Here is a 71,170-nt window from a genome sequence, read left to right as displayed (position 1 = left end):
TGGCCCTCGCAGATGGGAGTTGGGGATCAGTCACATCTGGGTCCAGAATCATCATTGCTGTGGCAAGAGGCACAGACTTGGGGTTGGGAAGTGAGGCAGAGCCCTGGGCAGGGGCTGGTCATGTCTTAGTTGCCCCAGCAGTCCTGCTCTGGCGGTGATAATCCCAGGCCCAGAGCAGCTGCTGCTGTGCAGAGAGCCCTATAGCTGCTCCTGCCTGGTTCAGGGGAGGAGCCCGGCTCTGGGCCACAGTGTCCAGCCCCTGCCATCACTGTGGGTGTGTCTATACTATGGGGTTATGCCAACATAGCTACGGTGCCATAGCTATAGGCCCTGGAGTGTAGACTTGGCCCTAGTGTTTTTCACAGAAGCTTTATTCCCTAGGGAGAGACCCAGGCTTGGCGGCTGCATTCACTTCATCTACCCCCAAAAGAGCTGAGGCCGGAGATGCTCCCCAGGCCCTTTCCCATCTTTCAGTCACTCTGGGACTGGGAACCTGTCTGGGCTCAGAGCTGACAGGCTGCATCCCACCCATCTGTCCTGCCATGTGTCAGTGAGTCATTTTGCTCACAGAAGTAGCACCATGGAGAGCATCTCTCAGCAGATGCATTGGTGGTATAGTGGTGAGCATAGCTGCCTTCCAAGCAGTTGACCCGGGTTCGATTCCCGGCCAATGCAGGGATGTGTTTTTGCCCTTGTCTGGAATTGGCTTCATTTCAGTCACATTGTCTTCGAATCACATGGTCAACGCAATTGTCAGAGAATTTATGTCCCAAATCCCAGCAGGTCGTTAAACGGGGGGTGGGGGCAGGACATTGTCTTCGAATCACATGGTCAACGCAATTGTCAGAGAATTTATGTCCCAAATCCCAGCAGGTCGTTAAACGGGGGGTGGGGGCAGGACTATACGGTGAGCTGTAGGAATCGCCATCGTGTACTATGAGAAAGTCAGAAACGCTGGAACGTGCATCAGGGTGGGGGTCGGGGTCCCCCGGGTGGTTAGATGTTCGGCTGTGCGTGTGTGTGTTCTCCCTGTGTGCTGCCCCAGCTCTGCGCAGACAGCCGGCACTGCAGACCTCCAGCGAACCGCCCAATGACCACAAGATCCGTTAAGGTGCGAAGGCACCAGGCCATGTTTATTGTCGGAAAAACACAGGACTAGTATCCCGCATACCCTACTGGACCCCGAGATGTGTGCCCAGCTCAGTGGACAGTGGGACTTTCCATTCCTCCCGAGGGTAGACAAAGAAACTCCCTCTGACATAAATCTTTATACCCTGATGCAAACAAGTTATGTTCTGCCCCTCTGACACAGTTACTTACTGCCCCCTGACGTGGCTAGTTATCACCCATCACCTTGTACATGTTGGGTGGATCAAAACATCTCCATGACGTTGACCTTATCTTTGAGAAGGGGTCAGTGTGGTCCCGTTACCCTTGGGGAATGTTTTTGTACCATCCTTGATATCGGGATGTTCTGGTACCACTTGATAGCGGGATGTGTTTGCGTGAGCGCTCTGTGCCTAGCACTTCTTAGGAACATGTATTTCTGTAATATCAGCCCTGTTCCTGCCAGATTCTGTGAGCAGGGCCTGCCTCTCGCCCACAGCTTGTCTTTGATTTCTATCAGTAAAGCTTTGACACTACTTTAGTCCAGGCCTCAGGCCTCATACCAGGCCCCTGATACAAGGGCTTCTGTCTCAGGCTCTCTTCCTACTACACAGGAGAGTCTGTCTTTTGCTGGCGCACAGGGAGAGGTTTTGCCGTTTCATTGTGATCAAGTGAAAAACTCCCCATCTTGCCCCCCTGCTGCTGCCCCAGCTCAGACCCCACTGATACCCCCCAACATGGGACCCACAGCCTCCCTGCTGGCAAAGCCTCCTATAAATGAGAGACAAACTCCCCAGTCTCACCCTTCTCCCAGCTGAAACCACCCTGCAGAGCCCAGAGCAACCCCCTCCCGGCTGGATCTCCTGGCAGTCACAGTACCCCGTCATCCCTGTGGTGCAGGGGCAGCTGACAGTTCCTACCTCATCAGTACAGTGGTGACTATCCCCACCTGTCACATTGGGGTCTGGGGCATGAGTCCCTGATTGGAGAGCTGTGATTTTGACACTAACTCAGACCCTCTTGCTGATCAGCTCTGAGCCAGTGTCACCTTTGGGTGGCCTAGAGTTTATGTCATGGCCCTTCTCTGGTGCGTAAAGAAAACCCAGAGAAAAACACCTGGAGACCCAGCATATAGTCTCTAAGGTTTTTCAGCCAGGATAGCACAGGCTCAACCTCCCCACATTCAAGTCCCCAAAAGAGCAAAAGGAATAAACTTAATTCTTAAGTGCCAGCTTTATAAAATCTTACGCTTATGAAACATGAATAATAAACCACTGTAATGTAATTTCTACAACACCAAGTGGCTACTTTATAATCCACCTACATTATCTTCACAGTTATACGTAAACATCAGTACAGAAAACTTCAATCCAAACAGGTCAGTCCCCACAGAAACATAGTGAGAAGAAACTCAGAGTTCCCCCAAACCTTAGGTGGAGTTCATGTGAGTCTCAGAGTCTTTGATCACCAAATCTATACAGTCTGATGAGTCAAAAGCAACATCTTCTCTCCCAATCTTGCTTGGAGAAATCTTCAGTTGGAATCTATGCAAACTTTTCCTCCTCCGAAATCACTAGTTAGCTAGTCAGCTAGCCAATTAACCAAACATGCCATTAACTAGATCGATTTTTTTTAAAAAAGCCTGTGTGATAGGGCAAGGCCAGATGGCTATAGAAAAGTAGTGGGAGGTAGATATATTAGCTCCAGGCTAAACAAATCCCTGGTACCAGGATAAGTGAAATGACACTGCTCCAGGTGAGTTAAGACACCTGTGGCCAATTAAGAACTTTCCAGAAGGCAGGGAGGAGGCTAGGTTGATTGGGACACCTGAAGCCAATCAGGGGCTGGCTGAAACTTGTTAAAAGCCTCCCAGGCAGTCAGGTGGCTGGGCATGTCAGGAGCTGTGGGAGGAAGTTGTGTTGTTGGAGAGACTGAGCAGTACACACCATATCAGGCACAAGGAAGGAGGCCCTGAGGTAAGGGTGAATTGGAGCTTGAGGAAGTGAGGGCTGCTGTGGGGGAAGTAGCCCAGGGAATTGTACATGTCATGTTTCTAAAAGGTCAGCTACCATAGCTGATACTAATAGGGTCCCTGGGCTGGAGCCCAGAGTAGAGGGTGGGCCCGGGCTCCCCCCCTTTTGCCCCCTGATTAATCACTGAGACTGGGAGACAACAGAGATTGTGTGTCACGGAGTCCCTGGGCGATGCTCTGGAACTGCTCCCTACGAAGCCACAAAGGACTCTGGGGAAGTCTCCTTTCTGTGAGCAGCCTGTCTGCAGGACACACAGCTCACACAGCTTCCACCTTCCTGGGTCTGACCTCAGAGCATGCAGCGTCCTCTGCCCCTCCGTGCGCTTCCCACAGCGAGTCCACCCAGGCGGGGTCCTGGGGAAGCCAGAGCATCCTGCACCCCAACTTCGCAGTCAGACGTGACTCTCAGCCAGCCAGTAAAACAGAGGTTTATTAGACGACAGGAACATGGTCTAAAACAGAGCTTGTAGGTGCAGAGAACGGGACCCCTCAGCTGGGTCCATTTTGGGGGGCAGTGAGCCAGACAACCACGACTGCCCTTCACTCCATGTCTCCAGCCAGCCCCCAACTGAAACTCCCCCCAGCCCCTCCTCCTCTGGGCTTTGTCCCTGTCCCTGGCCAGGAGGTCACTCGATTCCTTTGTTCTCCAACCCTTTAGCTCTCACCTTGCAGGGGGGAAGGGCCCAGGCCATCAGTTGCCAGGAAACAGGGTGTCGGCCATTCTCTGTGTCCAGACCCCTGCACACACCTGCCCTCTAGGGCTCTGCAACGATCATACACCCTTACCCCAGCACCTAAATACTTAAGAACTCCATAGGGGAAACTGAGGCACCCCCACACTATTCAGATGAAACATTAAGAACAGTCCCACTTTGTCACACTGTGCAAGGAAGGATAACTTCTCCTCACCTCCCTCGCTGGCTTATGATGAAAATGGCTCAGCAGACTGTGACCCTTGTCTCTAGAGAGAGAAGGGTTACATGGAGGGTCACAGTGAGCCTCTAAGGCTAGCGAAATCTGCCAGGAAATGCGGGACCCACGGAGGCAAGGACAGAGCTTTGTCACACCTGATACAAGACAAATACAAAACTGAGAATAGCAAATAAATGAGTCTTTCCCCATTACCACACGTAAGAGAAAAATAGGTGAATCACAGTGGGGATGCAGTGCAAGGTGCTGGGGCTGCTGGAGGGGGGTACTCACTGGAGGTGTCACTCCCTGTCCCGGTGGCAGGGGCTGGTGCAAGTAGAGGATGCAGCAACAGCCATCCCTGCAGAACCCCCCTCCGCAGGGCTGGGAGCAGGGCCTGGATGGGTGGGATCTGACAGCTGCATATGCAGGGGAATGGACCAGTTGGGAACTGGACCTAAGAGGGCTCTTTCTGAGCTACATCTGCTTTGTGAAAACCCAGACATTAACTCTTATTGACAATGTCTGGGAAAACCTGGAGGTCTGATAACCCTACCCAGGAGACTCCAGCATGTGATGAAAGGCAGCTCCAGGCCTTTTCTCCCTTCCTGGGGATCAAGGTCACTTTGTTACAGAGAAAAGGAGTACTTGTGGCACCTTAGAGACTAACCAATTTATTTGAGCATAAGCTTTCGTGAGCTACAGCTCACTTCATCGGATATGAAGTGAGCTGTAGCTCACGAAAGCTTATGCTCAAATAAATTGGTTAGTCTCTAAGGTGCCACAAGTCCTCCTTTTCTTTTTGCGAATACAGACTAACACGGCTGTTACTCTAAAACCTTTGTTACAGAGAGATAAAGAAGCCTGAACCCTCCAGGTCTGACTTAATGTCCTGATTTCCCAATGTCTCCTTGGAAGAACCAAATGTCTCCTTAGTCCCAGGTGAATGGGAGAATTCAGTTCTCCCGGGGAGCAGTTCTGAGTCCGTCACGCTCATTTCTTAGCTTACGGTGCCACCGTGTGGCTTTCATTTCCCTCCTCAATTTCATACAGAATCACAGTTTTCTTTGCACAAGTCACTGAATAGCAAAATCTCTCTGTGTCACTTCTCTGACCAGGGGCATTAAATTCCATTGGAACTTTCTCTCCTACAATGCAAATGGGACACGGCTACCTTCTGACCTGAAAGTGGGATCATGACTCTCCTTTTTCTTCCTGCTGCTGTTGTTATTTCATGGAACATATGGGATGAAAGAAGAGGCTGACTTTACTCCAGGGTGGCAATCCCAGTTCCAAAGGAAAGCCTGGCCCTTGCTATGGAAATCCCTGGTGTGCTGGAGATATGACTGGGAAAGGCACTGTCTGAATGCCCAAGGCACTGACCCCCAACACCCTCTAATCATGCTCTGGACAGAAGGGAACTTGCAAGGCAAGAATTCTTGTTCTTCATAGAATCATAGAAGATCAGGGTCGGAAGGGACCTCAGGAGGTATCTAGTCCAATCCCCTGCTCAAAGCAGGACCACCACCAACTAATAGACACAGTGATGCTGCAAGGCAGCTGGGAATATCAATGGGCAGAAGTGACTTCCCAAGAGAACACAACTGCAGCATAGTGAGAAAACTGGGTGTCAAGTTCTGGTGGCCAAGTTGCTAAGGCTCCCCTCTTAAAAAAATCCATTAGGGTCTCCCGACACAGGTTTGAATCCCGCTGACTATGGAACATCCAGGTTATTGTTGCTGTGGTTTAGTGTCTGACCATCCGCCACCCCCTTTCCCCCCCGCCACTGGACCTGGGTCTACTCTCCCTCCCTAGAGCCCCATGAGTATTTTGGTGTGTGCTCGGAAGGGTGAGAGTAAAACACCCACCACAAACACAGAACTTGAAGTCCCCAAATTTAAAAGCTACAAAAGTCAATTCTTACTAGGCCAGGCAAAAATCAGGACACAGTAACCGATTCCGCTTGAGCAAAGCAGGGTCGGGGGTTGTTCAGTCCTTGGGAAAATGCATCATTCATTGCTCTAAACAGCAGCAGCAGTGGCCGGGGAAGTGCGAACACAGAGAAATCATGTTGGTATTCTCACCCTTGGGAAAGCTACAGAGCGGGAGCCGAGCATGTGACGCCCCCGGCAGCAGGCTTCTGTGCGTGGCGAATGATGATACTAAACTAGGAGGAGAGGTAGATACGCTGGAGGGCAGGGATAGGATACAGAGGGACCTAGACAAATTAGAGGATTGGGCCAAAAGAAATCTGATGAGGTTCAACAAGGACAAATGCAGAGTCCTGCATTTAGGACAGAAGAATCCCAGGCACCGTTACAGACTAGGGACCGAATGGCTCGGCAGCAGTTCTGCGGAAAAGGACCTAGGGGTTACAGTGGACGAGAAGCTGGATATGAGTCAGCAGTGTGCCCTTGTTGCCAAGAAGGCCAATGGCATTTTGCGATGTATAAGTAGGGGCATTGCCAGCAGATCGAGGGACGTGATCGTTCCCCTCGATTCGACATTGGTGAGGCCTCATCTGGACTACTGTGTCCAGTTTTGGGCCCCACTCTACAAGAAGGATGTGGATAAATTGGAGAGAGTCCAGCGAAGGGCAACAAAGATGATTAGGGGACTGGAACACATGACTTATGAGGAGAGGCTGGGGGAACTGGGATTGTTTAGTCTGTGGAAGAGAAGAATGAGGGGGGATTTGATAGCTGCTTTCAACTACCTGAGAGGTGGTTCCAAAGAGGATGGTTCTAGACTGTTCTCAGTGGTAGAAGAGGACAAGACAAGGAGTAATGGTCTCAAGTTGCAGTGGGGGAGGTTTAGGTTGGATGTTAGAAAAAAAATTTTCACTAGGAGGGTGGTGAAACACTGGAATGGGTTACCTAGGGAGGTGGTGGAATCTCCTTCCTTAGAAGTTTTTAAGGTCAGACTTGACAAAGCCCTGGCTGGGATGATTTAACTGGGAATTGGTCCTGCTCTGAGCAGGGGGTTGGACTAGATGACCTCCTGAGGTCCCTTCCAACCCTGATATTCTATGATTTTATGATAATTAGACTGCAAAGAGGGTTTCCTGTGCTGGGTTGAACCTTGTGTTGGGGAGTGGGCTGTTTCGGCTGCCCACAATCTGCACAGTAAAGCATCCCCAGGGGTCACCAGTTGCTATTAAACAATCAGGAGGGGCCTCTCGCTTTGCCGTGGCCTGTACAGAATTAGTGGCATTAAAGCGCTGCCCAGGCTGGGGAAGGGGGTTGAGATGCTGGCCTGGGGAAAGCCCATGGGGCGCTACGCTGCGTGAAACCTACTGGGAGGGCCGCGTAGCTCGGTGGTGGGGTGCGAGCTCTGCCTACACTAGGCCCTGGATTTAATCCTTCGTGTCTCCAATGTCTTTTGTCCTGCCCAGCTGTGATGATCTACTAGTTACGGCATTGCACTCAATATCTAGCGGGGTTTCCCTGCACAAGCTCAATTCCTGTTCACTGCAGGAGGGACGCGCCAGTCTCATGGAAGGTCAGTGGGGTTTGTGCTCCTAAATCCCCTTGGCTCTATGGAGATTCCTGTGCCCAGTGCCTCTTGGGATGCCGGTTGATGATGGAGAAGGAGGAAAGGTTGCCAAAGCACAGGCTGAATGCCAAGAAAAAGGGGAGTAGTCAGTGGGGCTGGAACAGCTGTTAGTATGGGGGTGCTGAGTTGCACCCCCCTTACTGCTGTCTGCACCCCTCACTGCCCCCTAAAGCTCGGGCTGGGAGCAGGGCCGTGGCTCCGGGACCGGGGGACACGGACAGGGGTAAGGTGGCCAAGGCTGGGGCCACAGCTGGGGGCAGGTGCAGGGCCAGGAGCGGAGCCCCAGGTCTGGGGGTGGGGGGGCTGGGATCCCGCTCAAAACGTGGGGGGTGCGGCAGCACCCTCCGCACCCCTTCTTCCCGCGCCTATGGGAGTCGTTCGGTGTTGGAGAGCGGAGCTGCAGGTGATGTTCACACTGCAGAGACACTGCCCCCTTGAGGGGACAGGAGGCAAGTGCAACGGGTTTGGGATGCTGCTGCAGATGGCGAGAAGAAATGCTGGGGTAACAGAAAGCTGAGACCGCATGAGGGGCAGGCGAATGGCAGCTCCACCCAGGGCCACGGTGCTCAGACTAGGGGTGCCGGAACAGGGGAGGCCAAGGGGCCAAGGCCCTCGCACTTTTCAAAGTGGACGGGCTTGGCCCATCCACTTTTTGCCACGGGCCCAGCCCCCTGGCCCCCACTTTTAGGAAGAATCCATGACCCTTGCCCTGGACTGTGCCGGGGAGAGAGCAAAGGCAAACAGGGACCCAGCCCCCTACGATGTCCCTCTGCTGGGAGAAAGCCCCAGGGATAAGTAGGAGCTGGGTCGGGAGTGGGGTGGAGGGTCCCTGGGGGCACAGAGGAGCTGAAGTCCCCCAGAGTTCGGGGAATTAGGCAATGCAGAGTGACAGGGCTTCACACCCTGCCCAGCTGGGGCGGAGGGAATCGGCATCTACTGGGGGCGGAGGGATGGAGCTGCATCAGCGGCCGAACGGGCGGCAGGTTGGGACCAAGGAACCTGGAGAACACTTCAATCTTGATCTTTCTTTGGTTGGTTGGTTGGTTTGGTTTTGCTTGCAGCGATAACACGTCTTTGCAAGATGCTAAAGCTTTATGAAACACAGCATGCACTCGCCAGTGCCAGAACCTAAGGACTGAAAAGCCCCATGATTCCTCTGGGTGCCTGGGCTCTGAAAAGGGATTTGGGTCCACTCACTTTATTGCTGTGGCCAGTAACATAGCCAGACAAAACCATTTCCCTTGTCATCCACTCCCAGCTTCTGGCAGCTAGAGGCTGAGGCCTCTCAGAGCATGGGGCTGCATCCCTGATCATCAATGGCTAATAGCCATCGATGGACCTATCCTGTATGACATTATCAAATTGTTTTCTGAAGCCAGTTATAGTTTTGGCCTTCACAACATCCCCTGGCAAGGAGTTCCACAGGTTGACTGTGCGTTGTGTGACATAGTTTCCCATAAAGGCTCATTTTCTCCTGGTGAGTGGTTATGAACTGGGTCCCATCCCCTCTGACTTGTGCAGATTATAGAATCTCTGGCTTTTCCTAAATGCTGTGGGGCAAGTTCCTGAGAAAGTGCAGGGGAAGAGAGAGCAGGAGGGGAATGGCAGAGAGAGTGAAGGAGAGAAATACCACGGAAGGGGCAAGAAAGGGACTAGGAGCACAAAGAAACACTCAGTGGCTGAAGCCAAGAGGTTGTCCCAACTCAATCCTGCGCATCACAGGTGTTCAGCAAGAGGGGCAGTAGCAGGTTTCCTATGACATTGATGCCTGACCGGTTTTAATGGTTAATCCTTGCACTGCTTGCCAATTGATCCTGACTAATGAGCTGAGGGTAGTCATAGAATCATAGAATCATAGAATATCAGGGTTGGAAGGGACCATACCCAATTAAATCATCCCAACCAGGGCTAGTCAGGTTCTTGTCCCTGATTCAGGCTACACAGAACTAAAACCAATGCATTTGCTTTCTTGTCGGGAACCTCCAGGGGTACGGTGAGGATGCTTGCACTGAGGGCAAAGCCAAGCCGTCGTGATTTTTACTAGAATCAGTAAAAGAGACAGAAAAGCTCCAAACCACAGGCCCAGACAGCAAGAATCCAGGATTGGGGATATCGGGAGTGTCATTCTTTGCATAAAGAAAAGGAGGACTTGTGGCACCTTAGAGACTAACCAATTTATTAGAGCATAAGCTTTCGTGAGCTACAGCTCACTTCCTCAGATGCATATCGTGGAAACTGCAGCAGGCTTTATATATACACAGAGAATATGAAACAATACCTATTCCCACCCCACTGTCCTGCTGGTAATAGCTTATCTAAAGTGATTTCCAGCACAAATCCAGGTTTTCTCACCCTCCACCCCCCCACACAAATTCACTCTCCTGCTGGTGATAGCCCATCCAAAGTGACAACTCTTTACACAATGTGCATGACAATCAAGCTGGGCTATTTCCTGCATAAATCCAGGTTCTCACATCCCCCCACCCCCATACACACACAAACTCACTCTCCTGCTGGTAATAGCTCATCCAAACTGACCACTCTTCAAGTTAAAATCCAAGTTAAACCAGAACATCTGGGGGGGGGGGGGGTAGGAAAAAACAAGAGGAAACAGGCTACCTTGCATAATGACTTAGCCACTCCAAGTCTCTATTTAAGCCTAAATTAATAGTATCCAATTTGCAAATGAATTCCAATTCAGCAGTTTCTCGCTGGAGTCTGGATTTGAAGTTTTTTTGTTTTAAGATAGCGACCTTCATGGTCCAGTCCACACAAGAGATCCACTTCCTGGACACTACAGTGCTAATAAACAATGGTCACATAAACACCACCCTATACCGGAAACCTACTGACCGCTATTCCTACCTGCATGCCTCCAGCTTTCACCCTGACCACACCACACGATCCATCGTCTACAGCCAAGCTCTGCGATACAACCGCATTTGCTCCAACCCCTCAGACAGAGACAAACACCTACAAGATCTCTGTCAAGCTTTCTTACAACTACAATACCCACCTGCAGAAGTAAAGAAACAGATTGATAGAGCCAGAAGAGTTCCCAGAAGTTACCTACTACAGGACAGGCCTAACAAAGAAAATAACAGAACGCCACTAGCCGTCACCTTCAGCCCCCAACTAAAACCCCTCCAACGCATTATTAAGGATCTACAACCTATCCTAAAGGATGACCCAACACTCTCACAAATCTTGGGAGACAGGCCAGTCCTTGCCTACAGACAGCCCCGCAACCTGAAGCAAATACTCACCAACAACCACATACCACACAACAGAACCACTAACCCAGGAACTTATCCTTGCAACAAAGCCCGTTGCCAACTGTGCCCACATATCTATTCAGGGGACACCATCACAGGGCCTAATAACATCAGCCACACTATCAGAGGCTCGTTCACCTGCACATCCACCAATGTGATATATGCCATCATGTGCCAGCAATGCCCCTCTGCCATGTACATTGGTCAAACTGGACAGTCTCTACGTAAAAGAATAAATGGACACAAATCAGATGTCAAGAATTGTAACATTCATAAACCAGTCGGAGAACACTTCAATCTCTCTGGTCACGCGATCACAGACATGAAGGTCGCTATCTTAAAACAAAAAAACTTCAAATCCAGACTCCAGCGAGAAACTGCTGAATTGGAATTCATTTGCAAATTGGATACTATTAATTTAGGCTTAAATAGAGACTTGGAGTGGCTAAGTCATTATGCAAGGTAGCCTGTTTCCTCTTGTTTTTTCCTACCCCCCCCCCCCCCAGATGTTCTGGTTTAACTTGGATTTTAACTTGAAGAGTGGTCAGTTTGGATGAGCTATTACCAGCAGGAGAGTGAGTTTGTGTGTGTATGGGGGTGGGGGGATGTGAGAACCTGGATTTATGCAGGAAATAGCCCAGCTTGATTGTCATGCACATTGTGTAAAGAGTTGTCACTTTGGATGGGCTATCACCAGCAGGAGAGTGAATTTGTGTGGGGGGGTGGAGGGTGAGAAAACCTGGATTTGTGCTGGAAATCACTTTAGATAAGCTATTACCAGCAGGACAGTGGGGTGGGAATAGGTATTGTTTCATATTCTCTGTGTATATATAAAGCCTGCTGCAGTTTCCACGATATGCATCTGAGGAAGTGAGCTGTAGCTCACGAAAGCTTATGCTCTAATAAATTGGTTAGTCTCTAAGGTGCCACAAGTCCTCCTTTTCTTTTTGCGAATACAGACTAACACGGCTGCTACTCTGAAACCATTCTTTGCATATGAACTTGGACTTACGTACTCACATCCTTCCTTGAGGACCTGGTGGTGAGAGACAAAGGACCAGCCCTGTCTCTGGCCTGCCCAATGAGTCCAACGGTCCAGGTTCCTCAGTGCCCAAGATTGATGGTAGATAACAACAGAGCTGAAGGGTCAGAGGATGCAAAGCAAACACCCTCAACACGGTGGTTTGCCCTATTATAGGGCCTGAGCGCTGCCATGAATATTCATTCTCGTGCCCAGCCTTCCATGTCCAAATCTAACTTCCTCGCCCTCATAAGACTGGGGTGCACCTATCTGATAGGTTAACCTATTAATACATATTAATGCCGTTTAACTCATTATCACCCACACCACCAGTTGCTCAGGCGAGTTGATGGTTTGATATTTGCCAACGATTCTATCCTAAAATGTCCAAGCCCAGGGTCACTTCAGTGTTCCTGCCTGGTACTGTTAGTTCCCAACTTCTGCTGTTGAGTAAGCTATTCCTAGGTCCCCTAAATCTAAGGGTAACTGCCAGGCCATTTATCTATGGCATGCCAAGGGTCACAGGCCTACAATACTTATGCTAATGTCTTACAGGATACAGGCCTGTAGGTGCCTTCTGTTCCTGTCGAATATAATAAAGAGTAAACTAGCCCTATAGGCTACAGCGTAATGGTCTGAACTTAGTTCTAGCAATCTGAGTTCAACTATAGGTGGGATCCCAACATACCTGAGCTCTTTCTCTCCCCCCTTTCTAGAAAGGTTTGGCTTAACCTCGTTCTTCTGCTTACCTAATTGTATTACAATTTTTGGTTTATTTTTATTTTTCCTTTACACCCTTTTGTTTACATCCTTATTTTTGTAACACAAGAGAATCTGCAGCACCAGAAATGGACACAAAACTTTATATTTCCACTTTCTCCCCATCATGCATGAGCACGAGACAAACACCTCCAGCAGCTGGAATTAGACAAGTCTCAGAGGGGTAGCCGTGTTACTCTGTATCCACAAAAACAACAAGGAGTCCGGTGGTGCCTTAAAAATGAACAGATTTATTTGGGCATAAACTTTCGTGGGTAAAAAACGCACTTGGCTTGGCACAGGTGCCTGGTGAAGCCCTGCAAATCTGCGGACAATTTTTGCAGATTGTGGATACAAACTGTGTATCTGCACAGGGATCTAGACACAAGGAAGACTCCTACCGCTTGCTCTATAGTTCCTTGCAACCCCCCACTGTGTCTTTAACGACCTGCTGGGATTTGGGACATAAATTCTTTGACAATTGCGTTGACCATGTGATTTGAAGACAATGTGACTGAAATAAAGCCAATTCCAGACAAGGACAAAACACAGCCTTGCATTGGCCGGGAATCGAACCCGGGTCAACTGCTTGGAAGGCAGCTATGCTCACCACTATACCACCAATGCATCTGGCAGAGGAGAGTTGCCCAGGTGTAGCAGGTACTAGCAAAATGACTCATTCCGGCAACTCTAGTGAGCAGGATGGATGGGAAGGAGGCAATCTGTCAGCTCTACGCCCAGACAGGTTCCCAGAGCGGCTGAAATATGGGGAGGGAGGTGCTACATCCCAGGGTAAGGTGGCACCAACCCCACTGCTCCTCTCAGAGAAGGGAAATGAAGACAAATCACCCCAATGACAAACCTTAGCTGAGACAGCTGCTTTTAAAGTCAAGGTTTGTGTTAGCTCGTGCTGCACACGCAAGGGTTTGTTGCTGCTGCGGATTCCAATCCTTGGGGTCTGTGGGGATGAGCCAGCTTGTCTTAAGGGTGTTCGTCTGCCACCTTCTCGGGGTGTTTGCTACACGCAGGCAGCTCCCGCTCCTGGGTCTCTCCCGGGGAAATAAAGTTTTTGTGCAAAATAACAAAACTTTTCACTGATGGCAGGGAAAGGGAAGGGCCACAGGAAAGCGCCAGGACATAAGGAATGTAACAACAGGATTCCTCTAGGCACAGTGACTCTGACGAGTGATTGATCTCCCCTCACTTGTATTTGAAGAGCTGTTTAGTTTTACCCATGGCAACCTACAAGGCTGACACAATTGTATCGATTGTGATGCTATGAAACGAGTGTTTAAAAATAGTCTGAACTTGAGCTGTCTGTTATGAAAGGCTGGTGTCCCCAGTTCAGTTCCAAATGAAACCCCCCTGGGGTCCCCGCACATGGCAGTGGGAGTGAAAGGCTGGTTTTTCAGGGGGTCCATGGGGCTGGGAGGGGGCAAGCTGAGGTCTGTTACCTCTCTGGCCGACAAAAAACTTCTCTCTGCTCAGATCTAGCTTGTTGTAATGCCCCAGCCTTGTCTGATAATTAGCACTGAAGTTCAGCAAACTGGACCTGTCGTTCTTCTGTTCCACCATGGTAGGTTCTCAGCCGGGCCTGGCCAGTGCCTCCAGAACCCAACCAGTCAACTAATGGGGTGGAGCCTACAGACGCTATCCTGTTCATGATGCCAATTATGCAAACGGGGCTTGGTCCTGCTATTGTGGGGAACTTTCCTGGCTTCTGCACGATCCCGGTGGAATCGGATAGGGAAAGGATCTGAGTTCTTGCTCCAATTCCCTTTACCCTGAGTTGTAAGAGACAACAGTCTGTAACCCACTAGTGCCCCTTTGACTGGAGAGGCATTAACAGGCCACTTAACACGGAACCGTCTGTTAACGCCTTATGATAAATCTACCCCACCGTGTATTCTGTTGTGAGACTCTCACTGACTGGTAGCAGTCTGGCACTGAAAGTTTCCACAATGTGATCGACACTCCCTTCCCCACTGTCAGTCCCAGTCTCGTTTTCCTGTCCCTGTGCTGGAGGGCTGGGGCGAGTCCGGCACACGGATCCAGGAACGTGGCCTTGTGCATCCGAAAGCTCTGCAGCCACTGGTCATCATCCCAAACCCGCATGACGATGCAATCTCACCAGTTGGTGCTTGTTTCTCGGGCCCACAACCGGAGCTCTGCCATCTGCAGCTGCTCGGTGAATGCCACCATCAAGCTTGCATTGATTGTTGCTGTGTCCCGCAGCAATCTGTTCTGCACGGAGTTGTCATCACCCGCACGTCTATTCCTGCAAACATTGCAGGATTGTGCACCCTGGGCTTGCAAAGCTTGTAACAATAGGGCAGCTGTGCAGGCTCCGGGGGTCTGTCAGAGACGGCAGACAATGAGTGGGGTCTGTGGGATTCAGGGGGAAAGGTGTGAAAATGATGGAAGATGTATAAAATTATGGGATGGTGAACATTGCATTATGGGAAGTTGATCCCATGCTCCCAGTCACCCCTGTGCAACCTGCTTGGGCCCCACCAAGCATTGCCAAAACTTCCCAAAATACAGTGCAGTGGGCAGCGGTGAGTTGCACAGTGGGATACTGTAGCGGGGCAGTTACCCCGCTCCTGGGGGAAAAGGGAGGCTGATTGGGGAGGCAGCCACAGCTGGGGCCGCACCCAATCAGGCCACACCTGGCCCTCATATAAGGGCTCAGGGAGGAGCTGGGTCAGCGTCACTCCAGCCTTGGAGTGGGAAGGACCTGGCTGCCTGTGAGCTGAGGGTACCTGCCGCAGAACAGTGCTGGAGAAAGGCAAGAGGAGCTGGGGAGCTCCAGCCTGGCAGCTCCCCAGGCTGAGGCCTTGGTTAGGGCCTAAGCAGGTCCTGGGGCTACAGAGGTGTAGCCCGGGGATAGGCAGAGGCTGCTGGTCCTACCCCCTTCCCTGTGATGAGTGGCCATCACACTGCAGTCTGCCCCAGAGAATGGGGCTAGATGATGACTGGCAGTAGCCACTGAGGCAAAGTGGGTATAGAGGGTTGGGGGTTCCCCTGGGAGGGGAGACCCAGAGTGTGGGGGTACTGCTGTGGGCAGAACCCTGAGGTAAAGGGCGCCGGGGTCCAGGAGGGACATGGGGCCAGCAGTAGGCGAGACACCGTCCGAGGCTGGAAATAGCTAATTTCCAGATGACCAGCAGGAGGCGCCATGGCGGTCAGTGCTCAATCTGCTACAGATACCTACCCACAATGCACCACATTCTGCATCAGTACACAGGCTCCTGGTGAGTGCACTCACCGTTGGCCCAAGGAGCCAAGTGGGCACAAGCCCGAGTAACACACTAACTGCAGAGACTGGACGCTGACGGGACAGGAATGAACGTAGGTTTGTAGTGCAGATATGGCCTTCGGTACATGGATAAACGTGGGGAGGCAACAGGAAATGTCCGAGGCTAGGCCAAGGTTCCCCCAGGGGTTGAGGCTGCTACTCTGGGCGTCCTGCACCCGAAAGGCTCTGGAACAAAAAAGGCACCTAAAAAGAACTGAGTATCATTTCTTTCTTTTCTTTTTTTTAAATGTCGTGACTTGGGGGTGTATAACTCATGAGTTTTGCATTCTTCTGGTCATCGAGCCATCTTGCGGTTATAGATGTTCATTAGGCCAAAACTAGAACTGGGTTCAAAAAAGAATTTGATAAGTTCCTGGAAGATAAGTCCATTGATGGCAATTAGCCAAGATGATCCGGGATGCAACCCCATGCTCTGGGTGTCCTTAATCTCTGGCTGCCAGAAGCTGGGAATGGGTGACAGGGGATGGATCACTGGATGATGACCTGTTCTGTTCATTCCCTCCAAAGCACCAGCATTGGCCGCGGTTGGAAGACAGGACACTGGGCTAGATGGACCGTTAGTCTGACCCAATATGGCCGTTCTTATGTTCAGTAAAAGTTATAGTAGATTTTTGCCTTTGAGAAGGATTTAATAGGAGATCGTATATGGCCCTTAGTGAATATTTGGGAACCAAGTTCCACACACAAGCAGTGACGTGTGAAAAAACACTAAGGGCTGGACTGAAAGGCAAAATAACAGTGGAGAATGGCAATCCCCACTGGTGCATCAAATGCAAATGAAGAAGTTTTGACACCAGGCCAGGAAATCAGCCTGACGGGAAGTCACATGATCCCACAGAATAAACATCTGCTATGAAAGTACAAAGAAAAATGTAGAATTAAAAATTCCAAATTAAAAGTCACAGTAAAAACATGGGAACACAGGTGCCAACTTTTGTCGGCCCCGGTGGGTGCTCGCGTCCCCCCACCCCAACTCCACTCCTCCCTGTCCCTATTGGATCCCTCCCCGAAGCGCGCCGCTGGGTCCTGCTTCTCCCCCCTCCCGCCCGGGCTTGCCACACGAAACAGCTGTTTTGTGGCACAAGCGCTGGGAGGGAGGGGGGAGAAGCAGGACCCAGCAGCGTGCTCAAGGGAGGAGGCGGAGCGGAGGCAGAGGTGAGCTAGAGTGGGGGGGCAGGGTGGGGAGCTGCTGGTGGGTGCTGAGCACCCACCAATTTTTCCCCATGGGTGCTCCAGCCGTGGAGCACCCACGGAGTCGGTGCCTATGTGTGGGAAGTGCTATACTAGAAACATAGATGTCATTGCTAAAGCTACGACCAACTATTTACTTGTGCATATTTTCAATGATTATTTGCTATTAAAATATAAATTAAATAGCACAGTGACATCCCTCTGCACAAAGGTAAATGATGAAGTGCTAAGAATAATAAGAGTCATAAAAATATCATTTTAAAAAGTAAACAGAACGATCAAAACTATATTTAAAACGGAGTCCAAGGAAGGGAGTGCCATTCAGGGAACCCCAGCAGCAGCAAAGATACATTTGTGACCTGCTAGGAGACTTCATGCAGACACATAAACTGGGATTAAAAAGAAAGAAGGAGGAGGACTTGTGGCACTTTAGAGACTAACAAATTTATTTGGGCATAAGCTTTCGTGGGCTAAACCCACTTCATCAGATGCTGCATCTAATGAAGTGGGTTTAGCCCATGAAAGCTTATGCCCAAATAAATTTGTCTCTAAGGTGCCACAAGTCCTCCTCCTTCTTTTTTGCTGATACAGACTAACACGGCTGCTACTCTGAAAACTGGGATAAGGGATTCTTTTAAACACTCAAAATATGTGACCCAATTTTGGGGGCTGTATGTAAAATATTTCATTGAATCAAGTCTCCCATGGTATGGGATTGGCACCCTTAATTGTCGTCTGCTGCCTGCAGCTACAGGGGCTGGTATGTACAGCCTGCTGGAAAACACGCCCCCCCTTACAGTGGCTGGGGAGTCCGTGAAGATATGGCAAGGGATCCAGGACTCTCACCCACTGGGATCCAGGACTCTCACCCAGGACTCCCACCCACCCTAGTCAAGGAGGGGGAGCATCTGGTCTGGCCTCCAATCACAGCCCCAGCTTCTCTTGACACGGGCCAATCAGTGACCAGGGCATGCACATTTAAACGCCCTTCCCCGGTGGAAACGGGTGGCTTAAGAGCAATAGGGGGAGGTGAGATGTTCCCTTGCACACCAATCGGAGAACGGAGCTGGTGTGATGGGCACGTGGGAGCACCAATCAGGCGGTGGAGAGCGGCTCAGCGTATCTATTTGGAGACCACTCTGGGGCCATGGCTAATGGATGATGGAGAGCCCAAGGGGGTGTAGAAGCTGTGTGAGTCAGGGAGGGGGGGTCTGGATAGGGGCAGGCTGTGCAGGTAGTGGCTGGGTGGATGTAGGGGGTGTGGATGGGTGTGAGGTGGGTGTGTATGAAGGGCTGGGTGCTGGTGGGTTGTGGCGGTTCAATACAAGACAGGACACGGCTTTAGGCAAGCAAGCAGGCTGGTCTGCTGATGGGATCGCCCCTGTCAGCTTTTCCACCTCTTTTATTTCTCTCCCCCCCCCGCGTATCACATACCCCAACCGACCGCAAAAGGCATCAACAAAGGAAATAATATGACTTTGATTAATATTCCTATTTACTAGCCTCTATCTACTACAATCTTTATTCTCAGGCCTTCAGCTTCGGCCGAGGAAGCTTCCCACGGCTGATGTCCTTATTTTGACTTCCCAGATGGTCCATGTTTTCATGGTCCATGTCCTTGGACAGAACAGAGCAATGTGTGCATTGCTCCTACACAACAGTCAGGGTGTGCCCTGACTGTTTCCAGGTGCATGAACGCTACATGAACCCTTCAGTGGGTGGTAATGGGGGTGTGAATGTGTGTGACTTGGGTGTGTACGGAGGGCTGGGTGCTGGTGGGTGGTAATGGGGGTGTGACGTGGGTCTGTATAGAGGGCTGGGTGGTAATGGGGGGTGGATGGGTGTGAGGTGGGTGTGTATGGAGGGCTGGGTGCTGGTGGGGATGGATGGGGTGTGGATGGGTGTGACGTGGGTGTGTATGGAGGGCTGGGTGCTGGTGGATGGTAATGGGGGTGTGTGGGGTGGATGTTTTAGGATAGGGGAGGTGTGATTGGGTGGCCTGGGACATATTTTGGGAGTCCATGAGGCATGTTTTGCAGTGGGGAGGGAATCGGACACCTGCTCCCTAAGGCCAGGCTGGCTTGTTCCCTCTGCCCCTGCCCTTTTCTCCCCGGGGGCAGTGTGCCCTTGGCAGCAGGTGTGGGGTTTGCGGGTGTGCACTGGGCCGAGCCCCATAGGGGCTGGGCTGCCTCGGCTTCCCTCGCTGAGCCCTTCAGACATGGGCTCCGGCTGCTGCTGGAGACTGAAGCGGGCAGCCAGGCCGGGCATGGCTCTGACCCCCCATCCCTGCTCTCTCTCAGGCAAGAACGTGTCCAAGCCCCCAGGAAGGCAAAGCGGAGGAGGCAGATCTGGGGAGCACCGAGCAGAGGGGGACCCGGCTGCGGTATGTTGACTTGTATTTTTTAAACGGGGGAAGGAGTCAGGGACAGGAGCCCCTGGGGCCTGGCAGTGGGGTGGGCTGGGGGAGTGGGAGACTGAATGGGGGAGACCCCAGCGGTGGTGCTGATGGTGGGGGGAGAATTGGATACACAATCTGGTTAGCTGGGCGTGGGGAACGCTGTGGGGAGGGTTTTCGGGGGGTAGATCTCAGGAGTGAGGATTAGGGCCGGCCTTGGGGGTGGGTGGGCTGGGTGACTGCTCAGGGTGGGTCCCCCAAGCTCCCACCCTCACACTGCCTCTTCCTCCCAAACACCCCACCCTCACACCTCCTCTTTCCCCCAAAGTCCCCCCCACTCACTCCTCCCCACCCCCTTTCCCTCTTTGCTCACCCTTGCAGCCAGTAAGAAGTGATTGTGCCCCCCGTGTCTGGCACCCCTGCTCCTGCCTCCTCCCCCCACTTGGAGCTGCCCCTGGGAGCCTCCTGTGTGCTGAGTGGAGAAGGGGGGCTGATCTTGGCTCACCCCATTAGCTAAACCCATAACTGTAGAGACTCTACAGCTGAAGGCTGCTTATTTTCAAATTGTATTTTTAGTTATATCTGTAAAATACCTGAGAATTCCTATGAAACCTAAACGCCAAAATAATTAGACAAATAAATTCCTGTTCTTAATAAAGAGAAAAAAAATCCCTTAATCACGTATGTTAAAACTAAGTAAATACATTTTTAGTGGAGTGAAAAACAACTGACTAAAATAGAGGTGGTAATGGCAGTAACCCAGGGTGTGCCTGTTCGAGAAAGCAAGCAGGTTTTCAGCAGATTCTATTTATTTTCATTGATCTCTACTAAAGAGTGTACAAGGTATCAAACTGGTGTTCCTGAGATCTGCGTTAAAGAAGCGCTAAACGAGCTAAAAGCCAATTAACAACTCCCAGTTTTTCCCTTTCCCCTCTGTACCTGATGACATGCCGGGTGGGGAATTCCAAACCACCCTGGATGCATATCACCAAGAAGTGTCCAGGCACTGCAGACATTGGATTGCACTTTGCTTGGGAGCTGGATAGGGGAAAAGGCAGCGTCTCAGGCTTAATTTAGCACCGTATTTTGTGTTTGTTCATAGATTTTAAAGGCAGGTTAAATCTCTGTGAACATCTGATCTGACCTGCTACATAACTGTCCAGAGAATTTTACCCTGTGAGTCCTACATGGACCCCCAACACCTTCCCGCTGAACTAGGACAGATCACTCAGAAAGTCATCGTGTTTGGATGTAAAGATGTGAAATGCTACGGGGGAAAACTGGCCCGTGTTTCAGGCTTAAATTCTGCAATTTCTACATCTAAGCATAAAACTCAGGTCCACCCTGGCCATGAATTCAGCCCAGACCTGCTGTTTGGGAGACAAGAGTTCTCCCACTGAACCACAAGTGTGCAAAATATTAAAAGTGACCTGTGCACTGCCTACTGCCAGAGCCCCTCTCTGCTACATGGCGCAGGAGTGTGGCTGATCCTCTCTGCTGCTGGTCAGACTGGAATTCTTTGGGAATTAAGTCATTAATGATATGGAGATTAATGGGTTGAATGTGCCCTGTGCCTTTAAGGGATTGGAGCTAACAGTGAAGAGGTTACAGGCCACAGAGCTGGGGAGCTGGGTGTGGTCCCTCAGAAGTTGTTGTGCGTTGGTGAGATGGCGTAGGTGTGGGGATTGTGCAAGGTGTGGTGTTTACATGCACATCTAATGTTTAACAAAATGCCATTTTTAAAACCACCCGTGTCTGGGCATGGAACAGAAGCTCTTTGAGATGGGGTGTGTCCTTCATAATCCTCAAGAAACTAGATCCAACAAGACAGTGTTACAGGGAGTATAGCTCAGTGGTAGAGCATTTGACTGCAGATCAAGAGGTCCCTGGTTCAAATCCAGGTGCTCCCTTGGAATTTTTTATTTTTTAAAAATGGAAATATATTTTCATCTCCATCTGCGCTATGTTCAGGAATTCCACTGAATGGGGATGCTTGAAAAGAATTGGGACACTTAACATTTCCCTGTGCAAATGTATAAAAACTTAGCAAATCCATCCATCAGCTGAAATTAATTCCAGTCCTCTGAGGCTCTAGTTTATGTTTTCATGGATTAAACAAAGGTATAATATGATGCATATTTGCAGGTCCTTGTTCTGCAGGGACTATGCTGTGCAGAAGAACAAGAACCACATCCATTTGGGGCTCAGGAGTCTGACGAGCAAAGGGACCTTTGTGCAGGCTCCTTCACATTCATCCAGCAGCAGCTGGGCCCCCAGGACAAGGCACAAGTACAAGCCAGTGGCTCTGAGCAGGAAAAGAGCCCCCAAGAAGCTGGTCAGAGCTGCCAGGATTCCCAGAAAGGCCACCATGTCCATGTCCAGGAATAGTCCGAAGAAAGTGGTGGCTGCAGTAGGGACAAAAAAAAGCAGAGAATAGCCCCCAAAAGGTCAAAGCTGCCAAGCCCCAGAAGGTGGTCAAGAAGCCAGCGGAAAGCAAGACAGGAGAGAGCCAGGCTAAAACCAACCCCAAAGCCAAGGCTAAGAAGGTGGCCCTGAGAAAGGAGTGAAGAGATTTCCAGGGGGAAGATTTCTGCTCCCCAGATGCTCTTGTAAGAATGACCATGGACCTCCCAGAGAGAGCCAGATCCCTCAGGACGAGCCACCCCACGGAGAGTAAAGCAAGGTGGTGGCAACGGGGTGTGTGAGAGGCGGGTGTTTGTCTCCCAGAGGGGAGGTGCTGTGTTGAGTGAAACACCTCCCAGGTGAGTGAAGCACTGACGAGGTAGCCTGCCCATAGCTCCTGCATGAGTTTGTGATCTGCTTCTGCTGTCCAAGAGGGACACTCTCTATTTGAGGCACGTGGGACACCTCTGTGAGGATGATCGGTTACAAAACGCTGGGTTCAATGAAAGATGGGACCATAGGAGGGGAAGGTGAATGGCAGCACCACACAGGGTCATAATATTCAGACCTGGGGCCTCACTTTCACTTCCCCTCTGTTTTCCATCACTCATTCCCTAGCAAACAGACCCTCCACACACGCACACAGAGTCACGCCCCCTCTCCCTTTCCCTCACACGCTCCATTGGATACAGCCTCTCGGTGACTCCCCCAGATGGGGGCTTGTCTCTGCATCTCCCCAGCAGGGAAGGAGGGAGGCTGAAGGACCACAGGAGATAGGTGGGGCTAGACAGGAATGGAAAAGACACTTCCTCCACCTCTTCTTAAAAGACACCCTAATCTTACCCTTGAAGAGTTCCAGCACTGGGTGGGCTCAAACCACCCACCTCCCCATAAACAGCTGGTAGCAGGAACCAGCCTTACAGCAGAAGGATGGCCACCCACTACTGTTGCTGTCTTCCTGGGGACTTGAACATGAATTTGTTGTAGCAAACACCCCCCCCCCCAAATCCATCCATGAGACAAAGGCCCAAATGTGGGCTGCAGTAGTGCAATTGGTTAACGCACAGTACTTACGGAGCAGTGCTGGGGGAGCGAGGCTGAGGTTGAAGTTGTGAGTTCAAGCCTCACCTGGAGCACTGGTTTTCCTTAAGCAAATGGTTTCTTTCTGTCCAGCTCAGAAGACACGGAGGAAAGGAGACATCAAGGTCTGTCCCTTTCACTTGTTACTTTGTCCGCAGCAGTGGTTCTTAACCTTTGGTTCTTGCCATTGTGGGCCACATATGCAACTCTCTGTGTATTATGTGGGCCACATCCACACTATATACTCCTTGTATGTCGCTGAGGATGTCACATGGGCCGCACGTGTGCTGATTGGGCCGCAAGTGGCCAATGGGCCCCAGGTGGAGAACCACAGAGTGCTGGGCAGAATCTACAGCTTTATGATACTCTGCTGTTCACCAACCCTCTGGGTCACAATGACTCAAGCAGAGCACTGCCCATCCTGAGAGTCTTGACCCCCTGACCCACGCCCCCATCTACTCCTGGGGGAATTCTGCGCCACTGCGCACAAGCAGAATTCAAGTCTGGCACAGAATTTTTCCCCCTCAGAAAATACGTTCTGGCCAAGAAATGCTGCTGTTCTGCCTTTTGCCCACCAGAAGCTGCGTTGGCACCAGAACGGCCAGCAGTAGGAACTTCACTCCTGGGGCAATTCTGCGGCACTGCACATGTGCAGAATTCATGGGCCGTGCCATAAACGTACAGCTCAGTGTAGCATAAAATCCCTGCTTTACCTGTAAAGGGTTAAGAAGCTCAGATAACCTGGTTGGCATCTGACCAAAAGGACCAATAAGGGGAGAAGATACTTTCAAATCTGTGGGGGGAAGGGTTTGGCTTTGGCTCTTTGTGTGTGTTCTCTCGGGAGACGAAGAGAGAGACCAAGCAAGTAATCTAGCCTGTACTGAATGACGCATCTAAACTTACAGAAATAGTAAGTAATAGCAAGGAAATGCGTTCGAGTATCTTTTCTTTTAGCTTGTGAATTTTCCCTGTGCTAAGATGGAGGTTTATCCCTATTTTTTGTAACTTTAAAGTTTTGCCTTGAGGGGAATCCTCTGTGTTTTGAATCTGATTACCCTATAAAATTACCTTCCATCCTGATCTTACCAAGGTGCTTCTTTTTTTTTTTTTATAATAAAATTCTGTTGTTAAGAACCTGATTGGTTTTTAGGAGCCTAAAAACCCAAGGGCCTGGTTTGGTGCTCACCTTGTTTACCTATCTGGTTGGTAGATTATTCTCAAGCCTCCCCAGGAAAAGGGGTGAAGGGCTTGGGGGGTTGGGATATTTTAGGGAAACAGGAACTCCAAGTGGTCCTTTTCCTGAATCTTTGTTTAACTCACTTGGTGGTGGCAGCAGTACCCATCCAAGGACAAGGAAGGATTTGTGCCTTGGGGAAGTTTTTAACCTAAGCTGGTAAGAATAAGCGTAGGGGGGTCTTTCATGCAGGTCCCCGCATCTGTACCCCAGAGTTCAGAGTGGGGAGAGAACCCTGACAGGCCACACAGAATTTTTTTTTCTCTGCAGAAAATACATCCTGCTGGAAATGTGCTACAGTTCTACCTTTAGCCAACAGGGGCTGCTGTCCTGCCAGAACAGAGAGCAGCCATTCTCAAGCTTCAGCCGCAGATAGCCTAGAGAAGAAGCTGGGATCCTCACAGTGCTCTGCCTGTGGGACCAGGTCAAGAGGCATGGGATATGGGGGTTGGACATCGCGGGGCACATGGGGCTGTTGGGTGTCACAGATTGGGGTTCAGAAGAGCTCATGGAGGGGGGATAGACTGGGGTGGAGGCTGAATGGGAATGGAGGTGCAGGGACACATGGGGAAGGGGGGAGGAGGGTTGGCTGAGTGGGGGTGCAGGGACACATAGGGACAGAGGGAGGGGGTGCAGGGATATGGGGAGAGAGGGTGGCTGAGTGGGGGTGCTGGGATACATGTGGATGATGGTGCAGAGACACATGGGGACAAGGGCAGATGTGCCTGACTGATTGGGAGAGGCTTGGGGTTAGCCAGGGTCTGCATGGGAGAGGCTCCCCATCTCCCTAACAATCCCACCCTTGACTCCCGCCCCCCCCCCCCAAAAAAAAGCCTGTTCCATACTTCTCCCACTCACATCCAACAACCTTCCAGGTTCACCCCAGGCTACTTCCCTCTCCCTCTGTTCCTCTGTTACCCCTGACTCCCACAAGCCTTTGCACCGCTTCTGATGGGTGCAGGAAATACAGTTCTGCACTGTAATTTCAATGAATTACTCATTGTTCTCTATCAATATGCCTAGTAAGGAACCTATTTGTCAAAAAAAAATTACCAGAATATTTTTTTGTCTGTATTGTTACAGAAATACTTGCTGACAGATATTTTTAAATATATTTCCAGAATAATTGAAATTGGCATGATTATACTGAGTTATTTTGACATATAAGTGCACAGAATTTTTATTTTTTGGCACCAAATTCCCCTGGGAGTATCAATCTTTGCTCCCCAAACCACCCTCCTGCACTCCCCCTAGGCTGTGAGGCCCAAAACCTGCCTGGCTTTCTGTATGTTGATGGGTTTGGGGTGTTTTTTTTGTCTGCTGTCTTGATGTGTATGTGGATCCTGTGTGATTTTGTGGATGTGTTGCATAGTTGTCTCTCTCTCTGTGTATATGATTTTTGCATGTGAATTGTTTTTTGTATGGTGTAACTTGGTATTCTTTTATTTTGTGGTTTTTGAGCTTTCTTGTGTGCTTTTTCTGTGTTTCTGTGGTGGATTTGTTATATGCATGTTTTGTGTGGCTTTGCTTTATGTGCATACGGCTCTGTGTACTGTTTGGTTATGTGTGTGTGTGGTTTTTGTTTATGTCTGTGCACTATGTGGTTTTCTCTAGGTTTGTGTGTGTGTGTGTGTGTGTTTATATCTTCATGTGAAAATTCACTGTAACTTTTCAAAAAATCCACACATTTGCCTATTTTCACCAGGAATTTTTCTCCATCAACAAATTCTCCAACGTTCCCTACCAAAAAATTCGCTCTTGGATGGCATCAAATTAACCTATGAAATTCTGAGGTTAAAAACTTCATCCCCTATCAGGGATTCTTCCTTAGACTCAGTGGATCAAGAGTTGGAAAATTAACCTAATTCACTTTAAAGGCAAAGCTTCACTGAGAGTTGAACTTCCACGCCCTGGTTTACAAAATGAGAAACAGAGCCAGGAAAAGTACAACTTCTTTTTGATTCCTGGAATGAATAAAGAGAGTGTTATTTAAGGGTTTGTTTCACACATTTTAAAACCAGACAGGATCTTTGCAACACCCAGTCTGACCTCCTGTCTAACACAGGCCAGAGAACTGCCCCCAAAGAATTCCTTTTCAACTAGAACACATTTTTAAAAAAAAATCCAATTTTGATTTGAAAATTGCCAGGAATGGAGAATCCACCAGGACTCTGGGTAAGATTTTCAATGGTTAATTCCCTTCCCTGTCAGAAAGCACACCTAATTTCCAATCTGAATTTGTCTAGCCTCACTTCCAGCCATCGGCTGATGTTATACATTTGTCTTCTAGATTGAAGAACCTGTTACAAAGTATTTGTTTCCCATGTAGGTACTTCTGGACTGGGATTGTCACCCTCTAACCTTTTCTGAGCGCTTTGTGTCTGTCACGACAAGGCTGTGTTTCGAAGCCTGGCATCCTTCTCGTGGCTCTGCTGACTCCTCTCAAGTTTTTCATCCTCCTTCTTGACTATGGACCTCAGAACTGGACCCATGATTCCAGCAATGGACCCCTCCAGCACCTCCATGTAGGGGCAGCCAGGGGGCTCTGCTCTTGTGCTGCCCCTGCCCCAAGTGCAGATCCCGCAGCTCCCATTGGCCGGGCACCATGGCCAATGGGAACTGCAGGGGTGGTGCCTGCAGATGGGGCAGCGTGCAGAGCTGCCTGTCTGCGCCTCTCCGTAGGAGCCGGAGAAGGGACATGCTACTTCTTCTGGGAGTCCCTTGAGGTAAGCACTGCCTGGAGCCTGCAGCCCTGAGCCACAAACCCCTGCCCCAGCCCTGATCCCCCTCCCAGCCTCCAAACCCCTCAGTCCCAGCCCAGAGCACCCTCCTATACCCCAAACGCCTGATCCCCAGCCCCCCTGCGAGCCCTCACCCCCCCGTCCCAGCCCGGATCCCCTCCCACAGCATGAACTCCTCATTTCTGGCCCCACCCCGGAGCCCGCACCCCCAGCCAGAGTCCTCATCCCAACCCGAATTTTGTGAGCATTCATGGCCCGCCACACAATTTCTATTCCCAGATGTGGCTGTGAGGCCAAAAAAAGCTCAACCAGCCCGATCTAATCCACAGTGCTACAGCAGGGTAATGGCAACATTTTAAGTGCAGGCAGCCTAAGAGCGAGACCAGATCTGGCCCAGGCACTAAGACAACAGCATCGACAACACACCGGTGCTTCCGTAGTTGGCAGGATTCGAACCTGCGCAGGGAGACCCCAATGGATTTCTACTCCATCGCCTTAACCACTCGGCCACAACTACTTGATGGATGTTTGCTTCCTGACACTGTGATTCTGTTCTCACTGAATTGTCACTTCAAACTGTTTGCTCAGACCAGCTTCCCCAGCACACTCGTGGCTGTGCGGTTGTGTAAGTGTGTCCATGGCTGAACAGCAAGAATTCCTGCCCATTTCCCTTCCAGCTGGAGTGGGATTCGAGTGTGTTTGTGTTAACGACATCACTGTAGATTGTTGTTTGTTCCCCACTCTGACAATTCAAATCTTTCCTATTTAAATCTCCAGCACATCATTCCAATAGCCGGGGCCAGGATTTCTTTGGGGCACTGTCAGGGCAGAAGGTGGCCACGTCCCCTCTGTCTGACCACTGCCATTGCAGGGGAGACGGGTTCACTGGAATTGAATGCCCTGGCTCAGACAAGAGACACAGGGAGGTTTTGCTGTACATGGATCTGTGCAAAGGAAATTGTGTCTCTGTGTGAAATTGAGGCGGGAAATGAGACATCCCCATGGTGGCCCAATGCCCTAAGGAATGTGGGTGAAGGACTTGGGCTGAGAAATTATTTAACAGAGAAATCCTGACCCCCTGCTCTGGGAACAGGAACGGGACTGTCTGAATTGTCAGAGTGGGGAACAAACAACAATCTACAGCGATGTCGTTAACACAAACACACTCCGATCATGCTCCAGCTGGAAGGGAAATGGGCAGGAATTCTCGCTGTTCAGCCATGGACACACTTACACAACCGCACAGCCATGAGTGTGCTGGGGAAGCTGGTCTGAGCAAACAATTTGAAGTGACAATTCAGTGAGAACAGAATCGTAGTGTCAGGAAGTAACCATCCATCAAGTAGTTGTGGCTGAGTGGTTAAGGGATGGACTAGAAATCTATTGGGGTCTCCCTGCGCAGGTTCGAATCCTCCTGACTCCGGAAGCACCGGTGTGTTGTCATTGCTGTTGTCACAGTGCTAACTGGGGCCAGATCTCGTCTCAGTCTTAGGCTGCTTATGCTTGTGACATGGCTCTAGCACCCTGGAGTAGACCGGGGTGGGTGAGTTTTTGTTCCCGGCCAATGGGAGCTGCAGAGGTGGCGCTTGGGGTGGGGGCAGCATGCAGAGCAGAGCCCCCTGGCTGCCCCTATGAGTAGGAGCTGGTGGGATCCATCCCACTGCTTCCAGGAGCCATATGGAGCATACGAGTAGGAGCCAGTGGGGTCCATCCCACTGCTTCCAGGCCACCGACCCTGTTCCTGGATGGAGCACTGGAGCGGGGCAAGCCCCAGGCCCCGTTCCCCAGCAGGAGCTCGAGGACCAGATTAAAACAGCTGGTGGGCTGGATCCAGCCCATGGGCCATAGTTTGCCCACCCCTAGCCTAAGGAATGTGGGTGAAGGACTCGGGCTGAGAAATGATTTAACGGGTTTGTATCAATTTCTTGCCCTGATTAAAATCTATGGCTAAAAGGCAGCCGCTGTTGTTAGTACGTGTACCTGTGGGTGTCAAGTCCGTGGCCTTAACCAGGGGTAGTCGATTATTTTATCAAGATCCAAATTTCCTAGTCAAGGTATAGTGAAGTTTTAGTGGGGGAGCTCTAGGTGGGAAACACTATTTCACGAGGAGGGTAGTGAAGCACTGGAATGGGTTCCCTAGGGAGGTGGTGGAATCTCCCTCCTTAGAGGTTTTTAAGATTGGCCTGGCTGGGATGATTTAGTTGGGGTTGGTCCTGTTTTGAGCAGGGGGTTGGATTAGATACCTCCTGAGGTCCCTTCCAACCCTAATCTTCTATGATTGTAAGGTCTAGACTCCAGAAAAAATAATACACTGATGATAATAAGAAGTATATAAAAAGATTTTGCAGTCACTCGGGGCTTAACTATGCTGACTGTGTCGTGTTTCAGTCCTTATATCTGGTGCCACTGTCTTTCCCTTTAGCCTGGTCGTTTACCAAGGGTAAAACTAAACAGCTCTTCAGACACAAGGGAGTGTTTGTGTTCATTCCTGTGAGCTACACAGGGGTTTGATGTTGCTGCCTTCAATCCTCTGGCTCTGCCAGAATAAGGAACAATTCAGGCTGTCACTGAACTGAAGGAGGGAGATGATTTTTTGACTGGGCGGCACCCATCCTCTTAAAGGTGTTTGTCTAGCAGGCAGCCCTGGTTCCCAGGTCTCTCCTGAGGGAAGAAAGTTTTGATGCAAAAGACTAAAACTTTTAAGGGAGAGGAGGGAAAGGTGATGGCCACATGATGGGGCAGGTCTGAACCACAACATGGTTCTGTTATGTGGGATGACTCTGCACACTGACTGATCTCCACGCCCTTGGATTTGAAGAGATGTTTAATTTAGCCTTTGGAAAACTACAAGACTAAAGCAATTCTGTGTGTGGTTACACTAGGACTGAAGGATTAGTTAGTGCTCTAATGAATTGTAAAAAAACCAAACCCACTTAATTTAAATGTGAGCTGCCTGGTGTTAACGGCTGGTTTCCCCAGGTCAGTTCCAAACGTTCTAGAAACACCCTGGGTTCCCTCACGCCTCGGTGGGAACTAAAGGGAATCGTCCCGGGCTGCCCTTGGCTCCAGGCTGATTTATCCGGGGAGGGGACATGGAATTGATTTGTTTGCTATTGAGAAGGGAGCCAGGCCAGTTTTGGGGGAACAAGAACTCCCAGCATCTTCCCAGCCCACCCAGGCTTCTGGGGGCCCTGCATGTCTGACTCTGGAGTGTGGAGAAGGAACAATTGAGGCAGAGGACAGACAGGGCTGGGCAGATGCCAGGAGCTCAGCACCAGAGGCCTGTACTGGCTCCCTCCTCAGCAGGAAACAATCAGTCCCCACCCTGGGACAGCAGCGTGGGGTTAAGGGCAGCATCCAGTGGGGCGTTCTCGTCTTGCTCCCACTGGGGTGAGCAGGGACCTGGGGGGGTTTCTAGCAGATCAGTTGGAACTGATTTGGGAAACCAGTTTTTAATAACGGGCAGCTCACGTTCAGACTAAATTTTGTGACAATTTTCTTTATAATATAAAAGAATTCATAAGTAAACGGGCAGGAATTATTGGAACTCTTTTCTCCTAGTGTTCCCGGCCATAAAAAGAAATGGCTTTTTGGCTTTTCATGATCCGGGAGTCAGGAGACAGGAACATGGTCTAACACAGAGTTTCCAGGTGCAGAGAACAGGACCCCTCAGCCGGGTCCATTCTGGGGGGCAGTGAGCCAGACAACCACGTCTGCACTTCACTCCACGTCCCCAGCCAGCCCCCAACTGAAACTCTCCCCAGACCCTCCTGCTCTGGGCTTTGTCCCTTTCCCGGGCCAGGAGAAATTCCTTTGTTTCCTTTGTTCTCCAACCCTTTAGCTCTCACCTTGCAGGAGGGAAGGGCCCAGGCCATCAGTTGCCAGGAAACAGGGTGTTGGCCATTCTGTGTGTCCAGACCCCTGCACACACCTGCCCTCTAGGGCTCTGCAACGATCATACACCCTTATCCTACCACCTAGATACTTAAGAACTGCAGAGGGGAAACTGAGACACCCCCACAATATTCAGAGAAAACATTAAGAACAGTCCCTCTTCATCATGTCAGGCCCTTAGGGTGTAAAGTTAAAATTTCAGCACTGGGCAGTATGTGGGAGCAACAGGGTGTGTGGATTATGGTGAAAGGAGCCCCAAGAACAGCCTGGAAGTTCCTGCTTCGGACACAGGCAGGTTTCTTGTGCATTTAATGTCCCCTTCCAACCTGCGTTTGGGGTTTGATGGGTTTAAAGGATGCCTGGTCAAAGGGAATTTTCATTGCTCTCTTTCTAAGAGTTTACGCCTGGAGTTGGCTTTGCTAGCTGGTTAATATCTAGCTGGCAGCCAGAGCCTATCCGCTTTATATTGATTAAATACTCCTGGGGGAATTCTGCACCACTGCACCATGCAGAGTTTTGCAGAATTCCCTGTCTTCCCTGTGGAATTTCTGGCCACTAGGGTGGACTCTTCCGACTCGTAGGGCCTGGGAGACCCTGCCACACCATGTCTCCCGATGGGACAGTAAAGAAGTTGCAGGAAGTAAAGACTCTGGGGGTGCTGGTGTTTGGGCCGGGGGCTGCCCCATGCCTGGGCTCTGTGGGGAGGGGACTGCTGGTGTTTGGGGGCTGCCCCATGACTGGGCTCTGTGGGGAGGGGACTGCTGGTGTCTGGGGGCTGCCCCGTGGCTGGACTCTGCAGGGAGCGGGTTCTGGTTTCTGGGCTGGGGGATGCCCCGCAGCTGGGCTCTGGGGGGATGGGAGTGCAGGTGTCTGGGCTCTAGGGGCCCCACACAACCCCTCCAACACCCCCACAACTGGAACTGGGGTGTTGTAGGAATTTCTTTAACTCTCCACTCCTGGGGGAATAATTTTTTGCTGTTGTCTGTGTTTGTTGAAAGGTATTTTGAAATAAATTACCAAAATAATTGAAACGGGAGTGATTATATTGTGTTATTTTGACAAATCAAATATACAGAATTTTTAATTTTTTGGCACAGAATTCCCCTCAGAGTAATTAAAGGGCAAAAAAACCTCATTAATGCAGAGTTAAGGTTACCCAGTGGAATGTTGTCTGCCTTCAGAACCTCAGCTTCTGAAAAACTCACACATCTGAAAACTAGGAAACTCAAAGTTAAGGTTGCCCACACAACCTTAACTCTAGGTTTCAGAGTAACAGCCGTGTTAGTTTGTATTCGCAAAAAGAAAAGGAGGACTTGTGGCACCTTAGAGACTAACCAATTTATTTGAGCGTAAGCTTTCGTGAGCTACAGCTACATCGGAGCTGTTGCATCCGATGAAGTGAGCTGTAGCTCACGAAAGCTCATGCTCAAATAAATTGGTTAGTCTCTAAGGTGCCATAAGGACTCCTTTTCTTTTAACCTTAACTCTGCCCTCTTTCAGTCATTCCCCAATGTTCCCCTCAAACACAAACATCTTCACTCTGCCAACACCACAATGGCTGAAAGGCACAATCTCCTTACCTCCATTTACAACCCTCCGAACTAGACCCCCAACTTCAGCTGGGCCTGAGCAGACACAACCCCAAGCCAGGGCAAGCCAGATGGCAGTGGTGACTGGCCCTGACCATTACAGTGAAAGCAGAGAAATCTACAACCAATCCATCCCTACTTAGAGATGCCCCCCATTCCACGAACCCCTCATGAGGCAAACACAGCCTCAGCCCACCTCTCCCCTCCCAGCTCCCTACTCCTGAAAGCCTGCATAGGGGAGCTCACTTGCGATGCTCTGAGCCCCCGAAGATGCAGTGGGAGCTGAGATGGGTTCTCTCCCCACCCCCCCAGCTGCTCTGTGAGAACCAAAGGGTTAACACAGAGGGAGCTGATAAGGCTCTGACTTGGACTGGCTGATCTCCACCCAGATGCTCTATGGTTCTGAGCCGGGAGCTTATTGAAAGACATGATTTGCTATACATTTTAATGAAATGTATAAAACAAATAAAATGAAGAAGCTCACTAAACCGAAACCTATTTTTAACACCACTCAGCTAGCTCTGTATAAGTCACTTTCAGTTTCATATAAAATTAAATTCTAGGTTCCGTCTGATTAATCAAAAAGCAGGAGAGGAGATTCCCCCGTTGCTTTCTCCTCTGATCCATTCAAACCTGCCTCACTCCACAGCACTTCATTGTTATAGAATTGTGTTACTGACAAAAAACAACAGCATTGTCGTAATAGGGGAAAACTACCAAACTTCTCCTGTGCAAACGATCGCAGCTCAGCAGGAAAAAGCCCAGAAGGGGCTCTGTCAACAGACAGAAACTGGGATTTAAATGGGGAATGATTGCACTGTGTTTGGGATCCATTGGAATTCCCCATCCAGGTCTGGGACATTCATCTCCAGCCCTAACTAGTTGGATTTAGGATCAAATTGCTATGAAGTGCAGAGACTCTTTGGGAGGTGGAGGGATAGAATATAGGTGGATAAGCTCCATTGTGGCTCAAACAGACCCCAGCACTGCTGGAGTGAGGGGGCCTAGTGACGATGATGGGGAAGGAGGGAATCCCGCTGACTCACCCCATTTCCTTCCGGTGTCGTAGAGGCCGAAATGATACATTTGTCCCACTCCTGCTCCTCCTCTTTGTTATATTGAGATAGATTTTCAATAAGGGAAATGGTAAAAAAAAAAATAACAAAAAACAACCTGCTGCCCAGCACAACCTGGACCAGCGTGAGAACAACTGGGAATGAAACAATCTATCACCAGAGGGGGAACTTGGTGACTCTAACACTCGCTCTGCTACAGCGGGGCCAGTATAAAGGTGCTGCTCAGGGCCTGTCTCGACTATGAAATTGGCGTTGATTAGGACCGGTCAAAGGGGAAGGTGCGAGCTAACCCCAGCCTGGGCTTTGTCAGCACGGCACATACAGCGGGGTGTTGGCACTGGGATCGCCACCTCCAGCAGGCCGAGCCCATGGAAAATCCTAGCGGAGACAAAGCCCAGGTTGATTTTCGCTCAGTGTAGCTACTTGAGGTCACCCCTATTTCCCCCACCTGGGGCTGACGGACACTCCTGGCAGGAGGGACACACTCCCATGATGACTCGCAGGAGAAGGGAGTAGGTAGAAAGGACCACGGGATTCACCCCAGAGAAGGGCGACCTGCAAAACAAAAAGCAGGCAACTCATCTGGGGGAACTGAGAGAACAGGGTGACTCAAATGGTGCAAACAGCCCTAAAAAGTCGCTATGTGGGAATTAGCAAAGGTCTTTAAAAAAATCTTTTCTCTGCCTTCACAAAGTTTTATGGTGTGTCTCTAGCCTGTGAAATCGCTGATGTCTATTAAGGTGTGAGCTCCGGATCAAACTTTTCCCGCACTCACAGGCTGCTCTCGTGTGTGGATCCTCCGATGAATAGTAAGACTTGAGCTCTGAGTGAACTTTTTACCGCACTCACAGCATTCATAGGGGCGCTCTCCCGTGTGCATTCTCTGATGATTAATAAGGTCCGATTTAAAAGTGAAGCTTTTCCCACACTCAAAGCATTCATGGGGTCTCTCTCCCGTGTGGATCCCCTGATGTCTAATAAGGGATGAGCTCTCAGTGAAACTTTTCCCGCACTCGGAGCACTCATAGGGTTTCTCTCCTGTGTGGATCCTCCGATGTTTAATAAGGCCTGAGCTCTGAGTGAACTTTTTCCCACACTCGCAGCATGTATAGGGGCGCTCTCCTGTGTGGATTCTCTGGTGATTAATAAGGCCTGAGCGCTGAGTGAACTTTTTCCCGCACTCGCAGCACTCATAGGGTCTCTCTCCTGTGTGGTCTGCCTCACGTTTAAGAACGTTTGATTTCTCACTGAACTGTTTCCCCCACTCACAGCATTGATAGGGGCACTCTCCCGGGTGGATTCTCTGGTGATTAATAAGGCTTGAGAGCTGAGTGAACTTTTTCCCGCACTCATGGCATTCATAGGGACTCTGTTCTGTGTGGCCTCTCTGATGTGCCCTAAGGTTTGATTTCTGACTGAACTGTTTCCCGCACTCGCGGCATTCATAGGGGCGCTCTCCCGTGTGGACCCTCTGATGTTTATTAACGTCTGATTTGAAAGCAAAGCTTTTCCCACACTCACAGCATTTATACGGTCTCTCTCCTGTGTGGATCCTCTGATGTCTTATGAGGGATGAGCTCCGAGTGAAGCTTTTCCCGCACTCACTACACTCATAGGGTCTCTCATCTGTGTGGCTTGCCTGATGTTTAGTAAGGCTTGATTTCTCACTGAACTGTTTCCCGCACTGACAACATTCATAGGGTCTCTCTCCTGTGTGGCTTGTCTGATGTTTCATAAATTTTGATTTCTCAATGAATTGTTTCCCGCACTCAGAGCATTCATAGGGGCGCTCTCCCGTGTGGATCTTCTCATGCTTAAACAGGGCTGAGCTCTGAGCGAATGTTTGCCCACACTCACAGCATGTATAGGGGCGCTCTCCTGTGTGCATTCGCTGGTGATTAATAAGGACTGAGCTCTGAGTGAACTTTTTTCCGCACTCACAGCACTCATAGGGTCTGTCTCCTGTATGGATTCTCTGATGTCTAGTAAGGGTTGAACTCCGAGTGAAGCTTTTTCCGCACTCACAGCACTCATAGGGTCTCTCCCCTATATGGATTCTTTGATGTCTAATAAGGGTTGAACTCCGAGTGAAGCTTTTCCCGCACTCACAGCACTCATAGGGTCTCTCTCTTGTGTGGCTTGTCTGATGTGTAATAAGGTTTGATTTCTCGCTGAACTGTTTCCCGCACTCACAGCATTTGTAGGGGTGCTCCCCTGTGTGGATCCTCTGATGTCTAACGAGGGTGGAGTTCAGAGTGAAGTGTTTCCCACACTCAGTGCATGTGTTTTTTCTCTCTTCTGTAGGTATTCCCTGCTGGGCTGTGATTTCCTTGGAGTCCTGGTGAGCCCCCTGACAATTAATGGATTTACCCACTTTCTCCCTGGGCTGGTTTCCCTGCTGCCTCTCCGGCCTGTGCTGGTTCTCACAGGCTTTCCCCTTCACACAACACCTGGACACATTCCCTTTCGATCCTTGCGATAATCCCCCGCGCGCTTCCACTTGCTCAGCATCTTCCTGCTCAGGATTCAGCTCCTTGTTCTCATTCACCATCCCAGCACCTGTCAGGACAGAGAGAGAAACCTCAGAAACACGGGTGGAAAAGAAGGAAACAAACTGAAATTAGAGCTTGAGAGACAGGGAAAAAAAAACCCTGGTAGTGAATTCTCCTAAACTTTTCTCCACAGCAGCAAGAAGAGAGGATTTGGAGGCAGAACTGTATCCGTCAGGGAGGGAGCTGCTGCCGGGTGTCAGTCAGGATGGGTAGGAAGCCGTAAGCGATAGCTGCCCATAAGGTGCAAGGCCTCCTGGGGATACTCCTGAACTCCGAGAGCTCCCAAGGCCTTTTTAGGGAGTCGCAGGTATTTCTTTCAGCCACGGAGCGTTTTTGAATTGATTTAAGGATCCCTCACCTGCGCAGGCACCTCTCGGGATCTCTCCTTCCTCAGAGCCCTGGAGATCCAGGCCCCACGGCTCCTCCCCTTGTTCCAGCTGGGAGATCATGTCAGGTTTGGGAATGGGAAACCCTGCTCAGGGGATAGAAAACAAGGGAGATCAGGGGAGTTCATGGGACATTTCTCACTGAGAAGAGTCTATCGGTTTTACCCCAGCCCATTTTAAAGTACTCAAATCCTGGAGGCAGCTCCCCAGGGGCAGGACATTTTTCTTGCTTTTTGCAGACGTTCCTCTTGGAAGTTTTCTCTCTGATACTAACATGTTTGTGTTAAAAGTAATAGTTTAAAGTGCTCTGAAATCCACATGCAGACTCTTGCTCGGTCTGTACTTAACAGTTTTCCAGCGTAGCTGTGTCAGTTACGGGTGTGAAAAATCACACCACTAACCAATGTTCCCTCGAATATTTTCCATCCACGTGCGGGTTGAATTTTGTTATGCGCTCCACCAGCATTGAGGTAATGTGTGGGTGCGTGCTACCAGTTCAAACAAAACCCTAGATAGAATATATATTCTTAAACAGTTCCTAGGTATGGAGGAAGAAGAAAGAATATTAAACAAGGGATAATTATCAAGGTGCACTGCTTAAGATGTGTATTTAATATGAAATCAAATAAAAAGAAAATGGACACTGCCCTTGGAGTACATGTATTTTATCATCCTTTCTAACAACTCAAGCTAGTAAACACACCCAAATGTGGCCTACTGAAAACAGCTATAGAAATAAAACAAAGCCATGGCCACTTAGTAAAAGCATAAAAAGTATGCACCGGAGACCCAATTTAATAACCTCCTCCTACCATACAGCCTGATCACTAAATCTTCAGGGAAAGCTGCTCTCAAAAAATGAAGCATCTGCCAAAACACTAGCATGCTACCGACTTTCGCAGTTCCCCAAACTATCCCTCTTGCATGCATATTATCTGCGCACACAGCCCAGCTTTAAGATGCTAAACAAATCTATGAGTCAACTAGAAACAGTCATGCTCTCATCGCAAATATTAATACAATATTGTCTGATACTGGAAAGGAGAGTAGAAGGTATTCACTCAGGCTTATACCATTTCTATGGGATGTCAATTCTTAACTTGGTGAATACTTCACACACGTAGAACAGGAAAAAGAAGTAATAAAGCAACACACAGCAAACAAAACCCCGAACAAACAAGTGACAACACTGAAAATACAAAGGGAAGTAAAACAGCAACTGGCTGGTGATGGGTATTTTAAATGAGTGTCCAGGACCTATGCAAGTGCAACAGAGCCCTGCAGAAACAGGCAAAGTTCTCCTGTTTTCACATTGTGTGTGTGTGTCACCAACTCAAAAACTCAGAGCAGAAGCCCTGGAGCAGACTGACACATGGCTTCGGAGTTTACAGACAGATCCCTGCTTCAGAGAGCTTGCAAGTAAGGTCTTCATCCTACAAAACACCTATTCCTACTTCTGAGTCAATGGGAGTACTCTGACATGCCAGAACTATACCAGATGGAAAGCATTAAGGCCAGATCTTTGCTAATACCTCTCCCCAGACAAATTCTAAAACTTAATGGGAATCACTTGTCTGGAATCCAACTCTAATTGAAAGGCCAAACAGCATCCATGGTCAAGTTCTTCCAGTTTTAACAATTTCCCATGTATTGATTAGTAACACAGGATATTTTTTAAAAAATCATTAAGATCTCCGTGTTCAGATACCTCCCAAGAATTATGTTGTAAAAGAATCCTTTTTTCTTTTTCTTTCTTACCTTAAGCCATTAACACCCATGTAAACTTTGTTTGAAATGTAACCATGCCAATGTCACGAGCTAGGCCTAGCCAGGTGCTTTTGCTCCAATATTTATTCACTAAAGCCCCAATCCCGCAAACGCCTATGTATGGATGCCCTCCAGAGGCATAACTGTTTGCAGGATCAGTACCTAAGAGAGAGTAAATAGCATGAAAGCAGCTTCTTAAAGCGACACTGTGCCCGCAAGGGCTGGGGGGGGGGGGAAGATATCAGCGAAAGGAGGACACTCAGGCCTAAGAATAGCAAACTATGCTTTATTGAAGGAAGGAAGAACTTACGCTCCAATCTGCGTGGGGAGCCTCTAGGATGCGCAGAGGGACTGTAGGGGACTCTGGCCGTTCGGGACAGCTGACCAGGCAGGACTCCACCAGTGGGGAGTCCTCTGTGGCACTGTATTCTCTGCACTTATCTCGGGGTTACATGCGGTCAACAGCTGGCTACATTCTTATATGTACAATTTATGCTTGTTACATAAACTGACTCGTTTACAGGCAAAAATATGCTGAGCTAGGCTACAATATCTTTTGGCAGGATCTGTCGGACAAAGTTCATTGAAACCGCCTGCATCCTCCACTTACATCCAGTCACATACTCAGTCGACCACTTAGCTCCTCGCCAATCTTCCGCAACCTTGCCCCTGCAGACACCAATCAAAATAAAAATCACAGATCTATTTCTTTTAACCTTGGATTGCTGTACTTTACCCATCAGATCACTACGACAGAAAGATCAAAGTGTTTTTTCAGTTTAAAGAAAAGGAGTACTCGTGGCACCTTAGAGACTAACCAATTTATTTGAGCATAAGCTTTCGTGAGCTAAATTGGTTAGTCTCTAAGGTGCCACGAGTACTCCTTTTCTTTTTGTGAATACAGACTAACACGGCTGTTACTCTGAAACCTTTTTTCAGTTTCTTCAGGGTGTGGACTGGACAGCAGTTTAGAGCCTGATCCTGCAGTTATTGAGACCTCACTGCAACCTAATCTGCAGTCTGCACTCTTTAAAAATACTCATATAACCTCCTCAGAACTCTAGGAAGAGGACAGATTAATTACACGTATCTACAAAAGCAGCCTAAAGGCTTTACAATAAAAAAAACACCAGTACAAGTCGTATTCTGCATTAAGATCTGCTAATGCAGAATCCCTCCGCCCTCTTTACTGCTCTGCTCTGGATCTGTCTCCCTCCAGTCAAACTAAATCTTAGCCCAGTCTCTCTCACATCTCTGGCAGATGTCCACCAGCTGTCAACTGAAATGCAACATGGCCCAAAGCAAGCTCTTCATCTTTCCCTGCTAATACTAAGTGGAAAATATTTTGGTTTAGAACCGCAGAGGATTCACTGTTTTGTGTTTGCTCCCTAATTCTAACAGGGGAAAATAGCGGGGGTGCCACATTATTCCTTCCCCATCAGATTATTCCTGGGATATTTCAGATCTCGTAATTATATCAACAATCAGGTGGTAATTAATACCAGCTCCTCACCCTAGCCTTATAGTTACCTCAACAACAAGAAAAGGCAAGATGTGCTTGGACTGATCTTGCTCTGATGCATTAATCAGACAATGGAGTTTCCCCAGCACCCCACCTCCCATGTAGCCACATTCCCCGCATGCCCCAAAATGCCAGCAACCCGCCCAAAATCTTAGCACCCCAACCCACGTGCAGCCTACTCCCACCAGCCCCTCCACCCCCCGACCCGTGCAGCCTGCTCCCCCAGCCCAGCCTGGAGCGGAGAGTGAGTTCTGCATCTCCCCCGCACCGGCAGCTGCAGCCCAGCTGGGAGTTGGGACACCCTAAACTCCCCTCCCCAACCTCACTCCACCCACCCCCTATTTCCCCCCCATAACCTCACCTTTTTCCATGTCCTGTCCAGGGGCACCTAATTAGTGGAGCCATGCGTGTGCGGCACATCTAATTAGGTGCGTGGCCCTTCATTCTCTCATGGGCAGCTGCCCAGGGGTGCACCTTAGAGAGAACTATACCGCTAACCATCATAGCTAGGACGGCAAAAGCTCTAGGGTACACACAGTCATAGTGGCAAAAAAAAAAAACCACTGAACAAAAATGACAGTAATGAAATGCCCATAAACTACATTAATGCAGAGTTACAGTGGCCCAGTGCTTCCTCCTGCCCTCCCAGCATGTGGATGGGAGCTAAAGTTAAACCTCTGAAAACTAGGAAATGAAGAGTTAAAGTACATGTCCTAACTGCAACACAACCTTAACTCTGCCCCTTCCCTATCCCTGGAGTTGGCACTCGCCACTGGGAATGGTTCAGGAAGGCTGGTGGAAAGGTTTACAAATTACCAGGGAAGTGACAGCTTCAACATCTCAGGAAGTCTTTGAGTCAAGACTAGATGCCTTTCTGGAAGATGCTTTAATCTAACACAAAGCATTCAGCTCAACTTGGCAGCAAATGGATGAAATTCTGTGGCCTGTGTTATAGAAGAGGTCAGACTAGATGACCTAATCGTCACATCTGGCCATAAAAACCCATGAATCTACAACAGATACAAGGAAGGACTAAGAGAACATGCCACTGTTTGTGTTGTGTTGCACAGACGGGAATACCGGCATTTACCTGCATGCCCTCCAGCTGTGTGCACTCCGTCATCTCTAGCTAGAATTTGTTGCTGGAGGGATTACTGGGAGCAGCTTGGCAGAGCTGTGACTGGGATATGAAGGGGGGTGCGTGTGAAACTTGGGGCACCAAGTCTGCCTCATTTCCATGCTGAGTGTTGTAGGTTGTGTCAGTGAAGGTGCACAAGGATCTGTTCTTGTCACATAGATGGTCAGCAGCCTGGTGGTGTATGTGTAAAGAGAAGTTGTTAGACTTTGTGCTGTACTGCTCCTGTTCCCAAAGTGTTGTGTAGCAGGGGAGGGCAGAGGGTGTCACTCTATGTGTCACTGGCATGCTGGGGTGATGCTGAAACAGGACAGAGTAGAGGTTGCATTCTGGGGCTGGTGTGAACCTTAACTCTGCATTTCCCCTTCCAAGAACCGAGGGGACAGGAATCCTTACCCAGCGAGGTCACACTCTCATAGTTCTCCTGCATGACGTCTCTGCAGAGGGCTCTCTGAGCGGGGTCCAGCAGAGCCCCCTCTTCCCTGGTGAAATACACAGCCACCTCCTCGAAGGTCACCGGTCCCTGAAAGAGCAAGAGTCCAAAACTCAGGACCTGCTGCCCCACTCACAACCCCACTATTCGTGGGGGAGAGGAGCCAATCAAATTGGAGCTCCGGGAGGCTCCCTGTCAAAAGAGTTTCAACCCCCCACAAGGCTCCGAGCATCCAGGAAACACCAGGGTGAGGGGACGAAGAGAGAGCTCCTCGTCTCTCCCAGCAGATCCATCACACAGACTAACCAGAGACATGCAGGAGATGGGGCCCCGAGCAGGGTCTAGGCAGAGCTGCCTGGTAGGAAGAGAATGGAGCGTCAATCATTTTAAGAGAAATAGGGGAAGGATCTCCTTGGAATTGATGAGCCACATGGGATAATGAGAGAGAAAAGGGGAAGAACTAGAGAGAATTTGGAGCAGTGTGAGAGAGCGAAGTGGCACAAATAGGGAAAGGGTGCAATGAACTCACCCCCCCCTCCCCCACTTCTCCTCCTCGGATTTCCTGGCTGCACAGAGACAGTTCAAAGGCCCCGACCGACCGACCTCCCCCGCCCTGCACCTTCGGTTTTTCCCCTTCCCCAGGGGAACCCCGCCAGGCCCCAGTCTCTCTCCCCCCCCCCAATCCCAGCCGTGCCGGGGCCGACCCCCGGGGGCTGCAGCGTCTGGGGCTCCCCGGGGCAGAGAGTCACGCTTCCCCCGGGGGCTCTCGGGCACCTGGAGTCTCTGGCTCCGGAGCGGACGGGGGCAGAGCCCGGGGCTGGCTCCCCGCGGGGAACGGACCTGCCCCGGGCCCGATCTCCGGGCTTTGTTCTCCTGCTTCCTCCAGCCCGCCCCGCTCCCGGCTGCTCCTGCCCCTTCCTGTGGGTCCTGCAGACGCCGGGCCCCGGCGTGCCTGTGAGTCGCGGAGCCGCTGCAGGGGCTGAGCCCGGGGCCTGGCCGGGCCGGGGGAGGCGGCGGGGGGGTCGGTGCAGGCGGGACCGTGCTGCGGGGGGGTCGGTGCGACCGTCGCCTTTTTTCGGGCTGCGGGGGGGCGGGGCTCCTCCCTCCCCGCGAGCTTTGGGCGAGCCTGCGGGGGGCGGGGCGGCTGCTCCAAGCGCCCCAGCCGGCCCCCGCGGGGCTTGTGCGGCTCTGAGCCTCCGGCCCTGGCGCCAGACCGCGGGCGGCTGGTCCCGGGGGCTGCGAAGGGCGCCCCAGCCCCGCGGGGCCAGGGGGAGGCTCAGCCCGCGGGGGGCGCTGCAGCGGGGCCCTAGTGCGCAGGCGGGGGGGGATCCGGCCGACCGACCCCGCGGGGTGAATCCTCCGGGCGGACCCCACCCGTTTACCTCTTCAGGGTTTCACGCCCCCTTGAACTCTCTCTTCAAAGTTCTTTTCAACTTTCCCTTCCGGTACTTGTTGACTATGGGTCTGGTGCCAGCCTGGGCGGGGGGTGTAGTGTGGAAATCTCTGTTTTGGCTACTTAGGGGGCACGGCGCATGCTCAGTAACATCTGCGGAAGCCGCTGCCCTTCTGCCTCTGCCCTTCCGTGGCCCCCGGTTCTGCCGGCTGCCCTTCACCGGGCTCAGAAAGGGGCCAGGGGGCAGATCGGAGCGGGGGGGGCGGGAATTGACAGGTCGGGGGGGGGTCAAGCAGCTGGAGGCAGGGTTAGGAGGGGGCTGAGGGCAAAATCGTGGGGGGAGGAACCGGGCGTGAGGCCTGCCTGAGGGTGAGGGGGGCAAAAGCCCGGCACAGGCAGAGGGGGGCCAGTTACACTCCAGTGCGACACCAGTGTTTGCAATGGGGGGGGCAGAGGGGCTTCTTTATTTCCCCTCCCCCAGACAGCACCTCCCAGCATGGGCTTCCCGGGGTTGGTGCTTCAAGGCCCAGGCGGGGCATGGCCCAGTCGCGGCAGCGTCTCCCTGGCTGGTGAAGGAAGAGCAGGGAGGCCTTGTGGCACCTTAGAGGCTAACACATGTATTTGGGCAGAAGCTTTCGTGGGCTGGACCCCACTTTGGTCATCTCTAAGGTGCCACGAGGACTCCTCTTTCTGTTTGCCGATGCAGACTAACCCGGCGACCCCTCTGATCTCTGTCTGATGTTACCTACCGGGGGCTGCAGGAGACTTGATTCAGTGAAATGTTTGACCTACACCCCCTCACCTCACCTGACTCATCAGTAACTGCTCCTGTTAGCACATTAAGACAGAGAGCAATTTTTTACACTGGGGGGGACTGAGCCGTCTCTGTGCAGCCAGGAATTTCCAGGGGGAGAAGTGGGGGGCAGGGGTGCATTAATTGCACCCTTTCCCTGTTTGTGCCACTTCTCTCTAAAGTAAACTACGAGGAGAGGTAGAAATGCTGGAGGGTAGGGATAGGATACAGAGGGACCTAGACAAATTGGAGGATTGGGCCAAAAGAAATCGGATGAGGTTCAACAAGGACAAGTGCAGAGTCCTGCCCTTAGGATGGAAGAATCCCAGGCACCGCTACAGACTAGGGACCGAATGGCTCGGCAGCAGTTCTGCGGAAAAGGACCTAGGGGTGACAGTGGACGAGAAGCTGGATATGAGTCAGCAGTGTGCCCTTGTTGCCAAGAAGGCCAATGGCATTTTGGGATGTATACGTAGGGGCATTGCCAGCAGATCGAGGGACGTGATCGTTCCCCTCTATTTGACATTGGTGAGGCCTCATCTGGAGTACTGTGTCCAGTTTTGGGCCCCACACTACAAGAAGGATGTGGAAAAATTGTGAAGAGTCCAGCGGAGGGCAACAAAAATGATTAGGGGTCTGGAACACATGACTTATGAGGAGAGGCTGAGGGAACTGGGATTGTTTAGTCTGCAGAAGAGAAGAATGAGGGGGGATTTGATAGCTGCTTTCAACTACCTGAAAGGGGGTTCCAAAGAGGATGGATCTAGACTGTTCTCAATGGTAGCAGATGACAGAACAAGGAGTAATGGTCTCAAGTTGCAGTGGGGGAGATTTAGGTTGGATATTAGGAAAAACTTTTTCACTAGGAGGGTGGTGAAACACTGGAATGCGTTACCTAGGGAGGTGGTGGAAGCTCCTTCCTTAGAAGTTTTTAAGGTCAGGCTTGACAAAGCCCTGGCTGGGATGATTTAATTGGGGATCGGTCCTGCTTTGAGCAGGGGATTGGACTGGATGGCCTCCTGAGGTCCCTTCCAACCCTGATATTCTATGATTCTCTCACACACTGATACAAATCGTCTCTAGTTCCTCCCCTTTTCTCTCTGCTGGGCCCCTCTCAGAGAGCCCTCTGCAGAGATGTCATGCAGGAGAACTATGAGAGTGTGACCTCGCTGGGTAAGGATTCCTGTCCCCTCGGTTCTTGGAAGGGGAAATGCAGAGTTAAGGTTCACAATACCCCACAATACAGCCTCTACGCTGCCCTGTTTCAGCATCACCCCGACATGCCAGTGACACACAGAGTGACACCCTCTGCCCTCCCCTGCTACACAACACTTTGGGAACAGGAGCAGTACAGCACAAAGCCTAACAACTTCTCTTTACCAATACGCCACCAGGCTGCTGACCGTCTATGTGACAAGAACAGATCCTTGTGCACCTTCACTGACACAACCTACAACACTCAGCATGGAAATGAGGCAGACTTGGTGCCCCAAGTTTCACACGCACCCCCCTTCATATCCCAGTCACAGCTCTGCCAAGCTGCTCCCAGTAATCCCTCCAGCAACAAATTCTAGCTAGAGATGACGGAGTGCACACAGCTGGAGGGCATGCAGGTAAATGCCGGTATTCCTGTCTGTGCAACACAACACAAACAGTGGCATGTTCTCTTAGTCCTTCCTTGTATCTATGGTAGATTCATGGGTTTTTTATGGCCAGATGTGACGATTAGGTCATCTAGTCTGACCTCTTCTATACCACAGGCCACAGAATTTCATCCATTTGCTGCCGAGTTGAGCTGAGTACCTGGTGTTTGACTAAATCATCTTCCAGAAAGGCATCTAGTCTTGACCTGAAGACTCCCTGAGATGGAGCATTCTCCGCCTCCCTTCATAGTTTGTAAACCTTTGCACCAGCCCTACTGAACCACTCCCAGTGGCGAGTGCCAACTCCAGGGACAGGGGAGGGGCAGAGTTAAGGTCGTCTTGTGGTTATGGCATGTACTTTAACTCTTCATTTCCTAGTTTTCAGAGGTTTAACTTTAGCTCCCATCCACATGCTTGGAGGGCAGGAGGAAGCACTGGGCCACTGTTACTCTGCATTAATGTAGTTTATGGGCATTTAATTACCTTGATTTTATTCAGTGGGGTTTTTTTGCCACTATGACTGTGTGTACCTAGAGCTTTTCCCTGCTGATGGGTCTGTCCACCCATGCTCTGTCCATTCTTCTACTGTCTGTCTCCTTGGATCCCTTCACAGGGTGGAGGGTTTAATGCCCAGATCTGTGGGCTACACGTTTTCAAAGTCTCCCATCAGTTTCAAAAACCCAAGAAGAGCCAAGCAGCCCCCAGCCTCTCCTGCCCCCTCTCTCTGGGCAGCTCAGCTGGGCCCAGACCCATCCCTCACCTGGCTCACAAAGGGACTGTGGGTTTCCCTGGCATCTAGGTAAGTAGATAGTGAACCCCATGCCAGGGGCCTGGCCTGAGCCTGCCAGCCCTTTGAGAGAGGAGCCACCCCCAGGTCCTGCTGGGTGTCCTGAATCTAAGGGTCACCGGCACTGGGGAGCTGTCTGGGGACCAAGCAGCCTGTGTCTCTGAGACAAGCTCGCTGGGGCTGGCTGAAGAAGGAGCAATGCAGAGGGGTTACTGCAGGCTGAGAGAGGAGTCTTTGTGCTCATTGCACGTCCAGCACCAAGCCATCATGTGGCTGGTTCTTGGTAAGAGACAGTGGCCTTTTCTTCCTGCCCAGAGAATCCCGCACAGAAAAGGTGCCAGGACATTTTTTGTGTCCTTTCCTAGAATTTTAAAGCTCACAACCTGAACAAAGAGGGATTGCACCATGGGGAGCCGTTATGACCTCCCCACGGGTCATCAGCAGAACAGGGCCATTCGATCCACCGCATACAGACCTCTGCGCCTTGAGCAAGTAGTAACTGAGAGCTGTAGGCTGTCCTGCATGTGGGCCAGCCACTAGAGGGGGATCCTCTACCACCGAGATGACAAAACGTTGAGCCTGAACAGGGAAGCGAGCTGGTTCAATGGGACATGAGGGAAATAGAGAAGTTGTCACCACTGGAGTAAAAGACGTTTACAGCGGCTGAGGTTCTGGCCCATTTACTCCAATGGAGCCAGGGTGATTAACATCAGCTGGGGATCTGGCCCATCTGCTCGTCTTTTCCCCAATCCTGCTCGCAGACCCTACCAGCTGCTGCTGCCCCTCAGTCCCGGCTGTGAGGGGTGTGAAGCCCGTTCGTTGTGCAGTGCCTAGTTCCCAGATATCTGAGGGACTTCAGCTGCCCTCTGTCCCCAGGGCCCCCCACTCCCAATCCAGCTCCTACTGCTCCAAGGGGCCTTCTGCCAGGAGAGGAGCATGGCGGGGGGATGGGTCCCTGTTAGCCAGTTCTCTCTAGCTAGGACAGTCAGGGTGCCCAGCACTGGGGTCTCTGAGCGCTGTGGTCCTGTGTGGGCTGCCACTCGCCTTCCCCTCCTTTGGTCTCATCGTGCATTGAATCCAGCCTTTTTTCTCTCCACCACCATCATCCTAAACATGCTGCACTTGCCTCCTGCTCCCTGTTGTGTGTAAAGAGACTTCTCTGTAACCTCTGCCTGCTTCCCCCACCCCATTTCCTCACCGTTCAGTCTGTGTTGATGTGGCTTTTTCTCTCCAGGATCCCCCCCTTCTCCTTCGGCATTGAGCATCCTCCCGGGAAGCCCACGAGGTTGGATTCTGAGAAGCACCAAGGTGACCTAGGAGCACAAACCCCCACTGCCCTTCCATGGGACTGGCGCTTGGCCCTTTGCTGTGAGCAGGATTTGAACCTGTGCAGGCAAAGCTCATGGGATTGGGGGAACCAGAGTCAGGCTGGGGCAGAATGTGCTGTTTGACACCACCCCCCCTCGGATAGGTTTGTGCTTTGGTGACCCTGTGATTCCATTCCCAGATCACAGAACCCCACAAAGCAGAGATTTACAGATTAACGGGGTGGGGGCTTGTGCTGAGCGAAGGCTGTTGTGACCACAGAAAAAGCCATAGTGGGGTTTGAAGGACAAATCCCCAACCAGAGCCCTTGCTGGAGCTGGGGTGATCTCTGGTTCTTTCCTTGTTTTTAATGTTTTCTGGGCAGTGCTTTCCCCTGAAGAATAAACGTGCTTGCACCAAAGAGCTGGGTGGGTATCAGTGTTGGCCGTGACACTGCCCTTAGTCACTGCAGAGACAGCAAAGGGCAGGCGCTGGCCGTTTAGGACTTGTTGAGAGCTCGTACAGTGTAAACAGGGCTGGTGCAGCCTGGAAATACGCTGTTCAGGAGAGGGAGAGACACGTGTCTCTGCCCAAGAGAGGTGACATCTGGGAAGTCTAAGGGTGGGTGTCACTGGTGGACCACGGAGGGGGAATACAGGTGCAGTTGCCCTGGAGGTTACAGCGGGACCCTGCAGCCAGCATGGCCAGCTCCAATCACCCACTGGCCTGAACTGCCATGCAGTGTTTTTAACACAACCGCGAGATCTCCTGCAGCTGAGGAAGGAAAGGAGCTGGAGACATGGGTAAAGGGTTTCCCATCCCTCCAGGGGCAGGGGAGGGAGAGCAGTCATCTGCCATGGAGTCAGTACCTTCCCCCCCCCACAATAATGTGACAGGGGGGATGTGTGATGGGGCGTGCACACTGGGCCAGAAGGGGTTAACCCCACACTGCGGGCGAAGGAATTCCCGCCTCTCAGACCGTACTGGGCATGCTCCAGGTGTTATGCTCAGTATAAAAAGGGAGCAGCCTGGGCTGACCACTGGAGAAGAAGGATCTCTGCGGGAGGTGCCCGCTGGAGAGCTGGACCAGAGATCTGTTGCCATCAGGAGCCTGGAGACCCCCATGTTTCATGAACTGCAGCTGCAGGAAGCGACAGCAGGCGGGTGAGCGAGTGGTGTCTCCCACCTGCGTGAGGTCAGCATGTTTCGGTGGGATTCCCCGCTGACAGACCACTCTAGGGCTCTGGGTTGGGGCCTGGTGGAGTCGGGTGCCCCTCTACCTGGACCAACAACCCCTGGTGGTGGCTCCCCTGGGTATCGGCCACTAGGCCGCGCTGTCCTGAATTCAAGGGCCGCAGTATTGATGCTGGCCTCTAGGCCATGCTGCCCTGTACCTGAGGGCTGCCATGCGACCCTGATCTCTGAATCTCATCATGACAAGACCCAGTACAGGCTGGTAGGCTGTAACTGCGGTAACCGCATGCTCCTTGCCCACCCTGCCAGGGGCCAGGGTGTACATGTACACCCTGGCCCCTGGCACAGTGTATATATACACTGTGACAAGGACAGTCTGCCCCTCCCAGTAGAGACGATTTGTACCTGTGATACTAGAAGGGCACAATGTAAAGGGGTGGGGGAGGACATGAGCTCCCCCTGTGTCACCTCTGGGAGGAACCTTCCAGCCCCACATCCCTGGCTCAGGGAGACTCACAGCATCAGTGTCTCCCTGGAGCTCCTGTGCACACCTGGGCACTTCAGCAGGGTGAGGGGGGCAGGAAATGTCCCTAAGTTGGCTGAGCAGAAAGACCCTGCTCCAGGCACATATGGGGAGCAGAGGGGATGGGACGGAGCCACTTCTCCCACCGGCTGAGATACCCCCTTCCACCAACCTCTCATCATGCAGACAGACACGCTGGCCCACGCCCACCCTCACTACTCCTGAAAGTCTGCGCTGGGAGCTCATTTTCCCTTGTGTGAGCCCCCTAGGATGAGATGCGTGTGGCCTCCCCCAGCTGGTCCCATCTGAGAACCTAAGAGTTAATATTGAGGAAGTTCATAAGGCTCCGAGTCGGGCTGGCTGATCTTTACGGTTCTGGCCATGTAGCTTAGTGGAAGACAAGACTCAATATCCCTTTTATACATTTCATTAAAATGAACAAACAAAAATGAACACCACATCTAACTAAACCTAAACTATTAACACCACTCAGCTAACTCTGGGGCACACAGTACTGGGATCTCGATCAGGCCAGATCCGGAAATCACTCAGTTAACAATGATCTTGCTTTGGAATCAAATCATCAGTTCAGCCAAATCATCAGAATTATAAAGCAGAAAAACAGCCCTTATAAACCCTGAAACAGGAACCCAAGGAGGCAGCTGTCCACATTGTTCACATTTAAGCCACAACTTTGGAGCGTCCATCTTAGACCTCACCAGCATATCGCTAACCTCCCGGTGGCTTCTACAGATTAAAAACCTTAAAATAGACACAGACCTTAATGCACAGAGTTTTAACGGTATGTATCCGCCAGCTCAGGTTCTCTGACCACTTTCACCGAACGAGGAGCACATGTTCAACCATTTTCTAGGGCAGCATTTTAGGGTTATTTAGATTTGGGAATTGTTTTTAGCTCCTTCCTTGAGTGGCTGCGACAGGTTTCACACACACACCTGCACGCAACGCAGTAGAATAGAAAGGCTGGGATAGTTCCCACGTGATAAAAACAAAGCATGAAAAATAGAACAAGTAACCATCTGAGATTGAAACTGACAAGTGATTCCAACTCTGCAGCTCTTTCGACTCCCCTGGAGAAGGATCTAGAGCTGCAGTCAAGGAACCAGGCGATGGCGTCGCCGGCTCAGTACTCCACATTCGCAAGCTGTGTCAGGTACGAGGAGACAAGTCAAGGCTGGCACAGCCTGGTGTTGAGGTTACAACTTCCTTCCCCAGAGGGGATCAGTCTGGGAGTCCTGGAATGTCCGTCTTTCTTAGGCAGGTGCTGGTGCAAAAGGGCTTCCACCTTTACCTTGGTCTTTATGGTTGAGGATTCCAGCTCACCCAACATTGCGGTCACTCCCCTGAAGTCTCCAGGCATGTGAGGAGTGAAGGACGCCTTGGTTACAGACACCACGGTCTGATCCAAACTGACGATAGCCCAAAGTCTGCCTCATGGAAGAGTCTGAATTAACCCAGCAGTTTTCTTAAAATATCGGTTGCTCCGAACCACAGGCACTGTTGAGGTTTGAACCCCAAAGATCTCCAAAGTGAAAACACCAAGGAAAGTTTTGGGGAGGTTTCCGTAGCCCGGCTTGAGGGTTAAAAGTCTGAGCTGTGACAATGGGCTTTGTTAAAAAAGGAAAAGGGGTCTCGGCTCCCATAAAAATAATGGATAGCCAACCCCCCCCACCAAAAAAAAAAACCCCAAAAAATCCAAACCAAGCTACCTATTTCCTCATGCATCCATTGCCATTCATAAAAAGCACCGTGGGCCTCTCCTGACAGACGTTCTACATCTTTGCTTTGCAGAGAAGCGAGGAACTCAGTGACCCGTACAGTCTAATTGAGTAAAAGTTTACACAACTTGTCTCCTTCAGTAATTTTACTTTAGAGCTTGTCAAAACAAATTCCATTTGAAATAACTGAAGCTTGGGTCGGTGTTCTCCTATACACTATTTCTCTTTCACATTCCCCCCACCTCAGCCTTGGAGTGATATTGTACTTCAGAATCTATTTGTCAAAAAAAAATCACCAGAATTTTTTTTTTGGGTCTGTATTGTTAGAGACATACTTGCTGACAGATAATTGGAAATAAATTACCAAAATAATTGAAGCTGGCATGATTACATTGTCTTATTTTGACAAATAAAATATGCAGAATTTTAAACTATTGTGTGCAGAATTTTCAATTTTTGGTGCAGAATTCCCCCAAGAATGATATACAGCTGCAGCAGAATCCCTATAAGTCACCAAAGGAGCAGAATATATATAAAAAAAGACAGTGTGTAGCTACTGATTTCACTGTAATGAATATTTGCAGCATCTCCCAAGTGCAAGTTTGCCAAAAATTCCACTTTTGTTTTCTCCACATCAACACAGGCAGGGACAGCGTTTCCCAAATCATAGGCCACACGCACCCAGTTATTTCAGTTAGTTGCACAATCTGGGGTGTGCTGTTGTTCACCATTTTGGAGCAGAGCCCTAAACCCACTACTGTTTCCTTGTTAGCAAGCTGGATGGCTCGGAGCATCCTCTCCTGGTGAGTGAACACCACTTGAGCTTCTTCCATGTCCTCATGCAGTGGTGGGGAAAAGACAAAAATAAAATAAGACAGTACTTGTTTAGCAAACAGTCATTTCTCCAAAAGTCCCTGATAAATCTGAGCTACAAAACTAATATTCAGATATGTGACCAAATGGCCTCCAGGAGAGAGAGAAAAACCTGCAACACAGAGCGGTATAAGTCACTTTCTTGTTCATACAACATGAAATTCCAGAGCAGGTTACATTTGATTACTCAGAAATCAAGACAGCCGATTTCCCCATCGCTTTCTCCACTGATCCATTCACACCTGCTTCACTCAACAGCCGTTCATTATTATAGAGTTGTGTTATTGAGAAAAAAGCATCGTAATAGGGAAAAACTGCTGACCTTCTCATCTGCAAATGAGCCCAGCTCAAGAGGGAAAAAGCCCAGGAGTGGCTTTGTCAATAGACAGAAACTGGGATTTAAACTGGGAATGATCGCATGGTGTTTGGGATCCATTGGAATTCCCCAGCCAGGTCTGGGACACTTTCATCTTTCATCTCCATAACGAGTCAAATTTAGGATCAAATCGGTGCTATTAAGTTTGGGAGGTGGAGGGGTAGAATATAGGTGGATAAGCTCCATTGTGGCTCAGACAGACCCCAGCGCTGCTGGAGTGAGCGGGCCTAGTGACGGTGATGGGGAAGGAGGGAATCCCGTCGACTCACCCCATTTCCTGCCAGTGTTGCAAAGACTGAAATGATACATTTGTCCCACTCCTGCTCCTCCTCTTTGTGATATTGAAATAGATTTTCAATAAGAAAAATGGTAAAAAGAAAAATACCTGCTGCCCAGCACAACCTGGACCAGCGTGAGAACAACTGGGGATGAGACAATCTGTCGCCAAAGGGGGAACTTGGTGACTAAGACTCGCTCTGCTAGAGCGGGGCCAGTATAAAGGTGATGGTCAGGGCCTTTCCAGAGCAGGAACATTGGTGTCGATTAGGACAGGTCAAAAGGGAAGGTGCGAGCTAACCCCAGCCCCTGGGCTATGTCAGCACGGCACATACAGCAGGGTGTTTACATGAGGATCGCTACCTCCAGCAGGCTGGAAAATCCTAGAGGAGACAAAGCCCAGGTTGATTTTCACTCAGTGTAGCTACTTGAGGTCACCCCTATTTCCCCCACCTGGGGCTGATGGAAACTCCTGGCCAGAGGGACACACGCTCCCAAGACTCCTGGGAGAAAGGAGTTGGTAGAAAGGACCACGGGAGTCACCCCAGAGAAGGGCGATCTGTGAAAAGGCAAAAGAGGGCAACTAACCTGGGGGAGCTGAGAGAACAGGGTGATGCAAATGGTGCAAACAAACCAAAAGGTTGCTGTGTGGGAATTAGCAAATATGGTTAAAAAAACCACCACCAAACAAAAAAAACTTCTCAGCCCTACACAAAGTTTTTGTGCTGTCTCTCTCTCCTGTGGAGACTCTGATGTCTATTCAGGTGTGAGCTGCGGATGAAACCTTTCCCGCACACCGAGCAGCGATAAGGTCTCTCACCCGTGTGAATCCTCTGATGTATGATGAGGGCAGAGCTCACACTGAAGCCTTTCCCACACTCACAGCATTGATAAGGTGTCTCGCCTGTGTGGCTTGTCTGATGAGCGCTAAGGTTTGATTTCTGACTGAACTGTTTCCCACACTCATAGCACTCATAGGGGCGCTCTCCTGTGTGGATCCTCTGATGTCTAGTAAGGTCTGACTTGACAGTGAATTTTTTCCTGCACTCATGGCATTCATAGGGTCTCTCTCCTGTGTGGATCCTCCCATGTGTAACAAGGGCTGACCTCTGCGTGAAAGTTTTCCCGCACTCAGAGCATTTATAGGGGATCTTTCCCATGTGGATTCTCTGATGTCCAATAAGATCTGACTTGACAAAGAAGCTTTTCCCGCACTCACAACATTTATACGGTCGCTCCCCTGTGTGGATCCTCTGATGTCTAATAAGGGCTGAGCTCTGAGTGAAGCTTTTCCCGCACTCGCAGCATTCATGGGGCCTCTCTCCTGTGTGGATCCTCTGATGATTAATTAGGTCTGAGTTGACAGTGAAGCTTTTCCCGCACTTGCAGCATTCATAGGGTCGCTCTCCTGTGTGGATCCTCTGATGTATAATAAGACCTGAGCTCCGAGTGAACTTTTTCCCGCACTCGCAGCATGTATAGGGTCGCTCTCCTGTGTGGGTCCTCTGGTGATTAATAAGAGCTGAGCTGTCAGTGAAGGTTTTCCCGCACTCACAGCACTGATAGGGTCGCTCTCCCGTGTGGATCCTCTGATGTCTAATAAGGGCAGAACTCAGAGTGAAGTTTTTCCCGCACTTGCTGCACTCGTGAGGTCTCTCTCCTGAGTGGATCCTGTGATGCCGAATAAGGTGAGAGCTCTGGCTGAAGCTTTTCCCACACATACCGCATCCATAGGGCCTCTCTCCCGTGTGGATTCGCTTGTGTTTCATAAGGTCTGAGTGGCTACTGAAGTGTTTCCCACACTCAGTGCATGTGTGTTTTCTTGTAGGTATTCTCTGCTCGGCTGTGATTTCCTTGGAGTCCTGGTGAGTCCCCTGACAATTAATGGATTTACCCACTTTCTCCCTGGGCTGGTTTCCCTGCTGCCTCTCTGGCCTGGGCTGGCTCTCACAGGCTTTCCCCCTCACACAACACCTGGACACATTCCCTTTCGATCCTTGTGATAATTCCCTGTGCGCTTCCACTTGCTCAGCATCTTCCTGCTCAGGATTCAGCTCCTCGTTCTCATTCACCATCCAAGCACCTGCTAGGACACAGGGAGAAACATCAGAAACAGGGATGGAAAAGGGGAAAACAAATCAAAATTAGAGCTGGAGAGACAGAAAAAAATCTAGTAGCTGAATTCTCCAAAACTCTTCTCCTTAGTGGAGAGAGGAGGGGAACAATTCTGCCTCCACATCCCATCAGGGAGGGAGCTGCTGCTGGGTGTCAGTCAGGATGGGTGGGAAGCCGTGAGCGATAGCTGCCCATAGGGTACAAGGCCTCCTGGGGATACTCCTGAACTCCGAGAGCTCCCAAGGCCTTTTTAGCGAGTCCCAGGTATTTCCTTCAGCCACAGAGTGTATTTGAATTGGTTTAATGATCCCTCACCTGCGCAGGCACCTCTCGGGATCTCTCCTTCCTCAGAGCCCTGGAGATCCAGCACCCACGGCTCCTCCCCTCGTTCCAGCTGGGAGATCACATCAGGTTTGGAAACGGGAAACCCTGCTCAGGGGATAGAAAACAAGGGAGATCAGGGGAGTTCATGGGACATTTGTCACAAAGAGTCTATTACTTTAACCCCAGCCCATTTTAAAACAGTCAAATCCTGGGGGCAGCTCCTCAGGTGCTCAAAGGTGCAGGACGCTCTGCGTATGAGGGATTTAACCATCCCCATCTCTGCTGGGAACACACACAGCCAGACACTGCTCATAGAATCACAGGGTTGGCAGAGACCTCAGGAGGTCACCTAGTCCAACCCCCTTCTCAAAGCAGGACCAACCCCCACTAAACCATCCCAGCCAGGACTTTGTCAAGCTGGGCCTTAAAAACCTCTAAGGAAGGAGATTCCACCCCCCCCCCGGGGAACCCATTCCAGTGCTTCACCACCCTCCTCGTGAAATAGTTTTTCCTAATATCCAACCTAAACCTCCCCCGCTGCAACTTGAGACCACTGCTCCTTGTTCTGTCATCTGCTACCACTGAGAACAGCCGAGCTCCATCCTCTTTGGGACCCCCCTTCTGGTAGTTGCAGGTTGCTATCAAATCCCCCCTCACTCTTCTCTTCTGCAGACTAAACAACCCCAGTTCCCTCAGCCTCTCCTCGTAAGTCCTGTGCCCCGGCCCCCTAATCATTTTCGTTGCCCTCCGCTGGACTCTCTCCAATGTGTCCACATCCCTTCTGTAGTGGGGGGCCCAAAACTCCAGGTGTGGCCTCACCAGTGCCGAATAGAGGGGAATAATCACTTCCCTCCATCTGCTGGCCATGCTCCTACTAATGCAGCCCAATATGCCGTTGGCCATCTTGGCAAGGCAGCTCCTAAAACACAGAGTCAGTAACTCCCTGTTCCAGGAATTAAAGACTCCAGCCAGAGGGGAAGTCCTGCTTTTGAATCAGAGAGAGAAACCCAGAGACAATGGGAGAGGTGTAGGAAAGCCGGGACTGGTGAGCACGGACTGAAGGGATTCAGCGCAGTCAGGAAAAGGAGGGACTGGGGGTGTCACTGAATGTCGTATCCCAGGGCTTGTCTACACCTGAGACCCTGCGACTGTCCTGATGTGGTGCGTCAGTGTAGACACTCGTTACAGCAACGGAAAAGGTTCTCCCATCAGCGTAGGCCATCCACCTCCGCGAGAGGCAGCAGCTCGATGGAAGCATTATTTTCTGTTTAAAGACCAACTATTCGAACTACCCTGAATTCCACATGTGTATTTGGAGTCTCTTGAAATTAGCAGGGTACATTTTTCATGGGCATTCAGGGAAGGGTTAGTGGCTCAACTTGGGGGAGATCTGTTAAAGAGATACCTAAGATACAGGCCCCCCCATTCCCTTTGGCAGCTGTTTTACAAAATCATCTTTCTCTTGTCATAGTTTCTTACCCACAGCTGGGGCTGAAACGACGGTTCTCATTGTCCCCGGACTGATTTCTTTCACTTGGCATTTATCTCAGGTAGTACGTAGCCCCCACTGCCTCTTTGAGTTGGCTCAAGAGGGTTTATGCTGCGGCCTTTGAACCTAAACCACACCCATGAATTTGAGATGGAGCCCGACCGCTGATAGTTTCAGACAATGTGTGTTGTGCCTTTTTCTTGCATTCTGCAGAAGTTCCTCTTGGAAGTTTTCCCCTCTGACTCCAAAATATGGGGGTTCAGAGTTCTATTTTAAAGTGCTCTAAAGATCACATGCAGAAAGCATAGCCGTAATTGAAAGGTGGAGGGATTAGCTGGAGCAGCTTGGCAGAGCTGTGACTGTGGGATGAAGAGAGGTCCATGTGAACCCTGAGGGACCAAGCGTGCCTCATTTCCGTGCTGTGTTTGTAGGTTGTGTCAGTGAAGGTGCACCAGGGCATGTTCTTGTCACGGAGATTGCCAGCAGCCTGGGGGCATACTTCTAGAAGACTCCAAGGTTGATCAATGGCAAAGTGAAGACAATGACTCAGAAGGAAACCTCACGGTGAGGGGAGGGGAGTGTGTAGCGAGGAGGCCTGGCCTCCCTCAGAGCTAGACCTGGAAGGACCATAACCCGCCCTTTGGGCTTCAGAATCAGGAAAGCCATGCCCACCCCACCGGACGTGGCGGGGCAGGACAGGAAGTGGAAGTACAAAAGGATGGCCGTTATTTGCGCTGGAGCTGCCAAGGGAGATGGATGCTTCCCCCCTGTTGCCGGAGCAGGATGTTGATGGGGAGCTCCAGGATGCCTGGCCAGAGCTCCCAGGGCCGCTGGCTGAGCAAGGTGCTGACAAATGCCTGGGACTACTGCTGACCACCCATCCCGGGGAGACAGAGGACACCTACAGCATGGAGGTACCAGACTATGGGGAGGTAGGAAGTAGCCCAGGGAAACTACACGACCGTCTGGTTGGGCCTTGGCCTGACAGGTTGGCGTGTTGTGGGTAGATCCCCGCTGACCCGGTGGTGCAACACTCTGCCACTGTTAGGGCCCTGGGCTGGGACCCGGTGGAGCAGGGTTGGCCTGGGTCCCCCCTACCACCTCACCCCTGGGGTGGCAGCCTCCCCACATTTGGCCAGAGGCCTGTGTCTGGTGCTTACCCTTGCCAGAGCCCCTAACTGCCTGCTAGCCCACCCTGACTAAGGGCCTGGGCTCATAGACTGTGGTCCTCTGCCCTGTTTGCAAGCCAGAGCCCCTAACTGCTTGCTGCCCTGCTCTGCCTGAGGGCAGGTGTTCACAGACTCACTGTTACTCAGCCAGGATCAAGTGGACTGAGCAGTCTAGAGACTGCTAATTCCCCACTAATTGATTGCAGTGCTAAGGGCTGGACAGCGCGGAAACATGGCCTCCCCCAGGGCTAGACCCAGAGAGACCGGGCTTGCACAGTGGTATTGGTTTGCAAGTCTGAGCCGGTGAGTGTAGAGTAGGCTCAGTGTTTGAGTGCGGAAGCTTCGGTTTGTTACGCTGGACCTAAATCCTTATTTGGCTTTAGCAAAGAGACGTTGTTGGACTTTGTGCAGTACCCAGAGTGTTCTGTAGCAGGGAAGTACATGTTAGTGTGTGTGTAATTGTGGGGTGTTGTGAACCTTAACTCTGCATTTTCCCCTCAAAGAACGGAGGGGACGGGAATCCTTACCCAGCGAGGTCACATTCCCATAGGTCTCCCGCATGACGTCTCTGTAGAGGGCTCTCTGAGTGGGGTCCAGCAGAGCCCCCTCTTCCCTGGTGAAATACACAGCCACCTCCTCGAAGGTCACCGGCCCCTGAAAGAGCAAGAGTCCCACACTCAGTGCCTGCTGCCCCACTCACAGCCCCACTGGTTGTGGGGGAGAGGAGCATAAGAACAGCCACACTGGGCCAGGCCAAAGGTCCATCTAGCCCAGTGTCCTGCCTTCCGACAGTGGCCAATGCCAGGTGCCCCAGAGGGAATGAACAGAACAGGTCATCAGCAAGTGATCCATCCCATGTTGCCCATTCCCAGCTTCTGGCAAACAGAGCTAGAGACACCATCCCTGCCCATCCTGGCTAATAGCCACTGATGGACCTGTCCTCCATGAACTTATCTAGTTCTTTTTAGAAACCTGTTATAGCCTTGGCCTTCACAACATCCTCTGGCAAAGAGTTCCACAGGTTGACTGCGCGTTGTGTGAAGAAATACTTCCTTTTGTCTGTTTTAAACCTGCTGCCTATTGATTTCATTTGGTGACCCCTAGTTCTTGTGTTATGAGAAGGCGTAAATAACACTTCCTTATATACTTTCTCCATACCAATCATGATTGTATAGACCTTTATCATATCTCCCCTTAGTCATCTCTTTTCCAAGCTGAAAAGTCCCAGTCTTATCATCATAGAATCATAGAATATCAGGGTTGGAAGGGACCTCAGGAGGTCATCTAGTCCAACCCCCTACTCAAAGCAGGACCAATCCCCAATTAAATCATCCCAGCCAGGGCTTAGTCAAGCCTGACCTTAAAAACTTCTAAGGAAGGAGAAAAGGAGTACTTGTGGCACCTTAGAGACTAACCAATTTATTTGAGCATGAGCTTTCGTGAGCTACAGCTCACTTCATCGGATGAAGTGTAGCTCACGAAAGCTCATGCTCAAATAAATTGATTAGTCTCTAAGGTGCCACAAGTCCTCCTTTTCTTTTTGTGAATACAGACTAACACGGCTGTTACTCTGAAACCTAAGGAAGGAGATTCCACCACCTCCCTAGGTAACGCATTCCAGTGTTTCACCACCCTCTTAGTGAAAAAGTTTTTCCTAATATCCAATCTAAACCTCCCCCACTGCAACTTGAGACCATTACTCCTTGTTCTGTCATCTGCTACCACTGAGAACAGTCTAGATCCATCCTCTTTGGAACCCCCTTTCAGGTAGTTGAAAGCAGCTATCAAATCCCCCCTCATTCTTCTCTTCCGTGGACTAAACAATCCCAGTTCCCACAGCCTCTCCTCATAAGTCATGTGTTCCAGTCCCCTAATCATTTTTATTGCCCTCCGCTGGACTCTTTCCAATTTTTCCACATCCTTCTTGTAGTGTGGGGCCCAAAACTGGACACAGTACTCCAGATGAGGCCTCACCAATGTCAAGCAGAGGGGAACGATCACGTCCCTCGATCTCCTGGCAATGCCCCTACATATACATCCCAAAATGCCATTGGCCTTCTTGGCAAAAAGGGCACAGTGTTGACTCATATCCAGCTTCTCATCCACTGTAACCCCTAGGTCCTTTTCTGCAGAACTGCTGCCGAGCCATTCGGTCCCTAGTCTGTAGCGGTGCATTGGATTCTTCCGTCCTAAGTGCAGGACTGTGCATTTGTCCTTGTTGAACGTCATCCGTTTTCTTTTGGCCCAATCCTCTAATTTGTCTAGGGCCCTCTGTATCCTATCCCTAACCTCCAGCGTATCTACCTCTTCTCCCAGTTTAGTGTCATCTGCAAACTTGCTGAGGGTGCAATCCACACCATCCTCCAGATCATTTATGAAGATATTGAACAAAACCAGCCCCAGGACCGACCCTTGGGGCACTCCACTTAATACCGGCTGCCAACTAGACATGGAGCCATTGATCACTACCCGTTGAACCCGACAATCTAGCCAACTTTCTATCCACCTTATAGTCCATTCATCCAGCCCATACTTCTTTAACTTGCTGGCAAGAATACCGTGGGAGACCGTGTCAAAAGCTTTGCTAAAGTCAAGGAACAACACGTCCACTGCTTTCCCTTCATTCACAGAGCCAGTTATCTCGTCCTAGAAGGCAATTAGATTAGTCAGGCATGACTTGCCCTTGGTGAATCCATGCTGACTGTTCCTGATCACTTTCCTCTCCTCTAAGTGCTTCGGAATTGATTCCTTGAGGACCTGCTCCATGATTTTTCCAGGGACTGAGGTGAGGCTGACTGGCCTGTAGTTCCCAGGATCCTCCTTCTTCCCTTTTTTAAAGATGGGCACTACATTAGCCTTTTTCCAGTCATCTGGGACTTCCCCCAGTCGCCATGAGTTTTCAAAGATAATGGCCAATGGCTCTGCAATCACATCTGCCAACTCCTTTAGCACTCTCGGATGCAGCACATCCTCATACTGAAGCTGTTCCATACCCCTATTAATTTTTGTTGCCCTTTTCTGAACCTTTCCCAATTCCAATAGATCTTTTTTGAGATGTGGCAACCACATCTGCATGTAGTATTCAAGGTGTGGTCGTACCATGGATTTATATAGAGACAACATGATATTTTCTGCCTTATTATCTATCCCTTTCCTAATGATTCCCAACGTTCGGTTGGCTTCTTTGACTGCCGCTGCACATTGAGTGGATGTTTTCAGAGAACTATCCACCATGACTCCAAGATCTCTTTCTTGAGTGGTAACAGCTAATTTAGACCCCGTCATTGTATATGTATAGTTGGGATTATGTTTTCCAATGTGCATTACTTTGCATTTATCAATATTGAATGTCATCTGCCATTTTGTTGCCCAGTCACCCAGTTTTGAGAGAGCCCTTTGTAGCTCTTCACAGTTTGCCTGGGTCTTAACTATCTTGAGTAGTTTTGTATCATTTGCAAATTTTGCCACCTCACTGTTTACAACTTTTCCCAGATCATTTATGAATATGTTGAATAGGACCGGTCCCACAACAGACCCCTTGGGGACACCACTATTTACCTCTCTCAATTCTGAAAACTGACTATTTATACTACCCTTTGTTTCCTATCTTTTAACCAGTTACCGATCCATGAGAGGACCTTCCCTCCTATCCCATGACAGCTTACTTTGTGTAAGAGCCTTTGGTGAGGGACCTTGTCAACGGCTTTCTGAAAATCTAAGCACACTATATCCACTGGATCCCCTTGGTCCACATGCTTGTTGACCCCCTCAAAGAATTCTAGTAGATTGGTGAGGCATGATTTCCCTTTACTAAAACCATGTTGACTCTTCCCCAACAAAATTATGTTAATCTGTGTCTGACAATTTTATTCTTTTACTAGAGTTTCAACCACTTTGCCTGGTACTGATATCGGGCTTACCAGCCTGTAATTGCCAGGATCACCTCCTTTTTTAAAAATTGGCGTCACATTAGCTACCCTCCAGTCATTTGGTCCAGAAGCTGATTTAAATGACAGGTCACAGACTACAATTAGCAGTTCTGCAATTTCACATTTGAGTCCTTCAGAACTTTTGGGTGAAAACCATCTGGTCCTGGTGACTTATTTACTGTTTAGTTTATCAATTTGTTCCAAAACCTCCCTTAATGACACCTCAATCTGGGACAGTTCCTCAGATTTGTCACTTAAAAAGAATGGCTCAGGTTTGGGAATCTCCCTCACATCCTCAGCCGTGAAGACCAATCCAAAGAATTCATTTACTTTCTCCGCAATGGCCATATCGTCCTGGAGTGCTCCTTTAGCACCTTGATCGTCCAGTCGCCCCACGGGTTGTTTAGCAGCCTTCCTGCTTCTGATGTACTTAAAGAAATATTTACTATTACTTTTTGAGGCTTTGTCTAGCTGTTCTTCAAATTCTTTTTTGGCTTTCCTAATTATATTTGTACACTTCACTTGCCAGAGTTTATGCTTCTTTCTGTTTTCCTCACTAGGATTTCACTTCCACTTTTTAAAGGATGCCTTTTTCCCCTCTCACTGCTTCTTTTACTTAGTTGTTTAGCCACGGTGGCTCTTTATTGGTTCTTTTACTATGTTTTTTTAATTTGGGGTGTACATTGAAGTTGAGCCTCTATGATGGGGTCTTTAAAAAAGTTTCCATGCAGCTTGCAGGGATTTCACTTTTGGCACCGTACCCTTTAATTTCTGTTTCACTAATCTCCTCATTTTTGTGTCGTCCCCCTTTCTGAAATTAAATGCTACAGTGTTGGGCTGCTGAGGTGTTTTCCCCACCACAGGAATGTTAAATGTAATTATATTATGGTCACTATTACCAAAGAGTCCAGCTATATTCACCTCTTGCACCAGATCCTGTGCTTCACTTAGGACTAAATCAAGAATTGCCTCTTCTCTGGTGGGTTCCAGGACCAGCTGCTCCAAGAAGCAGTCATTTAAGGTGTCAAGAAACTTTATCTCTGCATCCCGTCCTGAGGTGACAGGTACCCAGTCAATATGGGGATAACTGAACCCCCCCATTATTATTATTGAGTTTATTTTAATAGCCTCTCCAATCTCCCTGAGCATTTCACAGTCACTATCATGATCCTGGCCAGGTGGTCAGTGACATGTCCCTACCGCTATATTCTCATTACTCAAGCATGGAATTACTATCCATAGAGATTCTATGGTACAGTTTGGTTCACTCAAGATTTTTACTTCATTTGATTCTACGCTTTCTTTCACATCTAGTGCCACTCCCCCACCCGCACGACCTGTTCTGTTCTTCCGATATATTTTGTACCCTGGTATTATTGTGTCCCATTGATTATCCTCATTCCACCAAGTTTCTGTGATGCCTTATATCAATATCCTCATTTAGGACAAGGCACTCTACTTCACCCATCTTATTATTTAGACTCCTAGCACTGGTATATAAGCACTTTAAAAACGTGTCACTTTTTAGCTGTCTGCCATTATATGATGTAATTGAAAGGGTCTCTTTTTTTTCCATTTGACTCTTTCTCATCAGATCCTACCTGTATTTTATTACCTTCCATCCTCTCCTCCTTACTAGGACATAGAGAATCTCCATTAATAGATCCTCCCCTAAGGGATGTCTCTGTCCGACCACATGCTCAGAGCATCCAGGAAACACCAGGGTGAGGGGACGAAGAGAGAGCCCCTCCTCTCTCCCAGCAGAATCATCACACGCCCAGCAGAACCATCACACGCCGACTAGCCACAGACTGATACAGGAGATGGAGCCCCTAGCAGGGTCCAGGGAGAGCTCCCTGGTAAGGAGCCCAACACCCTCTGCATTGTATGGAGCTGGATATGAAGGGAGGGGAAGCTCCCCAAACCTGACTAGTGGGGGCCCCCTTCATAAGTCACGGCACCCGCTGGTTAGTCGGGTCAGGCTCCAGCACTGGGAGTCTGGTCAGTTTTCCTAGCCCCATGTAGGTGGGTTATTTCCTGTTCCACAAATCAGGGCATTTCCACCGCTGAACTCATGGGTCTGTTCCTAGAATCTAGGCCACTTATTAAACTGGTCCTGGCAGCTTTGCCACTCCCTGGCCTCCTCCCTTTCTTCACCCTGTGCATTTCCTGCCCCGCTCCAACCCAGACGGTGCAAACCTTCCCCTCTCCGGGGTATTTGCTGTCCCTCTCCCTCCTGCAGGACCCCACCAGCAACCCCCCAATAATCCCTACCTGAACGGGCTCCTCTGCAGCCATTTCTCTCCCCTGTCCCGTGGGAGTACCGGATGAACTGGAGGGAAACATGGATGTCATTCTACGGCCTGGCTGGATGAGAAGGGCAGTTGTGGGGGTTTCAGAACAGGCTTTAGTGAATTTCACATCAGGCTTCCCCCAGGCCCTTTCCCTGCAGACAGACACCCTACATTCTGCCATGCTGGTAAAATACTTGATCTCTTTATTCCAGTGTAGACCTGGCCCCTCCTGCCAGGCTAAACCCACAGAGAGATTTTTCAGCCTCCCCAGTAACAAATTCTCTGAATTAAATGCTAGAAAAGAGCAGAACCAAAGAGACTGGGCAGGCTCCATGGGGGACACTGGCTCCTCCCTTCCCCCCTCCCCACCCCGGCCCTGTTGCTGGCAGAGAAGGGACACCCCATCCCCACCCCAGAGTCAGCCTGTCTCAGGGCTCCCCACACAGCCCCCGATCCCTGACCCAGGGCAACGATCTCCCACGTCAACAAACACAAATTAGTGCAGATAAAAGGGGTGGGAAAACCCCCCCAAATGGGAGGAGATTTTAAATGGACATTTGAGAATTAGGGAGAGACGGGGGGGATGAGGAGAGAGGAGAGAGCGGATCATTTGAGGGGAAAGGGGGGGAATCGCCCCGGAGTTTGCAGCCACGTGTGAGATGCTGAGAGAGAAAAGGGGAAGAGCCGGAGGGAATTTGTATCGGGGCTGAGAGGCGAGTGGCACAAACAGGGACAGGATCCAATTAACTTCCCCCCTTCCCCCGCCCCCCACTTCCCCCCCCGGGAATTTCCTGGCTGCACAGAGACAGTTCAACCCCCCCCCCGGAACTCCGGCTTCTCCCCCCCCGCCCGACACCCCCCAGGGGACCCCCCCGCCGGGCCCCAGTCTCTGCCCCCCCATCCCAGCGGGGCCGGGGGCAGATCCTGGCGGCGGCTCCGCTGGGGCTGAGGCAGCCCCGAGGCTTCTCCCCGGTTCCCGGGGGCAGAGAGTCGCTTCCCCCCACCGGGGGGTCTCACTCACCGGGGGGGCTCCGGCTGGGGCAAGCAGAGCCCGGGGCTGCCCGGGGTCTGGTCCCGGCTGGAGAAACCCCCCCCCGGCCGGGCACGGAGGGGTTAATGACGGGCCCCCCACGCAGGGACCCCGGGGGGGGAGCAGCCGCTGCCCAGCCCGGTCTCCCGGGTCCCACGGAGGCAGCAGCAGCGTCTGGTCCGGGCCCGAGCCCCGCCCCCGGGCCGGGACCGAGCCCCGCCCCCAGGAGCTGCCCCGCCCCCAGGCCGGGACCGAGCCCCGCCCCCAGGAGCTGCCCCGCCCCCAGGAGCTGCCCCGCCCCCGGGCCGGGCCCGAGCCCCGCCCCCAGGAGCTGCCCCGCCCCCGGGTCGGGCCCGAGCCCCGCCCCCAGGAGCTGCCCCGCCCCCGGGCCGGGCCCGAGCCCCGCCCCCAGGAGCTGCCCCGCCCCCGGGCTCTGAGCTTTGTTCTCCCGGCCCCGCCCCCCCAGCTGTTCCGGCGCGGCCCGGGCCTGGGGCGGGGCGAGCGGAGCCACGCGACCAGGGCGGAGCCGCAGATTGGCCGGGCTCCAGATACAAAATGTCTCTGCGGCCGGAACAATGGGGCGGCGCGGGATCGGGCCCGGGGTCTCCAGCCCCTCGCCCCGCAGGATCGGGCCCGGGGACCCAGGCTCCTCTCCCCGCAGGATCGGGCCCGGTGACTCCAGCCCCTGCCCCTACCCCCGCAGGATCGGGCCCGGGGACCCAGGCTCCCCCCAGGATCGGGCCCGGGGACCCCTGCCCCTCTTCCCCCAGGATCGGGCCCGGGGACTCCGGCCCCTCCCCCCGCAGGATCGGGCCCGGGGACTCCGGCCCCTCCCCCCGCAGGATCGGGCCCGGTGACTCCAGCCCCTGCCCCTCCCCCCGCAGGATCGGGCCCGGGGACCCCTGCCCCTCTCCCCCCAGGATCGGGCCCGGGGACTCCGGCCCCTCCCCCCGCAGGATCGGGCCCGGTGACTCCAGCCCCCGCCCCTCCCCCCGCAGGATCGGGCCCGGGGACCCCTGCCCCTCTCCCCCCAGGATCGTGCCCGGGGACTCCGGCCCCTCCCCCCGCAGGATCGGGCCTGGTGACTCCAGCCCCTGCCCCTCCCCCCGCAGGATCGGGCCCGGGGACCCCTGCCCCTCTCCCCCCAGGATCGGGCCCGGGGACTCCAGCCGGAGCAGGGTCAGCCTCACACACGTGCTCAGTCAGCTCTGCTGAAGCTGCAGCAGCTGCCCTGGCCGGGGGAGGATGAAAATCTGTTCACCGCCCCCGAGCTGAATTCCAGCGGATCCAGTGCGCAGAAGGGTCTGGCTTGTTCCCCACCGGGAGCTGGGAGCCTCGGGCTGTGCTGCTTGACGCCTGAGGGTGACTTTCCGCCAGGGGCTCCTCTGAACCCAGGTTTAGCCTGGGTGCACCCAGCTAGATGGATAATCCAGCCAACTGATGCTCCTGGACCTCCCCTGAAGCCGTGTGCCAATGCATCTCGGTCATTCTTTGACGTTTCTGTGACAACCTCTGGCTTTTTTCTAACATGAGAAATAATTTGTCAGGTCCTAACTTTTCACTTTGGGCCGGTCTGCAGGCCGGCTGTATTCTCCACCCCTCGCCGTCTTCATAAATCCAGCCTGGATATCTTCTAAAAGAGATCGTCTAGCCTAGGCCGACGCTCTGGGTTCGACGGAGATATTATTGGGTGCGTTGCTACGGCCCGCGTTAGACACAAGGTCAGACTAGATGAGTGTAATGGTTAGAGATTTACACGGGTGCAAAATTTCTGTCCACGTCCGAGCCGCAGAAATGGTCCGTGGATATCAAGCGGATAGCTGCAGATTGGCAGGGCTCTAGATACAAAGTTTGATTCCGCATCCGAGCCGCGAACATCAGCGTTAGGGAAGTTGTGTGTTCCCTGCTGCCAGGCCCCTTTTGTGCCGCCCGCGGGGTTGGCACCATCTGACCCACTTACGGTTTGCAGACTCGGGCCGGCTCCCACCAGTGCGACGTGCCAGGCTTGGCACGCCGCGATGGCTGGCTGCTGGCGTGGCTCCTAATGTGCCCTGCTGACTGGGGCATGCAGTGGCCACCCCAGTGGCAAAGCCCAGCCCAGTCCCAGGGCCCCGGATGCACTGACAGAGACATGCCCCAAACTACACTAGCCTACAGGCCCCTCCTGCAGGGTGAGACTGGCCTGGGCTGGCTGCTGTGTCCCACTTGCCGGGAGCTGATGTGGGTGGTCGTGTCCACACCGCGATTGAAGCTGGCTGCCCCCATCCGCTGACAGGCTCGCTGTGGGGCTGTATCTGGGCCAGCTGAGCCCCAAGCTCTGAGAACCCCGAAGGGGGAGGGACTCAGAAACCCACATGTTACAGCCCCTGGCTGCCAAGCCGGGCCAGCAGAGCATTTAATTGCAGTGTAGACGTACCTCAGAGAGCTCAGCGGGGCTGATGAGGAGGCTCCAAGGTAGGGACTACTGGGGATGGGAGCCGCAAATTGGGAGCATCTCCACCTGACCCCCTCCTCCCCAAGCAGCCACTTGTGGGGGGAAGGGCCACCTAGGTGGGGCAGCTGCTAGGATCAGCGGGAGGGTCTCTGGGGCTGGGGGTATGGGAGGGAGTTAGGGCTGCAGGAGTGAAGTACAGATTGGGGGGCAGGGGACTGGGGTGCAGGAGGGGGTGGACGACTCCGCCTGGGGGTGTGGGCTCTGGGGTGGGGCCAGGGATTAGGGATCCAGGAGGGGGCTCTGCTGTGGGGAGTGGGACCAAGAGGTTTGGAGTGTGAGAGGAGGCTCCAGGCTGGGGCTGGGAGTTGGGGTGCGGGAGGGGGTACAGGCTGTGGGTGCAGGCTCTGGCATGGGGTCAGAAATGAGGGATTCAGGGTGCAGGAGGGGGCTCCGGGCTGGCGCTGAGTAATTTGGAGTGCGGGAGGGGTTAGGGTTAGGGACCCTAGAGGCTACAAAGCTGGCTGTAGATCCTGATTAGACCTGAGAGGCACAGCATTTAGGTGGTAGTTTGTCTTCACAGCAGACTTCTCCCAGGTTTTCACCTGGGTGTTGCTCTAGAATCATAGAATATCAGGGTTGGAAGGGACCTCAGGAGGTATCTAGTCCCACCCCCTGCTCAAAGCAGGACCAATCCCCAATTTTTGCCCCAAACGGCCCCCTCAAGGATTGAACTGACAACCCTGGGTTTAGCAGGCCAATCCATGCTCAAACCACTGAGCTACCCCTCCCCCAGGGTTGGAAGGGACCTCAGGAGGTATCTAGTCCAGCCCCCTGCTCAAAGCAGGACCAACCCCAACTAAATCATCCCAGCCAGGGCTTTGTCAAGCCTGACCTTAAAAACTGCTAAGCAAGGAGTTTCCACCCCGTCCCTGGGGAGCCCCTTCCAGCGCTTCCCCACCCTCCTGACCCGCCTCCTGTCCACAGATTACATGCTGCCAGCTGGGCTTGGTGGGGCTTTAAATCCCGGTGCCTGGCCTCGCTCGGGGGTGAGAATCCTGGTGCAGGGAACCCCCCTGCCCCCTCCCCCAACACACGCACACACTTCGCAAGCAGAACGCAGGCTAAACCACTCGGTTGCTCTCAGCCCCCCAAGTGCCTTCCCATGACTCCCCCTGCACCCTTATGACCGTAGCCTCCCTTTTCTCCCCCTCTGGTGCCCACGGGAGACAGCAGTGCCATGCCCCAAATGTGGAGTCACACCATTTCCAACCCATCATGCCCAGCAGGGAGAGACAAGGTCTCCCTCAGTCCACTGAGACGGACTCACCCCATGGCACAGCACAGAGAACTGGGGGATCTTCCCCCCATATGCCCTAGAGACACAAACGGGAGGGCACAGCACCAGTAACCTGAGTCTGGATTTGCAGTGTGGCCACTCGCACCCAGGCTAGGCTAAACAGAGTGCCGATCACCCCGGCCAACTGCAAGCAAGGCATGCCAGTGCTGACTAGAATATGGTGGCTAGCATATAACTATAACTCATATTAATAGTATGTATTATCTGCACCATATATATGTATTAAGCACCAATAACATTAGGTACAGATATTATATCAGTGATCTTACCCAAACTGGCCTAATACCATCATCCTGTTCACTGATGCTAAGTATCCCATAACACCTTGCATCTGGTGAAGTAAATGTTTGTCACAGACGGGAAAATTGTCAAAAATCAAGATACATTCATTCTCTGTCTTATTACAACCTAGGGAATTCTCTTCACGGATCAGTGCCTGGAATATTAGCATCCCAAACAAAGACGAGGAAGGAACAGGGAAACAAGCTAGTGAATTATCTTCAGTGCTGGGAATGCTAGCATCCCGGACAAAGAAATGAACAGAACAAGAAGTTAGAGAACCGGAATGACCTGGTGGATTGGATTTTTGTGACGTGCAAAGAGAGGTGTAACTTGTAAAATCACAGAAGTGATACCAGCTGAAATGTGTAAATCGGGGAGCGCACCGTCTGCATGAGGTGAACGTAACATCACTGCATGGGATGGCTCCTCAGAGGTTGGTAGTGTACAGAACCATTTTCCTGTACCATATCAACAAACCTGACTGACATTGGGTATTTGGTCTCTTGAGTATATTTCATAATGAACCAAAGTGGGGTCAAGCAATTGACTATACAATTTAGCAGCAACAGATTTAACACAAGCCAACCAACCTCGACTTACTCATAAGAACAGCCACACTGGGTCAGACCAATGGGCCGTCTAGCCCAGTATCCTGTCTGCCAACAGTGGCCAATGCCAGGTGCTTCAGAGGGAATGAACAGCACGGGCAATCACCGAGTGGGCCATATGCTGCCGTCCACCGCCGGCTTCTGGCACTCCGAGGCTAGGGACACCCAGAACATGGGGTTGTGTCCCTGCCCATCTTGGTTAACAGCCACTGATGGACTTACCACCTCCCTCGTGTCAGGCGGCACCGTGCTGCAGAATGGGCAGAGTTGCCATATTGCCCTGTGCGAGGGGGCGGCTGAGGCTTCAGGGGGGCACGTCTCATGGACTGTAGCACCACAGCAAGCTGAGCCCCCCGTGCGAATGCTCATGCAGTGCATTGTGGGAGCGCTCGCCCTTCTATAGCGGGTTTCACTCAGGGGCCCGCAGGCTCGACAGTCCATACTCCCCAAAATGCCTTGAGGGGTGGTAGCTGACTCACAGTGCGAGGGCAGGGAACAGACCCTGCCTGGTGTATCACGGGAACGGGCCAGCCTAGTGGCCAGCAGGCCTAGCAGGCAAGTAGCAGATGGTCAAGCCCTAGAGTTCTCCCGAACGGGTGGTGGAGAGGGGTAGGGGGACCTGGGCCTCCTGCTCCACTGGGTCTGGGCCCAGGGCCCAAGAGGGAGAGGTGTGAAATGTCTCGCTTACCTCTTAGTGATGTGAGTGACTAGTCTCCTATCTCCCTGTTTTGGGGCGTGGGCGCAGCCCCCCACAATGGAGAGCTCCCACTCAGCCTCAGCCATGTGAGTTTTTCCCAGGCCCCGTCCTTGGGACCGGTTATCTTCCCTCAGCAGAGAGTGGGGGAGGGAAAAGGGGCAGGCCGCTGCCCTCCAGGTTGGGTTCAGATGCTTTCCTGTGCACCACGTCAGGCCCAGAAGCTGCAAACTGGCTCCCACCCTGCGGAGAGCGTCTCCCTCACTCTCTCCCCCGCTTGACCCTCAGCGGCCCCTTTCGAGCAGCTCCTCCCTTCGGAGGATGCGCCGCAGCTGCCGAGGGGCAGAGCCCTCTCAGACCAGTGCTGCGCCGTCCCTTCCCCACTCTCTGTCTCGTGACTGTCCGTGGGGTGGGGTGGGGAAATTTCACCACGTCATAGAGTTTAAGGCCAGAAGGGGACATTGGATCATCTCCTCTGACCTCCTGGCTAGCACCGTGTGTGTCTGTGTGTGTGTGGGGTGTGTGACAGAGAACGCAAACTGTGACCAGAGGAGAACGGAACGAGAGACAGAGGCAAAAAAGCCAGAAAACCAAACATGGCCTGGATGCCTACACCGCAGTGTAACCCTGGGGCGGTGGGACCCTGGTTTATGGACTTGGTGGGCCCTAGCCCATGCTGGAGCATCTGCACTGCGTTGTAAACCTGGTTGACAATTCCTGGCCCCAGGTCTCAGCCATGCCAGCGCATCCATAGACCCATGGGGCTACAAGGGACCGCAAGGGTCATCGAGTCAAACCCCCGCCGAGCTGCAGCATTTATTGTGTCTACACCAGCTATGACTGATGGCTACCCAGCCTCCAGCCCACATTGCACTACACAAACCTTCTGACTCGGGCCTGCGGCTTGAGCTGCGTCCACACTGCCCAATGACAGGGCTTGGATCTGACTCACAGCAGGACTCGGGCTCTGACCTACCCCACCAGCGAAGTCCTAGGATCTGGGTCCTGACTCAAGTCAGATTGGTCTGTGTGTGGATGACAGGGGGGCTTGGGTTCAAACCTGAGTTACACCCTGGGCTTCATGTGCCATGTAGACATACCCAGTGTGTCCCTGGGAAAAGCTAGAAAGAGAGGGATCTTTGGGGACTGTTCACTAAGGAAGCCTGGG

General features: G+C 51.4%; 1 protein-coding gene across 1 annotated transcript; it reads right to left on the bottom strand.

Annotated features, from left to right (window-relative positions):
- Positions 1-32,320: 32,320 nt before the first annotated feature.
- LOC311513966 (uncharacterized protein) lies at positions 32,321-64,797 on the bottom strand. The gene is made up of 10 exons (XM_084616181.1): positions 64,619-64,797; positions 63,578-63,670; positions 57,902-58,028; positions 54,708-54,821; positions 52,986-54,363; positions 48,691-48,903; positions 42,150-42,732; positions 41,339-41,465; positions 36,491-36,604; positions 32,321-36,139 (listed from the first exon to the last, which is right to left on the bottom strand). The coding sequence occupies exons 2-10, from the start codon at positions 63,656-63,658 to the stop codon at positions 34,335-34,337; spliced, it is 4,542 nt and encodes a 1,513-aa protein (XP_084472307.1). The 5' UTR covers positions 63,659-63,670; positions 64,619-64,797; the 3' UTR covers positions 32,321-34,334.
- Between the last annotated feature and the right edge of the window lie 6,373 nt (positions 64,798-71,170).

The sequence above is a fragment of the Lepidochelys olivacea genome (genome assembly GCF_965140295.1).
Source record: "Lepidochelys olivacea isolate rLepOli2 genome assembly, chromosome: 28".
Lineage (NCBI taxonomy): Eukaryota > Metazoa > Chordata > Testudines > Cheloniidae > Lepidochelys > Lepidochelys olivacea.
Note: the sequence above shows the minus strand (reverse complement) of the source record. Positions and strands in the feature narration are given on the sequence as shown.

Coding starts and splice junctions, on each gene's coding strand:
- LOC311513966 (XM_084616181.1), bottom strand. CDS start 63,658: ATGACATCCATGTTTCCCTCCAGTTCATCCGGTACTCCCACGGGACAG. Junction 54,364..54,707: donor CCCGAGAGGTGCCTGCGCAG/GTGAGGGATCAT, acceptor CCTGTGTCCTAG/CAGGTGCTTGGATGGTGAAT. Junction 36,140..36,490: donor CCCGAGAGGTGCCTGCGCAG/GTGAGGGATCCT, acceptor CTGTCCTGACAG/GTGCTGGGATGGTGAATGAG.